Source organism: Canis aureus, chromosome 1 (genome assembly GCF_053574225.1).
Source record: "Canis aureus isolate CA01 chromosome 1, VMU_Caureus_v.1.0, whole genome shotgun sequence".
NCBI lineage: Eukaryota > Metazoa > Chordata > Mammalia > Carnivora > Canidae > Canis > Canis aureus.
The window spans coordinates 55329451-55386027 of record NC_135611.1 but is presented as its reverse complement, the minus strand read 5'-3'; the positions used below and the strand labels follow the sequence as shown (position 1 = coordinate 55386027).

The following is a 56577-nucleotide window of genomic DNA, read 5'->3' as shown; positions in this document are numbered from 1 at the left end:
ACAGAGAGAGAGGCAGAGACCCAGGCAGAGGGAGAATCAGGCTCCATGCACTGGGAGCCCGACGCGGGACTCGATCCCGGGTCTCCAGGCTTGCGCCCTGGGCCAAAGGCAGGCACTAAACCGCCATGCCACCCAGGGACCCCCCAGAGAACCATTTTTAATATCTATTTTATTTTTACTATTTCTGGTGCTTCCTAGTTCTTTGTGTAGATCCAAATTTTTATCTGATGCAATTTTCCTACAACTCAGAGAACTTCCTTCCACACTTCTTGTACATGGGCCTGTTGACAATGAGTAATCTCAGGTTTTGTCTGAAAAGCTTTCATTTTTTTGCCTTCAATTTGAAAAATACTTTTACTGGATATAGAATTCTGGGTTAATGGATTTTTTTCCTTTCAGTATTTAAAGGCATCACCTCATTATTCTCTAGATTGCATAGTATCTGATGAGAAATCTATCCTATCTATATCCAATAGCTTTTCCCCCTCTGGATGCATTCTCTTTTTTAAATTTTTAAGTTTTGTTAAATCAAGTTGATTTTTTAAAAGTAAGCTCCATGACCAACGTGGGGCTCAAACCCATGACTCCAAGATCAAGAGTCCCACACTCTACCAAATGAGCCAGCCAGGCACCCCTACCTTCTGGATGCATTCTATATTCTCTCTCTCTCGGTTTTTAACAGTTTTATTATGGCATGATAGGTGAGTTTTTATTTTACTTGGGTTGGTTTTTTTGTTTGGTTGGTTAGTTGGCTTTGGTTTTGGGTTTTTTTGTTGTTGTTGTTCTGTTTTGTTCTGGGATTTTTATACATATACTGTTAAGGTTCTCTGAACTTCATGGCTCTGAGGTTTGTTGTCTTGCATTATTTTTGAAAAATTCTTGGCCGTGATCTCTTTAGTTTTTATGTTGTATTCTTTCTCTTTTATTCTGGACATCAGTTACATGTACGTTAGATCACTTTACATTGTCCAATGACTCTCAGATACCTTGTTTGCTGTTGTCACTCTTGTATTCTGTCTGTGTATCACTTTTTATGATTCTGTTGTTCTGTCTTCAAGTTCATCCCTCTTTCTCAAACTGAGAGTAGTCCACTGAGATACCTGCCAAAGGAATTCCTTGTGTCTTTATCAGTTTCTATCTGTGGCACCTATTTGTCACTTTCTTACTGATTCTACCTTTCAGTGAAAATGCTCTCTCTGTTCATTGCTATCTACCTCTCCTAGATAATTCAGCATTCATTACGGTTACACCGTAAATCCCTGTCTTAGAGCACCAGCACCTGGGTCACTTCCAGTTCCAGTTCTGGTGATTGCTTTATCTGTTGCTAATTAGTTGTTTTTGTTTTTGTTTTTCTTTGCTTTGCTTTTTTAAATATCAACTTTTGATCGGCTGCTGAAAATCATGTATAAATAGTGGAGACTGAAGGAAGTGGTTTCTATGCTCATTAAAAAAAACAACTCATTTTGTGTGTGGGGGGGTGTGTGGGGCAAGATAGTTGTTGATCAGTTAGATGTTGAACTGGGTTTGAGTTTCACTTTGGTTTAAATCATTACCTTCAAAGCACCACAGGCTCCAGAACCCTGCAGAGATGGGCTGCCTTGCGCACAGGGCTGGGGTGCTGGAGGGTTTCCCTGGGTCCCTGCTCCAACCCCCACTCGCAGCCTTGCCTGGGAGCTCAGAAGCTCCTGCCACTCAGGATCCCTCTCCTGCTAGGCGCCTCCCTCAGAAATAGGCAACTCTTGCTTGTTAGCCCTACGCAGCTCCTGGTGGTGGAAGTAGGGATTTCCTGATGCTGTTAGGCAAACCCTGTGAATCTGGGCCTTGGGAGGAGGGTCTCATAAGCATTCCTGCTCCTCTTTCCCATGGAAGCCAATCTCAGCCTTGTATTTGTGGTTGGTCTCGGGAGGGACAGCATTCCCTGTCGGTTTCTCTGCTGCACTGGGTTTTGGGGTTTGTCCTGGGATGAGAAGCATGATTGTCCTTCTCTCCATAGTTCAAGGCTTTTGCTCACTGGCAGAAAAGGATGATGGGGAGTTTGTGTCTCTTTATTTCACAAGAGCCACGATGTTCTAGCCGCATGATGACCTCATACAAGCCTGTGCCACTGGGTGGGGGGCCTCTTTCAAAGCCTCTGCCCCACCCCCAGACTCTCTTGGGCAGGCCCATAGAAAAGAGCCTGCAAACAAGTACAAACTTTCCTGCATCCTAGGCCTCCTGCTATTTGAACCTGACCTGCTGGCCCAGGTTTGGTCCATAATGATTCTTTAAAACTGGCTGCTTTGTCCTTACCTACAGTATGGCAGCCACCACTTTCTCCTTTCTATGCCAGGTTTGGCCTAGTTCATGTGTCCCAACTCCTTTCAATGAGGCTTTCCTTTCTTTGGAATTCAGCCCATGTAGTTGTCTTGCAGATGAAGCTCTTTGAAAGTCTCAAGAAAAGCTGTGAATTGGTGGGTGACCTGGAGTTCTCTCTCTTTTTTAAAGATTTTATTTATTTATTTATTTATTTATTTATTTATTTATTTATTTGAGAGAGAGAGCGAGAGCGTGAGCTGGGGGAGGGGCAGAGGGAGAGGAAGAAGCAGACTCCCCAGTGAGCAGGGAGCCCAATGCAGGGCTTGATCCCGGGACCCTGAGATCATGACCTGAGCTAAAGGCAGATGCTCCACTGGCTAAGCCACCCAGGTGCTCTGATCTGGAGTTTTCTTATAGCCAGGATGAGAGTTATTCTCTTCTGAGATTTCCTACATGGTAGCAGGAAGCAGATGTCCAGTGGTTGGCATTTAACACTAAACACTTGTGTGACTCTGGGGGCTGTGGCCAAAACACTGATCTCCTTCATATAAGAAACTCACATTTTAAGAATGTGTCCATTTCCTCATCCTTGGGGCTGGGTGAAATCCAGAAGAGCCCTAACTAGGCCAAGGAGGTGGCACACCAAGGTCACGGCTGAGTGGAGCAGGGAAGGTGTGCAGAATCGCCTGATGAGAGCAAGCTAGACCATGTCCCAGGTTGGCCAGAGGCTGAAACCGGGGCTGTCTCTCTAAATGGAAATATGGTCTATATGAAGCGGTTGTCTCTTCCTTAAATGTTTTGTTATCAGCATCTCAGCGACACAAATTATGTATTAAACACTGAATTGCTATTAGGAGCAATTATATTCAGGTTTTTATTTAGAGATAAGATCACTTCTCCAGGCTCCAAATCTAGATCTTGATTTCATCATTGGTTCCTAGAAAAAGCTATTCCTAAAACCTACTTTAAATTCAACCATAAAATGATGAATTTCCCCTGGGAATCAAAAAGTGTCATCTCTTCTGATATCCTAGTAGGGAAGGTGTTGCTTGCCTTTGCTCAGGGAGTGGGTTCTATTTCCTAAGTGGCATCACAAAGATTGTATTCACAATTCTAGCTAACGTGCATGAGACCCTACTGTGTGCCAAGCACTCTGCCTGGATTATCTACCTCCCACACACCTATGAGGAAATGCGATGGATCAAGAAAGAGGAAGTGAGAGCAGAGATGAAATGTGCTAGAGGTTTCAGAGCCAGGAAGCCATGAAACTGGGACCAGAACCCAGGTCCACCTTACGCACTTAATAAATAGAGTACTTATGACACGTGGGTCTATTTCCACACCCACATCCTGTATCTGGAAGGTGGAACATCTGGAGACCTGGCTTCATACTGGTGATCCCACAGGTCATTGTTAATATCCACATGTGTTGCTTAGGAACAGTAGGTCTTAGCAAGACCTGGTTCCCCTAGAAATCTGAGACACATTGGAAGCCACAGGGGTAAGGAAGAGGACAGTGAATTAATACAGAGGGCCTGCTGAGTCCTGGATGCCACTTTTCTGTTTAATGCTCAGAAGCTTTATGCAAAGTAGCTGCTGTCTCTGTCTTACAGATGCAGAAACCCAGATTGGAGAGAGGTTATGTAACAGGGCCCTGATATATCTAGTCAGCATCAGAACTAGATTTCGGTTCAAAATCTGTCCTTTATATAGGCCATGCTCCTTCCCCATAACACAGTGAGGAGACACAGAAAAGGCAGGAATCTCTGGAAGTCACTAGGAAAATCATATGCCTGGACAGCCGCACGATGAAGAATGAGGCCATGGAACACCGGAGAAGTGCTGAAGGAAGCCCACCTGCCACCCATCCCTGGGGGCAGGCCCAGGACGGAGGGAAGGTGTCTTGTTTCTCTCTTGGACCTGAATCAAACTACCTGAGTGTCCAGGTACTTTAAAGAAGAAATTATAATTCAACTGCTTTTTTGATCAATGGGTGAGGTTCTTTTTCCAGAGAGGAAAGCCAATGGACCCTCTGTTTACCCACCAAATCCATTCTGCCCTTCTCTGTCTGGACACATGGGCACTAAGCAGGAGAACCAACTTGATTTATAGAATAGTTACTTTTAATTTTATTAAATTTATTAATTAAATTTAATTAAAACCCAAAGAATGATTACTGTAGTTTTGATAAAAACTATCCAAAATTTTAAGGCAAGAAATCTATTAACTAGGATTTGTGAAATGCATGTCTCAATTTTTTCACTTTAAAAGAGTTAGCAGAAAAAAAAAAAAAAGTGTTCTAGGTAAATGCCAGGTGGGGGAGGGCAGGGAAACAGGTCTTAATTCTGAGTCATTGACTTTCCTCTTCCCTTCTAGAACTGTCTCAAAAAATTGGCAAAAGTAGAGGTTTTCAAGGCTACCTCACCATCCTGAGCAAAGTCTGAGATGGACTGATTGCTCTGAGACATGTTTCACAGCAGCAAGAGATGGAGTCCAGCCAGATGGTCCTGCTGTCCCACTGTTCTAATAACATGCAATGTTCATCCGTGTCCAATGTCATTTGCTTGCCTCCAACCTCATGTTGAAAGTGGGACTATTTTGCTGTCCCCATAGCCCAACCCAAACTGCTGCCCCTCCCTACCCACCCAACCCCGGGCATGGTTCACATGGTTTCAAGGAGGAGGAGCAAGGGAGGTACCCTGCCCACAGCTGGAGTCTGGATACTGGCCAGGTAACTCCCTCAGAAAGGGGAGGGTGTTTTTGCCCCTTTAAACAAGTCCCACTCTGCAGAAATGGACCAATGTTGCTACCTAAATATAATTCTCTTCTCTCTTTGGACAAATGTTCAGTGGGGACATTAAATATCTTCACTGTGTCAGAAAGAAAAGAAAAGGAAAAAAAAAGAAGGAAGAAAGAGAGAAACATAGATTCCTTTCCTTTCTCTACTAGAAAGGTTAATGAACCAGAATATTTCTAGAAACAAAGAGAATTTCCACAGGAATTTCAGAAACACCCTCATCTCATATACACAATGCACAATATGTGTGTCATTTGTCTTTGGGGAAGAAGTACACAGAAATAAAAGTTTACTAAAACCATTTTTTTCTAAAATAAAAAATACATATATTACATAATGAAAGCAGAAAATCATCTAAGAGTCTCACATAAGAAATAACAGACTTTGAACATATATTATCTCAATAACCTATATTATCAACATATATTATTCATATACATGAACTGATGAAATAGGTCCGGTTATCCCCATTTTTGAGGTGATCAAACTGAGAAATAAAACCAGTAGACTATGTACATACACCGTCTATAAGTCCATTTCCTCTGCATCTGGTTCTGGAGTTTGAAATCCATAGGACAGACAGGAATATAAAACCATCTGGATATAGAATTTCCTTCCTTTGAAAGGTTTTTAGCTACAAATTTATTTTCTCTAACAGACTTGGGATCATTCAAGTCATGTAATTCCTCCCTGAGTGAATTTTGATGTTTGTGTCTTTTAAGAATTTTTTCCATTTATCTAAGTCGTCAATTTTATGTGTATAGCATTGTTTGTGATATTCCTTTATTATTCTTTTAATGTATGTAAGGTCTACAATGACATCCTATATTTTATTCATTATATTAACAATTTGTGTCTCCTTTTTTCTGGCTAGAGCTTAATGAATTGTATTGATACTTTCTTTTTTTTGTATTGATATTTTCAAGATAAACTTTTGGTTTCTTTGATTCTGTTTTCAATTTCATTGATTTTGACTTTCATCATCTTTTCATTTATTTTCTCTCCTTATAGCCTCTTAAGGTAGAAGTTTGGATTACTGATTTGAGACCTTTTTTATTTTTATTTAGTTACGTTTTAAAGATTTTATTTATTTATTCATGAGAGACACAGAGAGAGGCAGAGACATAGGCAGAGGAAGAAACAGGCTTCCCTCAGGGAGCCTGATGTGGGACTTGATCCTAGGACCCCGGGATCACGACCTGAGCTGAAGGCAGACACTTAACCGCTGAGCCACCCAGGCATCCCAAGCCCTTTCTTCCCGCCCCCCCCCCCCTTTCTTTTTTATATCAGCTCTGAAGGCTGTAAGTTTCCTTCTAAGTACTGCTTTTATGGCTGCTTTCTAAGCATCCATATGTTTTTGTTATATTGTATTTTCATTTTCATTCAGCTCAAAATATTTTATAACATCTCTCAGGATTCTCTCTTTATTCATGGACTATAGAAATGTACTGTTTAATTTCTGAGAGCTTAGAGTTTCTTGTGAAACCCCAAGAATATTACCTCGTAATAATATTTCTTTTATTAAGTTCTAATTTAGGGGATCCTGGGTGGCTCAGTGGTTTAGTGCCTGCCTGGAGTCCTGGGATCAAGTCCCACATCAGGCTCCCTGCATGGAACCTCCTTCTTCCTCTGTCTTTGTCTCTGCCTCTCTCTCTCTCTCTCTCTCATAAGTAAATAAAATATTTTTTTAAAAAGTTCTAATTTAATATCATTATGGCCAGAAACATATTCATTTCAGTTCCATTAAATTAAGAGCTTTTTTTCTAATAATATAAGATATGGTTTATTTATGTGACTATTCCTTGTGTACTTGAAAAGAATGCTTATTCTGCTATTGTTGGGTGGAGTATTTTACAAATGTCAATTAGATCTTATTGAATGATGATGTTGTTTGGTTCTTCTATATCCTTACTAGTTAGTCTGTTTGTTAATTCTATCAATTACTGAGACAGGAATGTTGTAATTTCCAACTACTACTGTACAATTGTCTTTTAATTGTTTCAGTTTTTTTCTTCCCAGTTTTTGTTTTGTATGTTTTGAAGTTCTGTCATTAGTGTCTTGGTGAATTGACATTCATAATGTTATGTCAGTCTTTATCTCTGGTGATTATCTTTACTCTGTGGTCTCTTTTATCCAGCTCTGATACAGCCACTCTAGCTTTCTTTTGATTTGTGTTTACAGAGTCTATCTCTTTCCATGCTTCTTCTTTTTTGTTTTTTAACAGCGTTAGGGGCGCCTGGGTGGCTCTGTGGTTGAGCGTCTGCCTTTGGCTCAGGGCGTGGCCCCGGAGTCCTGGAATCGAGTCCCACAGTCAGGCTCCATGCATGGAGCCTGCTTCTCCCTCTGCCTGTGTCTCTGCCTCTCTCTGTGTCTCTCATGAATAAATAAATAAAATCTTTTTTAAAAAACAATTTTATTGAAAATAATTCACATATCATACAATTCATCTCTCTTTTTTTAAGGTTTTATTTATTTATTCATGTGAGACAGGGAGAGAAGGACAGAGACATAGGCAGAAGGAGAAGCAGGCTTCCTGCAGGGAGCCTGATGCAAGACTCGATCGCGGAACTCCAGGATCACGCCCTGAGCTGAAGGCAGACACTCAACCACTGAGCCATTCAGGCGTCCCAGAATTCATCTCTTTAAAGTATACAATTCAGTAGGTTTAGGATATTTATAAATGTGTGCATCCATCACCAGTCAATTTTAGAATATTTTCACCACCTTGAAAAGAAAAAGAAATTCCATGCCCTTAAGCTTTCAACCGCTTATCCCCAGCCCACCCCCAGCCACACCACCCCCAAGAAGCAATCACTACTTTACTTTCTCTTTATACAGATTTACCTGTGCTGGACTTTCATATGAATGGAATCATATAGCACGTGGACTTTGTGAATGGCTTTTACACTTAGCTTATGTTTTCAAATTTCATCCAAGTTACAGCATGTATCAGGATTTCATTCCTTTTTTGTGACCAAATAATATTCCATTGTATGGATAGATCACATTTATTTATCCATTCATCCATGATTAGCCATTTGGGTTGTTTCCACCTTTGGTTATCATGAATAATGCTGCTATGAATATCCATGTTTATGTTGTTGTGTAAACATGTTTTCACTTCTCATGGGTGTATACCAAGGAGTGGAATTGCCTGATCATATGATAACTCTGTCTTTGATCATTTGAATAACTGCCAGCCTGTCTTCCAATGCAACTGCACAATTTTGCATTCCTACCAGTGGTGTATGAGAGTTCCCATTTCTCCATATCCTCATCAACATTTTGTTATTATTTAACTTCTTTATTCTAGCCATCCTAGTAGATAAGAAGTGATATCACTGTGATTGTGATTTGCATTTCCCTGACAATTAGTGATGATGAGCATGTTTTCATGTACCTGCCGGCCATCTGTATACATCTTCTTTGAGAAAATACCTATTCAGCTTCTCTGCCCATTTTTTAGATGAATTGTTTGGGGTTTTCTTTTTGCTATTGAGTTGTAAAAGTTCTTCTGTATTTTTTATATATCGCTTTATCAGATAAATGTGGTTTGCAAATGTTTTCTCCCATTCAGTATGTTGCCTTTTCATTTTGTTGATGGTTTCCTTTGCTACGCAGAAGCAAATACTTTTTCTGTACACACTCTCATCTCTGTCTGGTATTAAAATTATAAATATTAGCCTTTTGCGTATGATTCCAAAGTTCCATAATTCTGTTCATTTTTTTTTTTAGTCTCTTCTCTTTCTGTTGTTGAAATTAGCTGGTTTTGCTGATCAGTCTTCAAGTTCACTGATTCATTCCTATGTCACCTTTGCTCTGCTACTGAACCCACCCAATGAGTCTTTTATTCATTTCTTTTAACTTTTCAATTCTAATTTCTTTTTTTTAAAGATTTTATTTATTTATTTATGACAGACACAGAGAGAGAGAGAGAGGCAGAGACACAGGCAGAGGGAGAAGCAGGCTTCATGCAGGGAGCCCAACATGGGACCCGATCCCAGGTCTCCAGGATCAAATCCTGGGCCGAAGGTGGCGCTAAACTGCTAGGCCACCAGGGCTGCCCTCAATTCTAATTTCAACTTAGTTCTTGATGTCTTCTCTTTCTTTGCTGATAATTTCTATCTCTCAATTCATCTCAAGGAGTGTTATTACAATAGCTACTTTAAAGTCTTAGTCTAATAATTCCATCACCTGCACCATCTCAGTATGTGCAACTGTTGATCATCTTTCCTGCACAAGTTAAGATTTTAATGGCTTTGTCTGCAGTGCAAGTTTGGATTGTATCCAGGATACTTAAATAGTATAATCTTCTGGATATTGCTTCTTTTTTTTTTTTTTTTTTTTGTTCAATTTGTTGAACTTCAGCTCCAAACCCCCATCTGCCTTTCATGGTTTGTGTTTCCAAAGCCAGGTCAGTTTTCAAAGACTTTGCAGTGCTAGTCACATCTTTCAAATGCATATGACACCCAGTGGCCAGTCTTGGAGTAGGGTGGTGGCTTCTCTCAGAGATCAGCACTCGATGTCTAGGGTATGATGTATAGGGTCAGATCCATGCATGCACAGCTCAGGGGTGCCCAAGACTCATAAACAATGTTGTGGGGTCATTTTCTGGGCCCCTCTCTGCAATCTCCCAGTATTTTCTGGCTCCCTGGTTTCCTTTCCAGTCCTCCTGCCAGACAGCTCTAGTTTTCACCACCCACATCACTCCTCACTCCCTCTGACTGTGCTTACACCCAGGGCCAAGCTGCAGGAGTAGAGATAGAAAAAAAAAATTTCATACAGGTTTATTCTACTCTCTGGGAACCTCATTTCTTCTCATCAGAGGAAAGAGTCCTCCCTCCTCCTTCATAGATGAGATAGCTGTGGGCCTCCACTGGTATTGCAAAGAGGCTGGAGTCCAAGAGAAGCAAAGTTGGAGACAGTCATCCCCTATATGAGCACTGAGTGTCCCATTTCCCAGTCTTTGAGCCAGAAGTCAGGGGTTTTCACTGGCACTCTCTCTGTCCACACTCACTAAATCATCCCTTTCCTCACATCTGATGCCAGTCATTCTGTACAGAATTAACACAGCCTAGGTCATAAGGACCATTTCATTTTTAACTTAGGAGATTTTCTTTTCCTTTTGAAAACACACGAGGACAATATAACAACACTAAATAATTACTGAAAATTCACAAATCCATGACCCTAACCAAGTCCATGACCCTAACCAAATCCATGAACCTAATCAAGCCCATGACCCTAACCAAATCTATGACCCTAACCAAATCCATGACCCTAAGCAACTCCATGACCCTAACCAAATCTGTGACTCTAATCAAATCTGTGACCCTAACCAACTCATGACCCTAACCAACTCCATGACCCTAACCAAATCCATGACCCTAACCAACTCCATGATCCTAACTTACTCCATGACCCTAATCAAATCTGTGACCCTAACCAACATAATCCTAACCAACTCCATGACCCTAACCAACTCCTAACCAGCACTTCTCACACCATCTTCCTACATTTCTTGAGAGCTTGTTTGAAGGTTATATTATAGCAGGGGAGTGCAGCTACTCGTATACCCTTGACCAAAAAACGGTCCTCCTTTATTGGGGATGGTCGTCCTCTTCAACTGAGCACACAGTTGCAGGAGGGATGCACATGGAGCAGTGAGGGAGGAAGGGGACATACGCCTAGCCAGCCAGATCAGCCAAATCAACACTGGCGATCAATGGGGTGACAGATGTCACAGCCAGATCGCCCTCACATCCCTTTCCTACATTTCTTAAGCATACAATATAACCTTCCAAATTTATCTTAGTTTCTTTTTCCAAAACTATTTATCGAATGCCTATTATGAGCCAGGCACTGGACCATGCTGGAGATACAAATATATCCTTTACCCCCTGCCATTGTGTTTATTTAGGAGGGAAATGGACAGAAAAGCCCAAGTAATATACATGGTGGTAAGAGTTACAAAGGAAACACGCCAGGTGGCTCAGTGGCAGCGACCATGTGTCCACATATTCCCTACTACATGAATTTGGTGTTAGTTTGTCAAGGTCTATGTTTTTAAAGCACTATGAGAATTGAAAGAGATTACAGAGAGTTAAGAGATTTTTAGAGAACTGATACATTTACCTCACTGAATCTTCTTTTTTTTATAAAATTTTTTTAATTGGTGTTCAATTTGCCAACATATAGAATAACACCCAGTGCTCATCCCATCAAGTGCCCGCCTCAGTGCCCGTCACGCAGTCACCCCCACCCCCCACCCACCTCCCCTTCTACCACCCCTAGTTCGTTTCCCAGAGTTAGGAGTCTCTCATGTTCTGTCTCCCTTTCTGATATTTCCCACTCATTTTTTCTCCTTTCCCCTTTATTCCCTTTCACTATTTTTTATATTCCCCAAATGAATGAGACCATATGATGTTTGTCCTTCTCCAAATCTTCTTATCCAAACACATGATATATCTATTTATTTAGGTATTCCTGTGTCCTTTCTGGCATAGGTATGTGGCTTTGTGTACATTCTGTATGAGCAAGCCTGGCAAACCTGTTACAGTTAATCACACACAGTTTGTATGTTAGTGCAAATAGGGTTCTATCTGGTGAAATGCTTCTGATGTTGTTCTAATGCTGCCCACTTTACTACAGTGTTGCTATGACTTTCCAATACATCTCTTTGACCTGCATTACAGTTTTTAAAGTAAATTAATTTTGTTACGACAAAAGAAAAAGTCCCACTTGGGTTCTTAGTATGATTATCATTTTGGGTGAGCAGGAACTAGTCTCAGTGATGTGGGAAAAGGAACACAAAAATGTAATATTTCGCAGGTAGTTATTGCCATCCCTGACCACCCTCCACCTTATTTTTATTATTTCCTGCCAATGTGGTATTTTTACCTCTTCAAGCAATTCAGGAAAACTTATATTTGATCGACCCTCACGAATATTGGAATTTCTTTCTATCCAACACCTTTAGGAGTAAAGCAAACAAGAAAACTTCATAGAGGGATTTATTTTTATAAAATACCTAGCACAGGACAGGTGTCTCATGGTACTGAAAGCACGAATGAATGAATGTAACTTTTAAAGAATGCATGGGTACACACATTTTACGATTCTCATAAAATGAAAATTTATGTTAGCTGGGGTGTAGGTTATAATAGTTGCTGGAAGAGTCAACTTCAAAACCTCTGTGGCTTGGAGCACCTGGGTGGCTCAGTCCATCTAGAGACCAACTTTTGATTTCAGCTCAGGTCCTGATCTCAGGGTGGTGGGATTGAGCCCTGCATCAGACCCTGCAGTGGGCTAGAGCCTGCTTGGGACTCTCTCTCCCTCAGCCCCTCCCCTCCCCTCACCCCCTGCTGCTCCACAGTGCACTCACAAAAACAAAAAACATCTGTGACTTAACCCAGGAGAACTTCAGGGGGAGGTGAATCTGCTCCACACAGCCACTCAAGGACCCAGGCTGCCCCCTCTGCTGGTCCCACCATTCTCTACAGCCTTTTAGGGTGACTCCAGAGGCCACCAACAAAGTAATAGCTGGAAGCGGCCACACTCCGACGTAGTGCTTTCCCTACAGCCCTGCAGCATTAGACAATAATTGACATTGAGCGTGAGGATCCTGGATTAATGAGAAGTCCTAAATCACTGAAGAAAAAAGTTAAAAATCTGGATGCTCATTAAGATTAATTAACCTACATTTGTAAATACATTTTCCGTGTTGCAGCTTCCGATGCTTTCATGTAGAGAGGACACTCAGGCAGTGAGAGCACCCATGTGATCAGGGCTCACCTCCCAGAGCGCGGCCAACCGAGGACAGGGCCCTGGGCAGCAGGGCGGCTATTACATAATCGCACACGCGCAGCGCACACAGCACTTCTGAAACCACAGAGGCCAAACCACAGTGGAAAATTCAGCTACTCTGGAAAGAAATAGCAAGATAATATTCTGCAAACTTTCCTACTCTGATATGCATTCTTCTTAGGTGGCCTATATTTCTAGTGCTTTCTAGAGCCCACATGGTTAGGGAGGAGGGAGGCTCTATGAAGAGACGTGTGCAGTCATCATGTCACCATGGCTAAAACCGAGGACAGATGCTGCATCTGATGCCACACTCGGTGGGCAAGCAGCAGGAGTCCAGGCAGTGAGACCTGGGGAAGGCTGCGTGTTTGGTCTCACACACAGGCTGTCAGTAATAGTGAGGTATTAATGCATCTCCCAGGACTGAAGATGCACGACTCCTTTTTCAATGCACAGGTAAACCCCTGAGAATTCTGAAGATCTTCATCGACTCAGTTTCTGAGGATCACTTGGGTTCGGGAGCAGACGCCACCTGCCAAAACAGCCTGTTAAGCATACCCATGTATGCCCCCCCACCCACCTCCAGAGTCCAGGGTTCTCAGGGCTGGAGAGAACCTGCTGGACTCGGTGTCCTGGACCAAGTCCCTGGGGAGATGACGGTACTGTGTCTGCAGCTACCCGCAAGGACGGCGCATGCTGGCTCCACCTGGGCACGTAATCCCTCGGCCCACCAGGTAAGAGTGGCCCTGAGGCCAGCAGCACAGAGCACCAAGCGGCTCACCTGCCTCTCACCTGGGAAGCCCCTGACTCACCACGCAGTGTCCAGGTCCCCTCCTGCCACTGCCCTGCGCTCCTCACCATGCTCTGCCTTCCTCCTGCACCTGCTCTAGGCCTCATCTCTGCCCCTCTTCTCCTCTTCTCTCCACCTTTCCTTGCCCACAATGGGTCAACTGAATACTTACTTTTGTTCTTATAAAGTTGGTCAGTTAAACACTATTTCTAGGTTTTTTGAGCCCTCAATGTATATGGTCCCTGGGAAAAACATTTCAAGTTTCTCTGCTGCTTCTTAGGGCATATGCTGCCAAATGTTTTTATACATCCATGGCAATTAGGGTTTTTTTAAAAAAAAAGAAATGAGAATAGCTCTAGTTAGACAGCCCCTGCTCTCCCAGGGATATGACTTGAACACGCAAGCTCAGTAAATGGCGTAATTTTGCTTGTTGCCATCACTGGGCACATCATGTAGACCGAGTTAGTTAAATACCTAAATATGAATAGAAAAACAAGTAGTTCTAGGAAGGGTTTTTGTTGTTGTTGTTTTTGGGGGTTTTCTTTGTTGTTGTTTTTATTTTGTTTTTTTTTTTTTTTTTTTTTTTGCGTGGGTGGTGCTCTCAACACATTAAATACTTTTAGTTACCACTCTGACTTCGAGCACGATGACACCCGTCCCCCCCTCCCCTGCCCCGAGGAGCACCCAGCCACCTGTCTCGAGCATCAACATGTCCAGTTGATCGCGGAGTCCCACTGGTCCTCTTTACCAGCAGAGTTTTCCCTCGCAGGTGGTCACACCCCGTAGGCAGCAGGCCGACCACTGCCTCGGCCAAGGCTGGATTCAGGTGCACCTCAGAAACCGCCCTGAAAGCTCTAGAAGGTTAGGGTGGGTGCATTTTGTGCAGTAGCTTCCCCCAAAGAAGCAAGGGAGAATTCTTAGTTTTAAATCTTTACAGCTTGGTTATATGTTACAGGAAGGACAAATGGGGCTCTGGTCCCGTCCACAGCCCACAGGACACCCTGAACGCCCTGGACTTTACCTCCCAGGATGGAGACACGCAGCCGAGGGACCAGCACCCCCAGTTGATGGGAGAGGCAGGGTCCAGAGAAGTAGGCACGCTGAGAGCTGGAGGCCCAGCAGGTCCCGGACCCCGTTATTCTGTGAGCCAGGATTCCTTCTTCCAAACGGGACCACTTCCACCTCCCACCAGCATTCCCTCACATTCATTATGTTGATTTGCTATTTCACCTAAAACACATATTTTCATGGGCAAAACTTGGCCAGTTATTTTTCCTGAGGCTTATTTCAACACCTATGTAGACTTAGCACTTCACATTCAGAATCTTTTGGTCACTTTCTAGGAAATATATAAATTTCACTAAATAATTATTTGGTTTTGGGGAGCCTGGGGGGGCTGTCAGTTAAGCATCCACCTTCAGCTCAAGTATGATCCTGGGGTCCTGGGATCCATCCCCACTCACTGGGGAGTCTGCTTCTCCCTCTCCCTCTGCCCCTCTCACCACTTATGCGCTCTCTCTCGCTCTCTCGCTCTCTCTCCCTCTCTCAAGTAAGTATTTTTTAAAAATTATTATTATTTGGTCTCAAGGCAATGGATGGGTCAGTGAAACCATTAAAATGTTCATTTACTCTGATTTATCTTGACTATAGACCAAAGCCCTCTCCCTTGGCGCAGAGTACAAGCAAAGAAAAGAAGTCAAGCTCCGGTTTTGAAGGAATTACATGTCAGAACATCACCCTTAGGTAGACAGACTGACATCTATTGTTTCCGTGGGAATAAGTGCCGAAGTGTAGGGAGCCACAAGGGCCAGCCTCCACAGGCCTGGGTGTCATCCTTGGGACTGTCCCCAGTATGCTGTCACAGTCTCCTGGGAGATCACGGACCACTGTGAACGGTCGTTCCCTAAACCCTACTGGGATCCAACTGGAGTCACCCGGTCCGCAGGAACCTCAGCAGCTCCGCATGTGGCCACTTCAGCAAGGTGCAAGACCAACCCAGGGGTGCTCCGAGTCACTTCCGACACTACCACATCCAGGTCCGCCCTGAAACAGGTGAGCTGGCCAAAGAAAGGGATGCCCTCGGGGTTCGCTGCTGGCCAGCAGAAGCAGAGAAAGGTGGGCTGTGTTCTCTGAAGAGCTGTGAGGTGGGAGGTCACCAACATCCTTTAGAAAAAGCTCAGGGTGAGGCACAGTTCACTTTCCTGATTTCCCTTCCTTCCCCTGCCTCTCCTCCTACCTCCCTCCCTCACTTTATAGTTTCAGGTACTTCAAAAGGTCCCAAATTATATAAGCAAGAATTATAACAGATCGTTCTTGTGTTTGTAACAGGTAGAGAGGTAATAAGTGTAACAATAATAGCACAAAAATAAGAGGAGAGGAAATAGAGTTCTCTAGGAGAAACGTTTCCATCCTTACGATCAGTTAAGAAGTACACCATGAGCCCTAGAGCAACCACTAAGAGAGCACTTTAAAAATACGGTGAGGACACACAGGAAAGTTGTGGAGAGTAAAACAGAAGAGTTCTCATCATAGGGAGAAGTCTTTGTTCTTTTCCTTTATTGTATCTATGGGAGAAAATGGTTGTTAGCTGAACCTGCTGTGACCACCTCACAATATGTAGATACGTCAAACCATTATGCTGCACACCTTAAAATTACATTATCCTCAATAAGATTGGGAAAATATAGTGAAAAAGTAAGGAGTTAAAAATGTTACACTAGAAAACACTTATTGCAAAAGAAAGCAGTTAAGGAAAGGAGAAAAAAGATATGAGACATATACTAAACAAAAATTAAAGCTGCCAACATAAATCTAAACTATTTCAATAATAACACTAAATGTGAATGCATCAAACAATATAGTCAAAAGGTAGAGGTTACCAGACTGTATTTTTTTTCTTGGTCTTTTACCATAATTTTACAGCTTTTGGAGAGAATGTGAATGATCAGTCATTTGACAATCTTTTTTTTTTTTTTTCTTTTTTTTTTCTTTTTTCATTTTTTTTTTTTCATTTGACAATCTGAAAGATCAATCACTTGACAATCTTTCCCAGCATCCAGAAAACATCAAAAAATCCACCTATTGCTACCTACAGGAGACAAATTTATTTAGATTGTAAGATGCAAGCAAGTTGAAAGGAACACCAGCATGCAAACAGCCACCATAAGAGCCAGAATGGCTATACAAACATCAGGCAAAATGGCTTTAAAACAAAACAAAACAGGCACACCTCAGTGACTCAGTGGTTGAGCGTCTGCCTTTGGCTCGGGCTGTGATCCCAAGGTCCTGGGATTGAGTCCCACATCAGACTCCTTGCAGGGAGCCTGCTTCTCCCTCTGCCTGTGTCTCTGCCTCTCTCTGTGTGTCTCTCATAAATAAATCAATAAAATCTTTAAAAATAAATAAATAAATAAAACAAAATTGCTAAGGACAAAAGGGACATTTGATGATAAAAAGGTTTCCAATCAGGAAGACATGACAATGAGAATTGCACCTAAAAACAGTTCCAAAATGAAGCAGCAAAAAAATAAAATAAAATAAAATAACAGATTTAAAGGAAGAAAGAGTTAATTCGACAATAGTTGGAGATTTCAATACCTCCATTCCCAATAAAGGATAAAACAACTAAGAATGAGATCCGTAAGGAAATAGAAAACTTGGGCAACACTATTAAATAATTAGACCTAATAACCATCTTGTAGGACACTCCACCTAACAACAGCAAAACACACATTTTTCTCAAGTGCACATAAAATATACTCCAAATGCAAATCAAAACCACAATGTGGTACCACTTCACACCCATCAGAATGGCTGTATTCAAAAAAAGAGCTAATAACAAGCACTGGTGAGGCTGTGCAGAAACTGGAAGCCTCGTCCATAGCTGGTGCGGATGCAAAATGGTGCACCTGCTGTGGAATGCAGTTTAGCAATTCCTCAAAGTACTAACTAAACATGGTCATCACAGGACCCAGAAATCCCACTCCCACTTATGCACCCAAGAAAAGAAAAAAAAACCTATATTCACACAAAAACTTGCACAGGAATGCTCTCAGCCGCATCATTCATAACAGCAAAAAGTGGAAACACCCAATCTTCACCAGCTTACTGATACCTCAAATACAGTATATCTAACCAGAATATTATTTGGCAATAAAAAGAAACAAGGTACTGACACCTGCTACACCTTTACACGGAGGAACCGTGAAAACCTGGTGCTCAGTGAAAGAGGCCAGTCACAAGAGGCGATAGATTATAACGTGTTATATAACTCCATCTATAAGAAATGTCCAGGACCTGCAGTTCTATAGAGACAGGGAGCGGTTGTCTGGGGAGGGGGTGAGGAGGGACTGCTAATGGGGACAGGGTGTCTTTTTGGGTGATGGTAATCCTTCAAAATTGATTGTGGTCTCTCTCCTCCAGCAAGCCAGGACGCAGAAAGGAAGAAGGCAAAGGGGAAGAAGGTGGCCCCAGCCCCTGCTGTTGTGAAAAAGCAGGAGGCCAAGAAGGTTGTCAATCCCCTGTGTGAGAAAAATGTTGGCATCGGACAGGACATCCAGCCCAAAGGGACCTCACCTGCCTTGTCAAATGGCCCCACTACATCCGGCTGCTGTGGCAAAGGCCTATTCTCTTTAAAGGTTCGAAAGTGCCTCCCACGATTAACCAGTTTGCCCAGGCCTTGGACCACCACACAGTGACTCACCTGGTTTCGCCGGACCACAGATGCAGACCAGAGGCAAAGAAAGAGAAGACGCAGAGGTCATTGGCTGGGGCTGAGAAGAAAGCTGTGGGCAAAGGGGATGTCACCACTAAGAGGCTCCTTGTCCTTCGAGCTATCCACTGTCACCACCTTGGTGGAAAACAAGAAGGCCCTGCTGGTAGTGATCGCACATGACGTGGATCCCACTGAGCGGGCTGTCCTCCTACCTGCCCTGTGTCGTAAAATGGGGTTCCCCACTGCACTCTCAAGGGGAAGCCAGGCTGGGGTGTCTGGTCCACAGGAGGACCTCCCCACGGTTGCCTTCACACAGGTGAACTCGGAAGACAAGGGAGGCCTGGCTAAGCGGTGGAAGCCCTCAGGACCAATGACAATGACAGATATAAGGAGATCCACCGCCACTGGGGAGGCCACGTCCCAGGTCCGAAGTGGGTGGCTCGCATCGCCACCATGGAAAAAGCAAAGGCTAAAAAAGTGGCCACCCAACTGGGCTGAGTGGACACTGTTGAATTTTCTGTATCTTGTGATATCAGGTGCTCTAAGAAACAAACTTAAAAAACAAAACAAAACAAAAAAACAACGAATTTCCCAGAGTACACCACAAACCATTGGATGAAGATTATAAAAGATATCACAGATACGGCTTATAATGTTTGTATTCCTTGGGAGCACCATTATCTGTCTGGGTTGACTGCGCCCTAATCTCGAGTCCCTCCTGAGGAATGCTAATCCAGGCTTGACTCTTAATTTTTTGTAGAGGTTCCTTCTCCTGGCCTGAGTGGGAGTCTTCAAAGTCACACAACCGCTTTCCCAAGACCTGGTCGCCTTAAGGTGACACCCCATGTCTTTGGGAAAGTCATCGGGATGTTTCTGAAGCTTTCCTTTCTGGGGCGAAAGCCAAGGGTGGGTGCAATGGTGATGTTGACTGCTTCTTTCTCTCATGCCTCTCCAAACACTGGGGACGTTTTCCCTTAGCTGGGAAAATTCTTCTGATTTTTTTTTTTCTTTTGTCTCCTATTCCTCCTTGGAATCTTATCTTTGAAGTTAAGTAATGGTGCCATTTTTTTCCACTCATGTTCAATAACTAGACTACAAGCTCAGCCACCCTGTTGTTTCCAGTTTGTAAATCAGTAGCTGTGTTTAAAAAAAAAAAAAAAAAAACAGCTGATGATAACTTCTTCTTCCAACAGATCTGCATCATACATCTCCTTTAAGATATGGGGAATCTTGGATATAAAATATTTTTTTATTTAACAATAAATTTGTTTTTTTTTTTTTAACAATAAACACCTTTATTAAATGACCGAAGACAGAAGATTTATTTGCCTTTCCGGGCTTTGATTTTCCTCAGATAGAACTCCAGCTCCTTGCTCTCTAGCACACAGCCATCTGCCCGGCCGCCCTGGCCTGGTCTCGAAGCGATGCATGCAAGAAGCTTGCCCTGTTGGAACTGCTCCTCCAGAAGACTGCTGATTTTGGCATTCTTTTTCCTTTCATCATACTTCTTCTGGATTTTCTTTGATCGTTTTTTATTTAAAATCTCTTCCTCCTCAGGCATCAGCTTGGCCCCTTCTTGCGTCCGGGGCAGTGCATAGTGGGACTCGTACCACTGTCGGTACGGCGTGCTGTCATGAGCACGATACAGTTCTTCACCAGGGTCTTAGTGCGGACCAGTTCATTGTTGGATGCATTATAGACAACATCGATAATCCTGGTTTTGCGTGTACAACACTCTGAGCCCCAGGAGAAGTTCCCCACGTCTAGCCTCAAGTAGCAGTGAGTAGCTGTTTTCTGGAGGTCCCAATGTGGGAGTACAGATGGAAAATTTCAGATGATGTGCTAAGTGTACAAGGCTACATATTCTTACTGCATTCTCTCTCTCTCTTTTTTTTTTTTTTTTTTTTTTTTGGTGATTTTCTTATTATGGTCTGAAGCTCTGACCACTTCAAAATAACCTAAAGTGCTTGTTAAAAAAACGTGAGTCCGGCCCTAGCCCATCTTACTAGAGCATGATCTTTGCAGATGAGGCTAGGAAATCTGTCTTTTTAATAATCACTGGATTGGTTGTTGGGCATACTAAAGTTTGAGAATCACTGTGTAATGGAAAGGGTGCTAAAATGGGAGTTTTGTGGGTTCTTGGGTAAGTGATAAAAGTTACTAACTTGCAGATTAAGGTGAATAGATATCTTCAACATCCCTTCCTGATCTGTGATTCAATAAATGTTGATGATGTGTAAAAAAAAAAAAAAAAAAAAAAAAGGAATAAAAGGTTCTCTTTCAAAAAAAAATTGTGGCGGTGGTGACACAAGTCTGTGAATCTACTGAAAACGATTGAATTGTACACTTGACATGGGTAGATTGTCCAGAGTGTGAATTACATGTCAAGAAAGTCGTTAATGACTGCAAGGTGGTGGAGCTGCGGGACAGCCCGTCCTGGCCTGTAACGTGCATCCCTGCTGCTCCCCGGCCCTGACCTTTGTCTCTGCTATTCCGGCTTGCTGCTTGCCCGCTTGTTCTTTGGTGAGTCATGCCCAGCAAGCAGGCAGGAGGCAGGAGGCTGTAGAGAAAGTATTTTTTTTTTATGTTTGCATGGTTAGAGTTTTCTGAAAGAATTTTACTGGGACCTGGGACAAAGGACAGGCCTTACAAGTTACTGGATAAATGGACTCCCCTCTCCTGAGGTCTGGGCTTACCTTCCAGAAGGGTTTGAAACCCAGGAGCCATGAGGACTTCTAAGGACTCTCCTCTCCTGGAGAGAGGAAAGAGGAACCATATGTATACACACCCCCAGCTTCATATTGTTTGGGCTCCTCACCAACAACACAGACCCCAGGATGGGTACCTGGTCGCCAGTTTGAGCCCCATCATGCGGCCGCTGGGAAGGATCACAGAGCCTGGCGCATCTTCACAACATGTTTTCCTAACGTTGGTTTAATGGTATAGTTTTTGATACCATCTCTTCGTATCAGAACTTTTTAAAGTATCTATGGAGTTAAATAATTTTACTCTAGAATAATTAATTAAAATGGTTTTTCAGTTACTGATATATAATTTTTGAAAATGTCAGCTAAGTTTTAGAACTGTCAAGTTTGGGAATATTCTTCTTCACTGTGAGTGTAGGATTTACAGCATTTCACATTTTCTCAGTGACTAGTCACATTTTAATCATATAAATGCTCCTTTAATTATCTTCATTCCCCAGTTTGTCATCAATGTCCTCAATGTAATGGCATATTTTATTTTTTTATTATTTTTACCAATAATACAAGTGTGTCAAATCAGCTATATGTTTAAATATTTTTATCTACTTACATGACGCACTCCTCTCATTAACTGGATCATCAAGTACTACAAGAGCAAATTCATTATTAGCATTCAAAATTTAATTCATGAATGATTACTTCTGGTACCATCTGAACAGCACGCAGTTATAATGAATGTCAGGATAATTTGTGACATTTCAACACAGAGCTGCCCAGCAGCACGAGGGCCCTGGAGCGGAAGCAGGAGCCCACCCCCGGTGCAGCACTGAGTTGCTACTTCATAATCATGAAAACAGAACTGCCCCGCATGTCAGGGCACTAACCGGGGTCTCCGCGGGCTCCGCGCAATTCCATGTCGATGATACACCAGCGTCCCCTCCAGGGCCAGCACAGTCCCAGTTCTCAGGCCACCACCAGGACAGGAGGAAGGGGTTCCCCAGTGGGCTTCCCAGCCCATCATCACTCTGGAGGCAGATCTGGAGAAGGAAGCAGGACAATGATTCCTCGGAGGCTGAGCGAGCTCCCAAGGCACTCTTTCGTCTCCTTCCCTCCACTTCCACGTACAACCAGGGTCTGGGACCCCAGGCTGAGTGCAGGTGAGTGTCAGCCCACGACGAGGCTAACCGCTCTAGGAGCATGACTTCCTTTATGCAGCAGCCCCCCAACCCAGCGTAGCAGGTGGAGAATACTCCTAGTAACCACCCAGTAGGTCACCATCCAGGGCTCCCACCAAGGTGGCTTCAGAGGGCAAGCCCAAGGCCCGCCCCCTGCGGCTGCGCCCCCCAACCCTGCGCCCACCCTGTGTGACGCTGCCCTGCTGGGCGACACCCTTCCTTCTCCAAGTACCCTCTGCTTGATCCGTGCATCTGGCAGTCCTGGGCAGATACCCTCCCCCCAGCCACCAGTGTCTCAAGGTGCCCAGTTCAAAGGTCACATCATGGTGCTACTGCCGGTAGTGGTGACGCTCCACTACTCCTCGGAGGGTCCCAGCTCCTCCTTGTCTTGCAGGGCTTCTAACCAGCAGGGCAGGCAGCAGGCCCACCCCAGCCTCAGTGCACAGATGGCAGAGATGTTCCCCAGGCCCCCATGCTGTAGGCAAGGGCCAGGTGTCCTGCGGTGCAGGTGCACCCCAAACCTCTGGAAAACATCTGCTAGAGTATCGGTGCTATGTGTCCACAATGATCAGGGAGTAAAGGAAACGGGTGACAAGTGCACCGAGGGAACAGAGGACACGTGCTTTCTCCGACCAGGGCCTGAGAGACTGCCCAGGTGCTGCCCAGGTGTGCGTGAGAAGGAAACGTGGGCAAAGTGGTGTATCCAAGACAGAGGCAAGACTGCGTGAGGGTCTGAAGACACGCGTGGCATCCAGGGCCTCGCTCAAGACTCAGCAGCTGGCACGGAGCATCACTCTATCAAAATTTAAAATATAAGACTGAGAAGATCGGAAACCACGTACCACAGGACCAAGAGAGCAGCGAGAGAAATGCCGAGTACTCTAAACGGGAAGGGGTCTTAGTTACCAGAAATCTTAGTTTCAGGAGAGCTACCCCTCAGTTTTACAAACCTCAAGGATTCAAAAGAAAATAAGTATGCTTAAAATGTATAACTAATACCTGGCAACTTCTAAAGCCAGCCCAAACCAGCCTTTGTTGCAAGTCTAAGTGCTTGAAAATTGAACATTAATGGGACAAATAATTTTGTCAAATCCAAACATTGCATAAAATGCTAAAAACAACTCAAAATAAGGGACCATCGTACGAGCCCGTGTTGCTCTGCTCGCTTCTTCCTCCCAATCTGGTCTGTGGATCCGCCCATGAACCGCCCTGGACTCGGCCCTCTGTCGCCGGGGAGGCAGCTCCGGTGTGGGGAGGGCCCCCGTTCCACGCAGGCAGGGCCATGGCCAGGGCACTGCCACACAGAGAGGGCGAGGCTTGCTAGCAGCAGCCACGACCCACAGGCACACAGCACAAGCCCGAGGACATGTGACACTCCAGGCCCGCCGTCCCTTGCTCTGGATCCATTCCTGGTCAGCAGGAAGGTTCCTCTGTCATAGGATGGAAATTCTATGCTCAGAAATCACTCTCCCCCCTAACTTTGTAGTCCTGGCTCTATCACATCCAGCATCCAGGGCCAGCAAGCTCACGCTCAGCCCCGTCAGGGAATCTTGGAAGTCTTTCCTTACACTAAGGCTCGCCCAATGGCACCAGGACGTGCCCAGCTCTGCGCCAGGGCTCCTGTCCCCACTGCCACTGGTGGCACCCACCGCCGGGTCTTGGGCACAGCCCGGGGCTCCGTCCCAGAGGCGCCGGTGCTGATATGGGCTCCCTGTTTAACCCAGCCCAACACTTTACTCCCCAAGAATCAGTTTTTCAAAGAGTCTCTTTTAGAAAAAAAAAAAGTCTCTTTTAGGTAAAAAAGTGATCTCGAAGGTCAAGCTGGATAGTTAGGTTAATTATTCTGTTCTCCGAGCTGTTTCCTCCAACATAAGCCACTCTGTTCACCTCGGCCTTTAGTCACACGGAGTTCACTGTCCTTCCAGGCCAGGGCTCCTTTGCTCTGGAAGCTGCACAGACGAGTCGCACACGTAGCTGCCCAGCTGCCTCTGCACTTGTCTCCCCGACACGCCCCTTCCTCGGGCGGAGGCTGGCTACGGTGTCCGTGTCAGGAGGGCAGGGCGGCCAGCAGGCCAGAGCCAGGCCAGCCCGACCCCAAGCAGGATGTGCATGTGACTCGGGGTGCCCCGTGCTCCCGAAGCTGCCTCTCCTTGCTGCCCTGCGTGAGTCCCACTCTGCAGCTCTCCCCTGTGCCAGCATCCACGCTGAGCCACGGGTGGGACACCTGCCTGCTTCCTCTGGAGAATATTCCCATTAGCTTTGGTCCCATTGACAGCCTTAACTGAACCGTGGACCCACTTGTCGGACCTGAAGCCTGGGGCCTCTGCAAGCTCAGGATCAGGACGGCTGATCCCCTAAAGTGTGGAACGTGGGCCTCAGGAGGAAGCTGCCCAGATGGGCACCTTTACTAGATGCCCCCCCCACGCTTACAGGTGCTGCTCACACGCCCGCCATCCCTGCTGGGCGCGCTCGGGGCAAGGGCACACCTAGGGAGCGATGGGGCGTAGGGCCCATAAACAGGCTATTCCAGCACGGAGAGGGAGACAGAGTCCGGGTGGCAAGGAAACAGGCAGCCTCCGAGGCTGGAGGTCTCTGAGAACAGAACGCACCCCTGGGGGGAAGGGCCCGCGGACACAGAGGGACACACGCACACATTCCAAGGGCAGGTGCGGCCTCAGGAGCACGTGGCCCATGCTGGGTCCCAGCCAGGGAGCCCGTGGCCGCTGCCAGACCCAGACCCACAGCGGCCACAGGTCACAACAGGCGGAGGAACAGAAGAAAAGGTTTTTATTCATGTTGAGTCATCACCAGTAAAACAACACCTCACACTTGAAAAATGCCACCATGAAAGTCAGGTTTCACCATAAAAATGTGATTCATGGTTAGTATGTCAAAATGTATTTCTGAACAAAAAATATTAGTCATTCGAAACCTAACTCATCGAGGAGCGCGTGGGGAAATGGACGTTGTCGTCACTGGATTCGAAGCTATTTGACATCACTCGACTAGGGGTGTGCGGTGATGACGGAGGTGGCTCCTCCCAGGTCTCATTAAAGGGCCAAATTCTCCGCGTGACCGGAGAACGACAAATCTCTGACGCTGCTAAGTCACCCAGAAATTTCAAAAGCCGCCTCCTGCTATCTTTTCAAACCATTTCACTGAAATCTAGCTGTTATCGGGTATCACAAAAATAAGTCCCAGCTGACGTAGATTGCAGGGGCCCAGAACAGAAGCACACGCTACAGGCTACCGGAAGTGACTGCTTGCAGAGGCCAGCCAGGGAAACGCACTCGTAACGAGCACCGGGTCACATCGCACGGCGCTGTGCACTCACACAAACGTGGCACGCCACAAGGCGAGGCCAGACCCACAGGGCCGCTCCCGGCTCGCCTGGCCCACTTTCTGTTCTACTTCCTCTCAGCGCTCCTGGCTCAGGTTCACCTAGATGTTACACAATCACATGGTCATGTTAGAGAACCTTAACCATCTGCTATGGCGTCCCTTCACGTAATGAGGACCCAGCAACGATTTCTGTAACATTGAGGCAGAGATGAAATGAAAACCTGGCACTTGATGAACCACGAAGTCTGCTCATTTACTGAAATCACTCTCTTTATTAATAAAGGTGACTTTTAATTAAAAAAAACATAATTTAATTCAAATAAAAAAGTACAAAATGTAGCACACAATCACAGCTTCCCTTACGTGACTGGGCACACACGCGCCTCACTTCCAGCGCAGTGAAGGTTGCGGCCCCATGGGCAGCAGCACAGCAGGAGCATTGAGTCCAGCGCTGGCTCCGTCAGGAAAGGGCGGCGAGGAGACTGTGCAGCGTCCAAAGCTCGTCACACCCAGTACAGTCCTAGGCCACTACTACTGTTACAGTCCAATTTGAATTTTAATACAATCGACGGACAGATCTGAAATGAAAGCACTGCTTGATGGTTTCAGATGCATTTTGGTATTAAATACGCTTCCAGGCATCTTTACACACAAGTTACAATGATAACGAAGACAGCCCGCGGCTAATGGCTTCTTCTACGACAGGGGCAGCGACCACGAACGTTGTCAGCCTCAACTCCTCAACTCCGTGGATTAGAAGTCGTAACGACCTCTAGATTTCTTCAAAACAAGCAAACTAAGTAGAACACATTTTAATATATAAACCTTAATGGTCTAATAACCCTTCCAGATGGAAGGAAATACAAAATAAAGCTGACATATCAAATCTAACTTTCGGTAATAAGCTTCAGGTCACTTTGCCAACTATTTGTACAACCACCTAATATCAAATATGCTTTGACTCTGGATGGCTAAAGCCACACACACACACAGAGTTGTGTAACCTACAGCTTTATTGACACTTTTCAGTAAGCTCTTAATACTCATATTTTCATGGGTTCAGTCCTTGTAATGAATTTGAGTTGTAGATAATCAAATTTCCACAGAGAAATGTGTAGCCAAATCAAATCAAGTATATCATATCTTCCATACATGGGCTCAAGTAGGAAGCATTTTGTTTAGTATAATGAAAACTTAATTTTTAAAAATATCTGCAGTCTTCTTGAAACACAAGGCACCAATAGGGAGCAGACATTCCAACAAAGAGTGATTGTCTGGGAAAAAAAAATGGAACTGATCAGAGTCCTTTGTCCTTTGTTGATTAGAATACTTCCTTCCTTCACGGCTATGCAACATCTTCCAGATAATCCGCAACATCACTGAGCTGGGACACAGTCAGGTCCTGTGTCAGGTCATCAAGCTTTGTTGTTCAAAAGAAAAAAAAGAACGGGTATTAGAATACAAGCAGAGTTATAAATAATCCTTAAAATACTTGCTATAATTTAAGTATTATCTTATAATCTACAAACTGCTTCATATTCACCTTCTGTTTTGAAATCTGTGAGAATTACCAAAAGGCTGACCTAATAGCAAAACTCTATATTAACAAAAAACCTGCTAACATATCCCTCCGAGCTCCTCTGGTATCTTCATAGCAGCATGCCATGGCCTCCTGAGGGTGGCATGAGGCGCACAGGTAAGTGGCTGGCTACTGGAAGCCGCTCAACGTGTCAAGAGCTCTCACTCACCCTCGCCAACAATCCAGTGAGGCAGGCATTCCCATTTCCATCTCACAAACCAACCAAGGATTGAAGATTAAAGCCTGCCTAAGAAACCACAGCACATAAAATAGGTGCCCAGATGCTGCTGCCTCAGATGTGCTGTTTTCATTGTAAAACACGCCTCTCTCAAAGGCTTTCCCCTGCCTGCTCATTCCTTGATGGTCACAAGCATTTGGAGAGCCCTCCTCATTCTGGAAGGTTCGCTCCCTTTAGGCTGTAGCAACCCATAAGCCCAGAGGCACTCACGGGAACAGGGTGCAGCTGTGTATGGGCGCCCACAGGAGATCCTGAGGTGCTCCCTGACCCCGCATCTCACACACATCTAAGTATGTGGAACATGGATCTCCAGAATGGACACCTAACCGTTCAGCCAGCCTGCACTCCTGCTGCATCATCCCCTGTGGGACTTCTGCACCAGCCCTGATCTGCCTGCTGAAATGCGGCTTCACCTCCGCCATCACAGCACCCTTGGACCTGTGCCAATTTCCACCCTGACGTCTCCAAACAGGACCTCTTGCTTCTGCTGACTATACCACTGAGGAGGCCATTTCTGACTCCAGGACTTGGGCCAGAAACTGTCCTGTCACAACCTTCAACTGTCTCCTAATCTGCGTAAACTGGCTAGAGCTCTGCAGTAAATAAGTGTGAGACACACACACATGGCACTCGGCAAGCAACGCGCACACCCACTTTATCACTGGTATTGAGGTCATCAATTTCCACAGAAAGATCTTCTTCGATCTCTTCACCAATACTCAGCTCACTTTTCTCTGATCGATGGCTGGTACTAGTTTGAGAGAAAGAATAAGGAAAAAGAATGTTGAATATAAACATTTAAATAAAATATAATAAAACAATATTAAATATGATTTCATACATATTATCTCACTTGATCCTTAAGTAACTAGCGAGGGCAACACAAACAGATGAGTCACTTCGAGAGACAAGAAAAAGGTGTCCATAAAGGTGACCAGGACACAAGTCAAGGAAGATGCAAACACAAATTTTTAAAATTTCATCTACCACATCATGCCCGTCTCTCAAAAAAATTGTTTAACAATAAATTATTCTGTTAAAAGGTAAACATAAACTCCCAATTGGGGGGAAAAAAAACCCTGTCAATTGTGTAAAATTCTCAGACTCTAGTTTAAAAGTTCTAATCAAATCCATAGTAAGTATTTCCAAACTCTCCAACAATGCATGGGTTATGTTACATATGTAAAAAGGCTATCTGAACCAACATAGTAAGAGACGTTATCTGAATCAAAACAGGAGCTGCGTGTGGCTGCCCCTCCATGATGTCCAGGACCTCATGGCCCACAGCACCTAACACCTGGGAGCAACCCCATGACCCTTCCTTGGGTTCCCTGCTTTACCCACGCCTATCAGGCAGGCCTCCTGGACATAACACATTTGTTCACATCCTAGTGCAAAACGAAAATAGGCTTCAAAGTCCAATTTATAATTCTGGACTAACTATCCTTGTCTCTTCAACTGCAACCAGTATGAATGAGAGCGCCGACTACCCTAAAATAAGCATGAATGGAATGGCCACACCTCTCTGGGTCAGAAACTATTCACTGCCCAACTACTTTTCTCACCTGTTGAAGTCATCAATGTAGTCATCTTCCTCTCCAGTGCCTGGTAAGGTGAAGAAAAAATATGTTTATACCGACATGCTCCACAATTTATCTGTGATCATATACACAAATTTCTTTCAGGAAACACTGCATCAATGAATAATATTGCATCATTTAAAAAGAAGTCTCCAGAATCAGAAATACTACTATTAACCATATATAATATGAAAACAAAGGACCAAATAAACTGCCTGGGAAATAATAAAATGTGTGTCATGAAATGTAGTTAATTTTTTTATTCCAAGTACCCAAAAGCTGTGTACGTTTACTATTTATAAAGTCCCTCTGCCCGTCCTCCACATGTGCACTCTCTGTATCAAATAAATAATTTTTTTTTTAAAGGAGGCAGCTGAGAGCTGGACAAACCAGATGCCATTAGAGTGGTGGAGAGAACCCTGAGTGGAAACCTAAATAAAGTACCAGAAGTACAAATTATTGGGAAAGTGGTTCCAAGAAGAGACATGTGCAAAGGCCCAGATATAGGGAAGGTGCGGTGGTTTGGAAAACAGTAAGGAAGCCAGTACAAGCTCAAAATAATCAATCTGGGGGGTAGAGGAGGGAGGTGAGAGCAGAAGGGCTGGCAGGTCATGCTTGGGGGGAGGGGCAGGAGTGCAGGAGAACAAGGAAGAGGCGTGTAGTTTCTATCTTCTGAAACATCCAACCCCTGTGGGAAGATATGCGCTGAGGGGCGGGGGATGGTGGGGATGGGGAGGGCGACCACATCAGGAGGCTCAGTCAGTTGTCAGTTGAGCATCCAACTCTTGGTTTCAGCTCAGATCATGATCTCAGGGTCGAGAGATCAAGCCCCAGTCAGGTCAGGCTCTGTGCTCAGTGGGGAGTCTGCCTGACATTCTCTCCTTCCCCTTAGGCACTCTTTCTCAAATAAATCTTCAAAAAAATTAAAAAAAAAAAAAAGACCACCTTTGCCCAAATTGTCCTCAGTGCCCTTACCCATCAGGTCTTGGGAGATAAGTCACTTCTTAGGTGAGGCCTTTCCAAAATGCCTAGGCCAGGATAAGTCACCCTATGACCTGTTTTCCTACCAGTGCATGTTGACTCGCTAACAGGCCAGGTATTTGGAGGGACCTGTTTCATGGAGATCCTCCCTACTACAACCCAAGCTCTATGGTGGCATATGGAGTAACTCTGGGTTCATGAAGACTACCCAAACATCTCATCATGAAGTGCACACTAAGACTAAGCCACTTCAGTTAAGATTTTATTCTAAAAAATAATCACCTTCAAGCAACCAACACTAAAATTAGAAATCTAGTTACCTAACCCGAGCGATCCAATTTTATCATTGACCAGTTTCAGATCTTTCAACACTGCGTTTCCTCTTTTACCTGTAAAGGAAAAATATTCACACTAAATTGACTTTTAGAATACAACAGTCTCTAAAATCATACCATTTTTCTTCAGCATAGAGTTTATGACTAAAATGCCATAATGGAACACCAAGAAAGAAGTACAAGCTCTGATGAATGATTGCTGGTGTCATGCATTGCATCTCCTCGTTCACCACACGAACACCAGTCTTTATTAGAAAATAAAATACTTTCCAGTCCAACTAACCAGCATATCACTGTCTATAATGAGCCTCACCAGTATGAGTTCATTTCTCTCATCAATTTTACTTTCCTCTGAACTTCTCAACGTTGCTTTAATTCAACTGCTTTTTCACTGACCAAACTGACCTCACTGGTTTTATTTCTTCAGTCCCAAGTGCTCAATGTCCCTTCCACATCATTATTCCCTGATCAGTGTTAAGAGTGACGTGATTGTCACTCATCCTCAACCCCTACTGTTGGTGACAAAGGCCAGGGGAAAGAAGAACAAGAGGTAAACTGATGGGCGTGCATTAGCAAGCACACAATGAGTTTGCAAGATAGCTAAAAGCAGCCACACATCACCTCCTTCACCTGTCCTATGGCAAATCCTACTGCCATAATATGTGATATTAAAAGGTTAGTAAGGGCAGGCCAGGTGGCTCAGCAGTTTAACGCCACCTTCAGCCCAGGATGTGATCCTAGAGACCTGGGATCGAACCCCATGTCAGGCTCTCTGCATGGAGCCTGCTTCTCCCTCTGCCTGTGTTTATGTCTCTGCCTCTCTCTCTCTCTCTCTTTGAATAATAAAATCTTTTTAAAAAATAAATAAAAGGTTAATAAATATTGCAAAGTTATGCAAAATCACATCACAGTTTCCTAATAAAGATCTGCTTTTTAGAAAACGTTCTCAAAAGAGGCACACTTATGCTCTGAACACACGGTCGATTATATTTACTGTGGTAAACAAAGTTCACCTACGTATCTACATGTTTATGGCTGTGCTTTCTTTGGTCTTGTTGCCACCTGTGTGTTGGGGGGAGGCAGGAAATAAACTGTGGTGTAGCTATCCTGTATCTTCCTAAAAACCCACCTCCCTGCTACATGTAAAAACGTCAGATTCATATTCCAAAGAATGAAGTCTTGCCATCTGCAACAATGTAAATAGAGCTACAGAGTATAATGCTAAGTGAAACAGGTCAGAGGAAAGACAAATACTGTATGATCTCACTGGTATGTAGGATTTAAGCAACAGGTGATGGGGACTAAAGAGGACACTTATCATGATGAAAAAATAAATAAATTTTAAAAATCACATTCACAAAATGATGCCAATATCCAAGGTAGAAAAAAAAAAAAGGCACATTAGACCCAAATAGCTAAAGACTGAATATTTTAACATTCCTATGACAATTACTGTGGTACCACAAAATCTATAAAACAAATTATTAAGAACTGAATTTAAGTTCTACTCAAATCAATCTAAATGTTCAACAAGAGGAAGATGATTTAAAAATACTACATTTACTATACAAGGCAGCTAAAAAGCCAATTTCCTGAAAGTATTCTGATGGCACAGAGAAACAGAATACAAAATGATGAAGCAAACGTGACCATACTAAAAAGTAGTGAAGAGGAAATGTCGGTGGTTTTAAAATTATGGGCTTTCTTAGTACTTAAGAGAAAACACATCCTCAGTCCTCAAAGTCCGCGTCTTCAGTAAGGAGACCGGGGGCTTCCAGGCACTCACTTTCAGAGTCTTTCAGTGAGGGGGCTCCAGCAAGGGAGCTGAGTCCACTTTTCAGAGGGGGCGCATCAGAGAGTGATGCAAGGCTTCCTGCTTGCTTACTAGGTTCACTTCTCCTAACAAGAAACAAGTGGACAGTTAAAGGTCACACTAAGACATAAGCAACTTAAAATATACATATCACATATGCACACAGTGCTGGGAAAAAGGTTAAATATTTCATAGATTCAAAATCATTAAGTATTCCTACAGGGCAACGCAGGCTGAGCACTATCATCAGCAAATCCAAATGGCAACTTACCAGTGAGAAATCCGCTCAGCTCTCTAAAACAGTTTGATGTCTTACAAATTAAATTGCTCTGTCCTCTTCAGTGTGAGTTTTATCAGAAGCCCCCTCCAGCATGCAGCAAGGCAGGGAAGGGATGGCCCAAGAGGTGACCTGACCTGCACAGCTGACCTCCCCGACATCCTGCGCTCCCCACCCTTCAAGCAGGTGTCTACCTGCCCCACCACCGCCCTCCACACCCATGGCCCACCCTCCTCAACCCCTCCCGACCACTTCCTACATCCTGAGGCCTCCTCTCCAGCCCTGCTCTGCCCCCACCCACTCGGCAGGAACCTTCAGGCTACTCCTGGCACACCCACCCACCTGCCCACAAGGGCACCCACATGCCCCCTCATTCCAGCAGACAGCCTCCGCACTGGGTGCTGCCCTGTGCACCTAAGCACAGCAGTGTGGGAACCAAACTCTCCCCCGCCCCTCAGCGTATCACTCCTTCTCCTAACAGTGGACTATTCTCTGTAGACATGCACCCTGGGATATTCCACATTATTTCTCAACACCCTGCTCCTTCACACCCCTGTACAACACACTTACCAGGAAAATGCTCCCCACTTACAATCCCCGCCATCCTTTCCTGAACCCACCCTAATCTTTGATACCCTGTCCCCCGCATCCCCACAATCCCATTATCCCCACCTACACAGGGCTACGTGCAATGGCTGACTTTCAGCACTTAGCTCGGGGACCCATTCCAGCCTCCTCCTTCAAGGACACCTCTCTTGGGTCTCCTTAGTCCCCTCCCCTCTTCTCCTCACCTCACTCACCTCCACACTGCCACTCCCCAGGTGACCATCTCCAGCAGGCTTGAAAATGAAGATGCCTCCCCTAACTCCTAGACCCTTTCCCCACCGTGGGCTTGACCTCTGCCTTAACAACCTTCCCACCCTTGACACATCAGAAGTGAGTTCTAGACTGTCACCTGGCATACCTGTGCAGCCCACGCTTGCTCTCCACTCTTTACCTGTCCGTGGTGTTTTCAACCATCTAATTATTCAGCTGAAAACCCTGAACTTCTCTTGATGTCACTTCATTCTCTAACACTCATCAGCATATCCTTTCAGAGCTAACCTCAAAAGATATTCCCAAACCACCTATTTCTTACCACCTATGCCACCATCTTCCACCTGGATAATCCTGGCAGCTTCCCAGCTGGAGACTCAGCAGGCAGGTGAGCCAGTGACTCTGCTGCTCTCAGATCCCGGGGCTCCCAGGCTCCCTCAGGGTAAAGCCACACTCCTGCTAGGATAAGCACTGCATCCCCCTCCAGAGTCTGTGTCCACAACTGCCCCTAGCTGATCTCTGACACCTGTCACCACCTCTGCTTGTGCTGCTCCCTCTCCCCAGAGTTCTGAGAGCTCAGGTATCCACCTGGCTGACTCACCCCCTTGAAGCGAGGTGGTCCCTGTCCTGAGGCTCTAACTGAACAGCACATACCTCCACACACTCACCCCCCCACCCTTAGCTTGGTCCCTATCACTCTGACTGCATCCACCCACACAGCATGTTGGGATCACTTCTTTAGCCTCTGTCCACAAGAGCATAAGCTTCTGGAGGCAGGAGTGTTTGTGTTTTAACTGCTACATCTTGTACCTGAAACAGTACCTGGCATATGACAGGCACTCAGTATACACTTACAGAAATCGTTAATACACAGGTTTTTTCCACCTGGAATTGTTTTACAACATAAAGGCTTTAAGGAGAGAAAATCAGACTTACATATTCAGTAATTACAGAAGATTTAGGAGCTCATTTTTTTAAAATCCAAAAACAAGAGTTTACTCACCAACCATAAGTTTTCTCTGGTTTAGGAATGGGATCATCAAAGAAAGAATCCCCTTCCATATCACCATCTGGACAAAGACCAGCTTTGTCTTTGACATCTAGATTTTTGTTACTTAAGAAAGATCCAATTTTTGTTTCATGGGCCAGCAAGTGGAGGCTGCTTTTGCTCTTTGGTTCTGCTGATGAGATGCTTGTATCACTCTGACTAGCATCATTGCTGGCCTTCTAGAACGAGAGAATGGGAAAGAGAAGAGGTGTCTTTGGTGAAATAAAACATTAATAAGCTATCTTAAATAGTAAAATGTCATGTGAACATACGCGAATCTGTGTCTCGGTGTGCAAGGGCACGTGTGGAGTCTCACTACTGCACAGGGGGTGGGGAAGCCCCAGGACCTAACAGTTCATCCCTAGTTCACAGCATGGTTAACTTCTGAGGGCGAAAATGTCAACTGTCATATGTTTACACCATTCTTTGTCTCCCTTTCTAAATGGAAATAATTTTACCTATCCCATTTATAAACAAACTTTCCCATTTATAAACAACTTCTGCATTTCCTCTTACATGTACATCACTGCTTTGAAAATTATCTTAAATTAGTAAATTTCCAACCTGCAGAAAGAAGGCATTACTAGTAAAGATGTAAGATTAGTTCACCGAAAGGAACAAAATATTAAAAAACAAAGTGGTCCATCAGTAAAAATAGCAGTTTTCCATCCAGTGCCAAATATAACACGCGTGAAGGTGAAAGATGCCACCTTTACCATTGTTGTTCCAAAGGTAGACTTGCTACAGAAAGCACTGGTCTATGTTCAGACTCTCAGATAACTTCCTCTCATGCCTAGGGACATGTGTACCATGCATGTTTCTGGGCATCTTGAATCGTACAAAATCCTCAAGCATTTTTATGCCTGTCTCACAGATCTGGTGAAGTTGGCAAAAGAGCACACTGCTTTCTCGTTTTCAGCTGGCCTTAATCTGTACTTCATCATTCTAGTCCACATTTGGTCAGATTTTTTTTTGCCTTTAGGAAGGCTTATTTTAACAACAAAAATAACAGCAAACACAAACAACCATGCTAGTCACGACAGAGGTAGCTGACATTTCTGGAGAGCCTTCCCATCTTCCCATAGGTTATGTCCTCCTCACCCTCAAAGCAGCCTATGGTGTGTGGGGAGTGGGTTCTGGTTTCTCTGCAGATATGGAAGATGAGGCATGGTGTGCATTTTTTTTTTTAAAGGTGACAAACGTGGGTATCCTATCTCCTTGGTGACTTGGTCATACAAGCAAACATGGCAAAACCTGCTCTGAACCCAAAAGAACCGCACACTGATGAACCAATGTGAGGAAAGGAGCCATGACATTCTGGGTGGACAGAAACACAATGGCAATTTGGTGCAACGCTGCTATAGATACTGTTGGTTAAAGTCAACCTTTTCATTCCCGAGCTGTACACAAACTCTCTGTTCCCTGTTACATGCCTGCCTGCTCCATGCTGAAGGAGACCTCGGGGTGCTTGTAGCTGAGCAGAATGTCTGTAATGCACGTGGATGGATAACAAGAGGAGTTTAAATGCTGGCTGCCGTCTGTCAGGTCCGGGTGCTTATGACCAACCAGACTCTCCCTGCATTCCTCATTCTCCCCATCTTGAAACTGCTGGCTCCCCATGAGTGAGGACTGGCTGAGAACAGCATCTGACATCCGGGCAGAGCCTGCCGGCCCTGAGGGGTGGACTGGGCCCTATACATCCTACACACAGTCCGCGCCCCTAGGACTAAGGCCAGGAACAGGGACCAGTTCCCTGGGGGGTCAACTGACCCTTGGCCCACTTCTCCAGACTCCCCTCCCCCATTTTCAAAGATAAATGAAATAAACGTGCACGGACTGCCAAAATACATACATACATATATATATTTATATATTTTTATATGTATTTATATATTTTTTATATTATATATATATAATATATATAATTTTTTTTTTCCAGTCACTTGTCAAGGTTCCCAGAAAGTGAAAGGGTCAGGTCAATACAGAAATCTGATTCCAGAGCGCAGCTCTTATGTCATGCTATTACGGCCAAGTTGTTATTAAACTGCAGTGTCTGTGGGTTCAAACTGACAATTTCCCAAAATTCAGCCTTGCACACTGAAAAGGGCAGTGCTGTGTACGATGCCTGTGGTGTGTAAGAGAAGACTCTCCTGAGAGGTGCATGGGCCAGGCCATCCACACTCTACTACCAGCCACACGATCCCAAGGAACTGAATGTTTGCAGGCATGGGTGTCCCCAAGAATTCAACCTGAGTAGTCTTTTCCAAACCTGGTTTCTGCCGGGAGATAAGAAAGAAAGCATGTGCAGCTGGGGAGAAATCTCTGGAGAAGAAACTCCCTGACGTAGACTGCCTTTTCACTATGCGTAGAGACAGAATGGGGCATTTGTGTATGAAGATGCATGTTTACACTTTCACACTATTTAGAGGCCAGGATTAGCTGACAGCAGATGAGACATGTGCTATACAACTTCTAGGACCTTGTACGCTGCTATATGTTCCAGAAGTTATTAATATAGATAAATTACCATAAAAGACATGTCTGGAAAAATACCAAGTTATCATCCTTTAGACAACATAGGATATTTTCACAGGGCAGATACATTTTATGACTTCCTAACATTCTTGAAATTTTCCTGGTATAATCAAATACAGAGAATTATCACCCACTTATATATCCCTTAGATTCATGTCCGCTGTAAGTTATGATTGATATGATTAAAAATGAATTTATAGATTTTCAAAGACATATGCATTTGGAAATAAAAACCCTGAGTCTTGTGATACTTAAACCCATTTACAATTATAGATACTGAGTGATCCACTTCCTCCATCAAACACTCCTGAGAAAATTCAGAAGGACACAGTGGTGTGAAATAAAATGGAATTTAAATGTAAAGCAACTTTACAAAAAACAGCGATTATTCCAATAGAGTCTTCCTTCCGCATGAATTCACATCACCAACGTAACTTAAATTCGCATAATGAACTATCTACACATAGTACCTAACACCTATCCGTGACTAGTTTTTGACCGGTTTCAGCAACATTCCTGCTACAGGAACAAAGACTAGTTTGAGGAGGACAAGCTTCATGGATAAGCACATGCATAATATGTATTTTTTAAAATAACAGTATGTTTTAAAATTATAGTTCTACTTATCTAGGGAGTAAAATTTAAAAATACTCAATCTGCTTTGGAACTGTTCTCAAAATGAATTTCTAAACCCCATAGGAATGTATCATTATAACTATGGCTACCTGTTTACCAAAAGGACCATTACTCAATTGGGTTACTAATGAATTCACTAAACTTCATTCCAAATCACTTTTACTGCTAGAAAAAAAATTCACACGGAAAGATTTATCAAAACATCTACAGATTAATACGAAAGTATTATAGAACTTTAAGAGCAATTTCCATGCAAGAAATCCAAATCTTGGGCAACTAGAAATCAAATCATGATATATACCCTGGGATCGGTTTTAAAAACCTTTACCGGGCAGCCCCGGTGGCACAGTGGTTTAGCACCACCTTCAGCCCAGGGCATGATCGTGTCCCGCATTGGGTTCCCTGCATGGAGCCTGCTTCTCCCTCTGCCTGTGTCTCTGCCTCTCTCTCTCTCTCTCTCTCTCTCTCTCATGAATAAATAAATAAAATCTAAAAAATAAACAAACCTTTACCGTGGCTTAAGACAAGTCTTTGTCTTATACACATAAACTTAAGTTACTTGTGTTCCTACCACCTAGCTGTGGATAATCTGGAGCTAAGATTCAGGAGGAATCTAAATGGTGAAAATCAAGCACTGTTTAAAATAAGTAAGTGTAAAAAAAAATAAAAATAAAAATAAAAATAAAAATAAAAATAAAATAAAATAAGTAAGTGTAACAACAAAAATCCCTGGACGATGCCTTGGAATTCACTCCCTGGATAACCTCACAGGCCTCAAGCAGTTGTGATGGGTTAAATGGTATCTCCCCAAACAGAAGATGAAGTCCTAATTCCCAGGACTTCAGAGCATGCCCATGCTTATAAATCATGTCACATTACAGGAGGCAGGTCTCTACAAGAGAAGACATTCAGGGAGAACACGTGTGAACAGGACAGTGGGGACAGATGATGGGTCTACAAGCCAAGGAACGCCTAAGGACCACCGGCAACAGATCCTCCTCCTGGCCTGCAGGAGGAAGCAGTTGGGCAGATACCCTGATTTCAAACCTGCAGCCTCTAGAACTGTGAGACACTACATGCCTGTTGTTTTAAGTCACCAAGTTTGTGTACCTTGTCACAGCAGCCCTACATGTAGATGTTTATAATAAATAACTAAAGCCTGTTTTGTCTTTTCATAAAAGGGAGACACCTACTGAACAGCACGAAAGCAGTCATTTAATTCCCTTGGACCAATCTCAAGACTCTTCATGGTGAATTAGTGTAAAGTTGTAAGAAAGGTTTAGTCTATATTTAATGCTCTACAAGCACACTTAAAAATTTGGATTTCAGTCATTTCTAGATTAACAGAAAATGAGCCTCACAGAGAAAGAAGTTTCACAGTGAAAATAATTACAAATTTTCGAGGAGCCAAAAAAAAGTGAATTATCACTAGAGTATCTTAAGAACCTAAAAAAATAATTTTTCCAAACTAGTAACAGAGAAACATCAAAGCTAAAGAAATACCTCAGTTTTGCAAAAGTATTTTAAAAATGCATGAGTATTCATTCCCTTCCTCACCCACACCACAAGCCCCCAGCTCCCCTCTCCCACCCCACCAAAGCCTTTTCCTTGATATGACTTGAACAATTTTACCACAGCTGCAACACACATATATTTAAAATTTATTGACCTCGAAAGTAAATACTGTAGGATTCTAGAGTCACAGAATATTGCAACTTCTCTAAAATCTCTGTTTTTCTAGAAAACCTCTGTGCCTCACGCTCTCCAGATGATCTATGATTCCTGTAGAGGCACTGTATCTCTGGCTTTGAAGCCAGATTTGAAAACGACCCTCTGAACAGCTCCACCACCCGGTCCAGCCAGCAGCTCTGGGGCCAGGGGACAGTGCCCACATCCAGCCTGGGATCTGAAGCAGCTAGACACAGACAGCTGGCCAGAGCTATGGGCCGAGTGGCAGAAATGCTGTTGGCCCATGTATCCACCCACTCTGGCTGGGTGTGTGTGTAAGGGAATGACAGTGCTTGGTTTATCTAAAACGCCCTGAGAAGACTGAAGACCCACAAACATGCCTATCCATCCACTCCCAAACACACATGCTTTGTGGTCTTCATCACTGCCTTCAACCAGCAGAAGCCAGGCTTATCCCAGAATTTTAAAAATAGGGAATAATTTAAAAATATCCTTTTATGGGAACTTGAAGCAAAAAATACCTCAATACACACTAGTATTATAACACCTGAGAACTGGTTACAAAAAAGGATGATCTTTCCTATTTTTTAACATAATGATAAAAAGTATCTGAGTCTAAAAATTAAACAAAAACTGTCTAACATCTTAAATAACAAACCTAAGTTAGTAGAACCTACCTAAAGTCTGTTGTCATTTTTGATATGCATTTTCTTTTCTATGACAACTGGCACCACGTTTAGTAACATGAGAGTTTACAATGAAGTAGACTATTAAGGAGGGTACTTTGGAAGTAAGTATTAACAGACACTTGAATGTTTAAAGAACCCCCCCCCCCACCAAACACTTCTCCACCAGTATTCCAATTCTCCCATCCATCCTTTACTGTCTCACAATAGTAACAAAAACCAGAAGTGTAACTTATTTGCACCCAACTTAAATTTGTTCAAAAACCTTATATTTTGCTCTGCACACACATTGACAGGTTTAAAATAGCAAGTACAAATCATTTATGTGTCTCTACACATGCACACACATACACACACACACACACGAATGACCTTTAAAGTTCATTTCTAACATGAATATAACTTCTCTGAAAACTGCCAAGGATCTCTGAATGAGCCATTAATACCGTGCCTCCCTGTATGTGAAAAAAGTAACAAGACACATCAACACTCCTTGCTCAGTGTCCTGGACTCTCCTGCTGCTCTGCTCATGGTCCCTATAGGGCACACTTGGCCATGGCAGGCAGAGTCACCACTTACAGATTTGCACAACTGGGAAACGCCCTCTAGCTACCATGTGAAGGGCTCCCCCTGGAGCCTTGTGCTACCTCAAGACCACATGCAGCTTGGTGTTTGAATACTAAGATGTTAAGAATGTTAGGATATTAAGGATCTGCAAACCCACAGCATGCACGAGGCAAAGCAGAAAGGTAGATGAATGAGGACCTACAGGTTCATCCGCTACCAAGCTGCAAAAAGGCAATGCCAAATATAATTCAGATTAAGGCAATAGAGAAACAAAATCAGAAGTAGAGGAGAAAAAAGGTTCCAAAGAGACGAAGAATCTGGGGTGGGGAATACAAAAATGAAGTATAAGGGCCCGACGGACAGCCTATAGCTCCAGGGCTGGGGCCTCCGTATTCCTCAGACACCCCCCAAGGTAAGGGGAGCACATGAGGCCCACCCGCTGCAGAGTGAAGGGTAAAGTCCAGGACGCATTTCACTGCAAAGTGAAATTTCATCTTTCATTGTGCTTTGGCTGTATGTACAGACTTCTTCAAAATGTTTTAACCAATAAGATAATAAAAATTTAATACCATGAAATATGCTCTAAGCTTTCTTAAAAAGTGTAAGAAATTGATTAAAGGTATCTTTAAAAACATGCTGGTTTATATTTTCAGGTGAGTCTCACCTCTCCAATTAGCCTGTCAGCTGCTTCAGTGGGGACCATAATAACCTGGCTGGCCCACAGCCCTTAACACAGCGACTTTCTCTAAAGTGTTCAAACATACCTACTAAATAACACTCTAAAATGTCTTCTCGTGGACTAACACATAAAAATAATGTGAATAAATATAGTAATGGGAATTTACCAGTGAAACCACTAGAACTAAAGACAGCTAAAATAGCAAATGTGATTTTAAAAACCCTTTAATTTTAAAGGTCTTCAATAATCTATACATAAATTAAGGTTCAACGAGAGCTGAAGAATCTCACAGAACTAAATATTAAATATCTTAAGTATCTTATTCTAGATAAGGTGAGAAGTGTACTGATGAGTAGTGCTTCTAAGACCTGTAATATTTAAATTTTAAAAGCAGCTAGTCTACTGGTTTAGTCAATTTTTGTCATGTTTTGGGGAGGGAAAAAAAAGCAGCCATGGCACCCATCACTGCAGTATCAGCTCGCCCAGCCCTGTGTGTCCCGGTGGGCCTACCATGAGCCAGGGCTTCAGGGAAGGCTAATCACTGTGCAATGGTCTGATAAGTTGCTGAATGCTGAACACAAAAATGTCTTGAAAGAAACTAAGTTTAGCCTCCAATTTATCAATTGGGACTTATCCAAAAAGCAGTTTCATGCTCTATTTACCTCAGATAAAAATCATAATGTTAAGAATATGTACATGACCATCCATTCAAAATGAAAATATGTATTTTCAACCTTTTTATTGCCAACAAAACAAAGAATTCTCCAAGTAAAGCCTGTTGACAGCACATTTTTAAAATCCAACAGTATGATTTTCACCTGGATAAAAATAAAAAAATCAAATTACTTTTTGTTCTACACCCCATGACTTGGTTGTATTCTGATTTCAGACAGAAGACAGTGACACTGGCATAGAACACTGAACCCTCGGCCAATAGGGATTCAGTGCCCGCTAGGAGGCCCACAGAGTTGGCGGTCTGCGGTGGCACAGGCTGCTTTTTCCCTCTGCCCTCATGCATGTTACCTTGGCACCAGACTTCTGCCCGCTTGTCTTCTTCTTACCTTGTCCTTTATACCTTGGTATCTGAGCATGAGAATAAAATGACATTTTACCACAAAGTAGAAATCTTTACAAAGAAAGTAATTCATCAAACTAATAAAGTTTCCTATGAGAAAAGCTCTCAGGAATGGAAGCCCTGATCAATATGCTCCTTTCTGAAACCCATATTTTTTCTTCTCATTCCTTAATTCTCTTCTTCGAGTGGTTCCACCCGTGTAACTACCGTACCTCACACCTACTGGGTCCCACGTCCACGCTGCGACCTTGCCCTGCCCCACAGCATCTCTGCGCTCCATGGCCAAGCCAGGCCCGGCCTCCAGAGCACTCTCCTCCAGGAGCTGCCCTGGCCTCACCTGGCCTTGCCTCACTCAGGAGCACACAAAGCGGGTTCCTGTGGATGGGGCTGGGCTCCAGGCTTGGCCACAACGTCCCACAGCTCCTAGTGCTCTCCATGGGCACCCAGACCAACCAGGTATGCTGAGAGCCCAAAATGATTCAAAGACCACTGAGAGATAAAAGACAGCTGGCAAGAAAAAGGTGGGGAAAGTGCTTAATCCCCAAATCCACATACCCAGAAGTACACAGAACTGCCACCAGAAGGCCTCATCTTGAAATGAGTCCTCCATGGCACTGAGGGCATGGCCGCCCTCACAGGGCCTCTGCTGCCCCACCTCCGGCCTCCACCACCCCCACGGGCCTCCAGCGCCCCCACGGGCAACCCACAGAAGGTGGTGAGAGCAAGTAAGGGGACACCTGGAGGGGATTGCCACTCTCCAAATCCACCTTTTAAAATTAACAGCACTTCTCTGTACTTAAGGCCACATTTCCTAACTGACTTAAAAGATTCTCATCATAATTCTTAGATCTTAAAAATAAAATCTGCATAGAGAAAATATGTCCAAGACTTTAATGTTATCCTGAACACACACCACATGTCAAAGGTTCATAGTGCTAATTTGCTTTACAAAATACTAATTTGCTAAAAAGAGAACTTCCAAACAGCTCAATGCTATAGGTACTGATGTTCTGGTATGTGCATTAATTTTAGCCCCTTCACAGCCGGACATTTTCACAGAAAGCACAGCTTTTTCACAAAGACTCCTGTATCTGACAATTCACTAAAAGGGACTTTTCAAATTTACTCACGACCTTGTTCTCTGTAACCACAGTTACAGCCTCCCATTAGCATGGAGGGAAAACCTTTCCCACAGAGAAGCTAACTAGATCTCAGAGAGGAGGGACACGTACAAACTGCATGATGGTCTCTTTCCTGGGCTGGAAATAAAGCAGAAAATCCTATGATTTGAAAAGATGAAATAAAAAAGATAAAAAGCAAATGCAATGTCACAGACCCAGGGACAAAACAACAGGAACCACTTGGTATCTAAGCCCAGGCACCTGCAAGACATCTAGGCATACAACCCCTGCCCTCTAGGAGTCACCTAATGGAAGAGGCACAACTGTACCGCCAAATCAACACAGGACCAGGAACCACTGGTAAGCGTTGCTCTGACCGCATACTCAGGGGGGCCTCACCCTAATCCCGCAAGATGGCAATCAGAGCAACAGTCACAACACAACCCGACCCAAACCCATCCTTAGGTGGGACTGGCTGCTGCAACCAGTCAAGAGACAACATGCTCCCTAACAATCACGTTCTACCCATTCTTGTGATCATGGACTTGAAATTTCAGCATTCCACTCAGTATTTTTCTCCAGTATGCCAAATCCCTGAAATCAGAAGGCCTTAACTTTAACAACCCATAAACCACACACACAACATACACACACACACACACAACCAACCAGAGCACACATATTTTCTTATAAATCCTCAAAATAGCGCATTAATATAAAAAATCATTGTAATTTGCATTCCTAAACTTGTCTCCTATCTACAACATTCAACACAATATTCTGGAACAACAGTCTGGAACCTAGGATCCTCAAGCTAGGAGTTCATAAATGAAAAGTAAATCTTGTCAACTAAGGAAGAAAATTTTCAAAGTATAAAATGAGTCCAAATATCCTAGAGTCCTGTGATTTAACAGAGCATTCCTTTCTATGACACAAAATTCCTAACACTATGAACAGCGTGAAATAATTTTCAATATACACTTCATCAAGCAGAAAAAAGCAATTTCAAGAAACTAAACAGCACTTGCATTGCAAAACAAAACTTGGAACAAGTCAGAGCAAGAGAAAACCAGAGCCCTGTAGATGTCCTTGTGTCCCTGCAGCCGACTCACCTTACTGGGAGCACTGTGTGCACTTGTTTTGCCTTCTGGTGACTTTGGTGGAGAATGTGCATCAGATAGATCTAGTGCACCCTAAAATATTTCACAGTTTAAGGTTAGAACATATTTTAAAGTAAAACGTAAATATACATTATGCCTAATAGATTTTTAGCATTTAAAACCACTACACAATGGTATCTTTAATTCTTTCTAAATAATATAATCGTATTAGATTTTCTCCAATTTTACTAAAACAACAAAAACAAAACAAAACACACTTAGATTCTAATTACCTAAGTATTTCAGTCTGTCACCTTTCGCAAGCCACTCAGTCGTCAGTTCAACACACCCTGGCTGGCCTTCCCACACGATCCCTTTGCACCCCGTCCCAGTGACTGCACCAGCACCGGCCAGTGATTCTCATGCATCTAGTCTTTTCACCCTCTCTTGACTCACTTCTCTCCTTCCTTTTGTCACGAGACTATCAAACAGCAGCTCATAAATCACACCACCCTCTTCAAAGAGCCACACTCTCCTTCTTCCTCTGCACATTCATGCTATCGTCTCATCTCTGGCCACCCCACTGCACTGTACCCCACCCTGCAGCATCACAAAACCACCACCTTCAGGGCACCAGCTGGTTGATTCTCAGCACTATGCTAAATGCAAAAGAGAAATTTTTAAATGTTTCTTCAATGGAAATAACCTCTTAAAATTCATCCACTACATCATAAGCAGCTATGTGCACTGTGTGCATATTACATATTGGTTACTTTGGTATAAAAATCCTTCCCATGACTATAGTTTTTACATATGGAAATGTGCTGCTCTTCATGCCTCCTGCTCCTCCCTTGAGCCCCATGACTTCTGGTACAGCACCATCTTCTCCCAGGCTGAAAACCTCATCTCACCTTTGCAAGCTTTTCTTCTTGCCATATCACCCTCTGAGACCCTACTCCTTTGCCATAAGATTAATTTGCCAAATCTTGCTCCTTCTTCCTTTAAAGGAGAATCTTTTTCTGCCCATTTATCTCTGCATTTACTGCCACCATTCCTGTCTAGATGAGCCTTATAGTGGGTTTCACTTCTTCTAGTCTTTGAACGTCTCCCAATTTCACCATCTAACCTTCACAAATTCACCTTCCAAACAAGTACTTCCTCTGTACAGAAGTCTGCAAAAGGTTCCTACTGACCTTGAAATACATCATCTGTTAAGAATCCTCCCCCTCAGGGTACCTGGGTGGCTCAGCTGGTGGAGCATCTAACTCTTGATTTCAGCTCAGGTCATGAGCTCAGAGTCAAGCCCCGCAAGAGGTTCAGTGGAAGTCTGCTTCAGATTCTCTCTCCCTCTCCTTCTGCCCCTTCATCCTGCACGCAAGCACTGTCTCTAAAACAAATAAATAAATCTTTGAAAAAGAAGAAGAGTCTCAGTTGGGCTGGACCCTGCAAAGGCTACAAAGGTGAGACCAAGCCCTTGTCCCCAGCAAAGGCATGATGTGTGGAGAGGGCCAGGCAACGGCAGGCAGCTACCACACCGAGGCAAAGCCAGGCACTCAGTTACAACACCTGCCAGCAGGGAGACAGGAAAATCAAGAGGAAGCATCCCAGAAGGCAGAGGGGAAGACAGACCAGGAATGACAACATTCCACAGTGGGGTATGGGGATGATGCACCATTTCAGGTGGAGAGCAGATGAGAGGACAAGAAAGCAAAAGCCACTTTCAAGTATAAGCAAGCCTGGCTGAAACATATGTTCCACGTTTCAAGAAAAGGCATAAGGCTAGAAAGATGAGTTGACACCACATCACACAGGATCTTAATTAACATCAAGGATGAGAAATCTGGAAACTATCTGGTTGCCATTACATAATGACTACAATTTTTAAAGAGGAAAGGAAAAGATGAAGAGCTGAACTGTAAAATTAAGTCAGCAAGGGTGCTGGATGCAGACTGCTGACAGCACCACCAGAGGGTGCTGCTGATGGGACAGGAGTGACTGACTAAAGGATGCCCTAGATGGGAGGACACGGGGGCGGCACAGCCAACAACCAAGTGCTGGAATTGTCCATACTGGGGAACATCCAACACCCTGCAAAATCCACTCAAAGTCACGCTAAAGGATGTGGGGAACAGCAACCTCAGTAGTTTTTTTTTTTTTTTTTAAAGATTTTATTTATTTATTCATGAGAGACACAGAGAGAAAAGAGAGAGGCAGAGACACAGACAGAGGGAGAAGTAGGCTCCATGCAGGGAGCTCGACGTGGGATTCGATCCCAGGTCCACAGGATTACGCCCCGGGCTGAAGGCGGCGCCAAACCGCTAAGCTACCGGGGTTGCCCACAACCTGTTTTTTTTTTGTTGTTTTTTTTTTTTTCGCAACCTGTTTTTAAATGCACTTTTGGTAAAAACATCACTGAGTTCAATGGGCTTAATCCACAGCTAGTCTTCTTCTCCAGCAACAGAAGTCAAAGACTAATAAAACCTACAATTTTTTATTTCAGTATAAATGACAGGTTTCCTCTCAAAGTTATAAAAACTAGTGAACGATGGAAGAACCAAAACACCTGTGAGCTCTCAATTTTAAATATGAATTTAACCACTGACTTATATGGGCATACATAAACACACCACCAGTTAAAATGACATACACCAGTATCAAGAGGGGAAAAGTAGCAAAGAGTGGGTATTTCATAATAGTTTCAAATTTCAAAGTAAAACAATGACCTCTTGAAGCTACAGAAATCCTATCCTGCTCTAAACAGGGCAAATGGATTGGAGAGGCTTCAGATCCACCAGGTAGAAAGACACATGAAGAACACACCGAGTTTTCATTTCCAAATCAACCCAACGAGACAAGCAAGCTCTGAGTGGGTCTCAGTGTGAAGCAGACACCCTGTCTAGCAGCAAAGAGAGAGCTCTCCGGTAACTCAGCTTGCTTTCTCTCACAGCCTGCTATTGGAACCACCTGCTGGAACCACCGGGTACAGGCGGGGTGGGGCAGAGACACCCTCCTGACAGAAGGACACTGAGCCCAGGGCACAGCAGAGAGGCGGCTCCTTGGATTGAAACCAAGGAGTCACAGAAACAGGATCAACATAAACAGAGAAATCTGGGACAAGAACTGGAACGGGGTGCTTACTTGGGAGGAGGTAGATTTTCTGTCTCATATGTATAGCTTTCGCTTTGTTAGAGTGAAGTCTGTTTTTTCACACAAGATTCAAATGTGTTAGTTCATGGGGAGTGGGGGGGGTACGTTTGCTGAAGAGCTGGAGATCATGGTTTCACGCTGGGGAAAGCACTGGGCTAGACACAGGGAGTCACCAAACAGTAATGAGAACAAAATGACAAACAGCGATGATAAAGGCAAATCCTCGGAGATGCCTACACTGCAGGCACTGCTGCCAGAGCCTCCCTACCCTGATCTCCCTCAGTTCTCACCACCCGCCATGAGCTATTACTTTGAGCATCCCCAATCAGTGGTGAAGAACTTCAGAAACGTGGAGGTTAAGTGGCTTAAGGGAGTCACACACAAGGCAGAGCTGGGATATGACCCCATGCAGCCTAGCTCAGAGCCCAGGCTCAGGCTAACACGTCCAGGGAGAGCACGGCAGAGAATGAGGGCCACCAGCACCACAGAGAACTGAACTCATGAGCAGCCAAGGGCAGAAACAGAAGAAAAACACAGGTTGTCACCACCACCACCACTGCTGGCCCAGGAGAGAGTAGGAAGCAAGACTGTCTGGAGTTCTTTACGTTTATGTTGTTTGTTGTTGTTGTTGTTGTTAGTAGCTAGTACAATACCCATAATAGGATAAGCACACACCAAAAACTTGTGAAGGAACTGCAAATGAATGAAATTATAATGTGCAGTTGCAGTGACAACTTGTGCTCTGCACAGGCTGACTTGCCCCCCCCAGTTCTGGTTCTGCTCCCTGCCCCAGCGCCACCCAACCCCAATGCTCCGCTCTCACTGCCCCCTCCAGCATTCCACCCTACCACCTAGCTCCCTGTAGGCTTCTTAGAACACCTTCCCAGTCCTCTCCTCTCCTCTCAAATAAAGACTGAATTTAACAACATTTCCACTTGAAAAATCATTGCTCCTCTTTAAATCTGAACTCCTAAAATGTGTGGCACTAACCATTTACCATACACTCCCTCTATTATCATAAGCCATCACTTACACGTCCATTTCCTTTCATCAGCGTATTTTATCTCTAATAACTCTTAATTCTTCTCATCCATGAAACCATCTTAAATTTTATCTTTTCATTCAAGGACCCATTTGTTATGTCTTATATGCAACAGGTGCTCAGTCAGGCTCTCCTGACGATCAAAGACTCTAAAACACAATGGGACTCTCCACACAGTACAGCAGTGCCTCACATTCTTACCTATAAACCGGTGTCTGAGACAACTACCATATTGTCCACATCTGTGAAACAGTATCTCCATGCAAAACTAATGTTTGTAAATAGAAATCAGACTGTTAATCTCATTATTGGATTTCTAAAAAAGGAGTAAGAAAGGAAATAGCTAATCAAGAAAACAGGAGTTTGACAATGTTTGGAAACTAAGCACAATCAACAGCTTAAACAGCTTTGTCTATTTTTAAAAAGCCCTTAACCTCAAAAAATTATTAACCAGCCTCTCATTCAGCTCTGTTATGTTTAAAGTAACAAAATGATGACTAACGAGCTGAGTGTTCTCTGCACTTAACATGCACTAACTTGTGCATCAAGCCTCAGGATGCCCACAAGGCAGTCCACTCTCCCCATCTTACACAGGCGGAGCGGGGAGAGGACCCCACATCCAAAGCCAAAGGCTAATCAATGGAGGAGCTGCAGCTGTTTCGACAGAGCCTGGCCCTTGACCCTGATGCTATGTGCCCATCTGCAAAACAAGTGTACCACCAGACTCAGTCTCCAATTTTCATCAAAATGCATATTTATGCAATCTGAGTGTGCTTTGTTTTGTTTTTAAGGAACAGCTTCTTTTCATTTAAACTTTGATTCACTATGTATGCAAAAATCTGCATGGCTATACTGAGTAGCCAATTATTAAAACAGAAGAAGGTAACATAGGCTCGAATTATACTTACCTCCCCATTGGTTGACCCTTTTTCTTTCTGTTGACAACGTCTGATCACTTCTAATAATAAAGGTCCACCCACAGTACCTTCTGCTTCAATAATACCTAGATCTCGGGCTAAATTCTCTCGGCCTTCAAGACCTTGAAACTAAGGAAGAAGTAACACGTGACAAGTAAGACAAAAACTCACAAAAGTATGCACATTATTTTCAGACACTAAAGAAAAATATTTTTGAAACGTAAAGATATCTCTAAACTCAGATCATTTTTCTAATGAATAAAATGCCCATAATATAAAAAAATTATATATTTATTTTACCAAATCTCTACATCCAAAGTCTCCATGAATGAATGTAGTTTGACATAATAACAATTCTACAAAACACTCCTTTCAAAGTTCTATGATGCAGATGGGTACCATCTACCTCCAGCTCAGATGGCTTTTTAAGAAAAACAGATAATCAACTACAAAAAACTACATGTAAAACACTAAAAAGTGTCAAATTTTGTTAAGGTTCAGGTTATAATGAACTCATTTGTACCAAGGATGGTTTCAAAGGATAGATGTAAAAATCATTACTCTTACGGTGCTGGTTTCAGGCTGAAAAACGGCCAAGGTGAAGTCAAGATTGAAAAACTGGAGAAACTCTGCAACAAGACTAGCCGCCAGCCGGCCTGCAAAATGAGAGGCGGTGAGCACACCTGTCAGAGCCGTGAGGCCCCTGCACTAACACCAGGAAGTAAGAGTAACTAACTAATTGAAGAAGAAAGGTTTCTAGATTTTTTAAATTATAAATTTATCTTTGATGAACACAAGTAATGAAAATCTCAGTCTCGTGTTTTCATTAGAATCATCAGTTCGAAGCTAACTATTAGTAAGACAACGTGACATTTTGTAAGCGGATTAGACTATTCTGCTTCTTATAGTAAAAAGTTTTAACCAAAAATTTTCCATGACCAATAATATTCAAAACTTAACAGTCGTACAATAAAACAATTTTAAAATGAGAACCTATAAGAATCACAGACTTCAAAAAATATCTAAAACTCCTTGGGGCACTTGGGTGGCTCAGTTGGTGAAGCATCTGCCTTCATCTCAGGTCATGATCTCAGGGTCCTGGGTTAGAGTCCCGTGAGCCCCGTGTCGGGCTCCCTGCTCAAAGGGGAGTCTACTTCTCCCTGTGAGGCTCCTTCCCTCCTCAACTCCTGGGTGGAAGCACATGCCCTCAAGCTCTCTCTCAAATAAGTAAAATCTTTTTTAAAAAAAATTCAACTCTCTTAAATGGAATCAGCAATTGAAAATTCAGAGACAGGGATGACTGGGTGGCTCAGAGGTTGAGCGTCTGCCTTCAGCTCAGGGCATGATCCTGGGATGCCTGGATAGAGTCTCGCATCTGGCTCCCTGCATAGAACCTGCTTCTCCCTCTGCCTATGTCTCTGTCTCTGTCTCTCATGAATAAATAGATAAAAATCTTTTTTAAAAAAAGGAAAAAGAAAATTCAGAGACAGACAAAATAAACAGGAACAAATTACACATCTTACCATCTTTTGTATTTAAAAACTTTCTCAGGCTCTCATTGACTAGAGGAGTTTTGTTCTGTTAAAAAATGAAATATTTTGTCAGGTGTTTATCCTAAAAACAACTACACAATGTGGTTTAATTTTTTGGCAAAGATATAAATAGAATACAGTCAGTCATACAATTATGGTTAAACCCATTCCATAACTATTGATTACTACATGAATTCTTTCATGCTATTTACTCTCTCAGAGCTTATAAAAATGAAACCATACGTGAAAACTTGCAGTTAACTTTTAAATATTTCATAAATTGCTTATTAAACCACTTTAGAAGCTAATCTTCAAATACTCCTGTGAAATCTTATTACTTTAATTACAAAACCAACTGCATTTACTTATATTTATTATTCTAAATCCATGTTGACATTTTGTCATTGTAGGTATCTACCATTTATAGCATGCTTACTGTGAGCAGGACTCAAATTACACACTTGCTATTTGCAGCTCATCAGAAGTATGTAACATGATTTTGTGTAGTGCTTAGGCCAACTTATTCTTGTCATTAGACATTTGAAATACAGGAAAAATATTTCTAGCTCACTCGAGTTTCTTTAAGCAGACTGAATGAATTATAGGTGTAACAGCAGTCTCATGCTCTGTGGATGGGATTATGAATGGTGTAATCACTTTGGAAAGTAGTCTAATAATGTTCTATAAAGTTAGAAGTACCCCAACCCTGTGACCCATCTGTGGGCATTTTCTCAAAAGCAAAGCACAGATCCAAGCAAAGACGTGGACATGAATGCTCACAGAGGCCCTATTTATAACACTTGACAACTGGAAACCAGCCAAATGCCCATCAGCAAATGAACGACTTAACAAACTGTCACATATCCGTACAATGGACACCACACAGGACTAAGACAGAATGAACTATTCCTACAAATGACAATATGAACGAATTTCAAATGCATTATGCTGAATCAATTCAGCCAGATCAAAAACAGAAAAGAGAGTCTGTGCTATAGGATCCCTACGTGTATGGCTCTTAAAATGCATGGGATGGGTAGCCTTGGAGTGTGTGGCAGGGAGGAAGTCTTGGAGGGTCAAGTACAGGTACACAATCTTGATTGTTTCCATGGTTTCATAAATGTTAAAATGTAATACACTGCACATCTAAGTACACTGAGTTTACTATAGGTCAACTGCACTTCAATAAAGTTGTTTTTCAAAGACTCAAAAAAGACAAGGAAGGACGATCACAAAGGTCCTTAGTAGGCTGGTCTAGGTAATTTTAAGACATTGACTCAACTGAAATACTTAAGGAAAATGGAGGGACAAGATCGGATATGTATTATAAACAACTAAACCAGGAGCACTGCAGAGAAACGACTTCAGGAAGATGCTGAGGGACACAACCGAAGGGGAGACTGGAGAGAAGGAAGGGGTAAAGTAATCTGCAAAAGCAATAGCGAAGCACACGCTAGGAGGGCAGGAGAGAATCTCCTTAGACATCTCAGGTACAGAGCTGACAGAACCAGGCGACAGAGCAGACACACAGAGGAGCAAGGTCCAGGTGACGCTCAGATCTGCTTGGACAAAGAGTGGTCCCCATAAGCCAGACCACTCTAGCAGGTAGTGTCACATCCAGGTCTGACGCTCATGGCACGGCTCAACAATACAGGGCTGAAGTCACTGGTAGAATTAAGGTCATCCAGGGAGAGAACACAGAATGAGAGCTACTGGATAATAGCTCCAAGGACTGGAATCAGGGATAGAGAAATAGAAACTAAGGAATGCTCAAAATGAAAAAAGAAAAGAGAACAGAAAGTCCCAAATATCAAGGGAGATTTTCAGGAAGGAAAGGAGGAATTAAGAATTTCAGATGCAACAAAGAACAACTAAATTAAGAACACAGGTAAGAAGTAAAACATACTCCATAAAAAGATTCTTCTTGATCCCATAAAGATAATTCCTTACATGTAATGGATTTAAGGCGAATGGATTTAAGTGGATTTAAGATGTTAACGGCTAAACAGTGCCTGGAACATAAGAAAGACACACGTATTCTTTCCAAGTTCGGCTGTGAGGGAAAAAATTGAGGAGTATTAAAAGCAAAACATGGATTAAAGAAAACAGCTATCTCCTTGAGATCTAAATATGCTTCTATGCTCAAGGAAAGAACCCACAGAAAGGGAGAGGCCAAAGGCACAGCAAATGGCTGAGGAGCTGGGTACCTAGAAGTCAAAACCCAGAGAATGTGACTATTCTTAGACTAAACAGAGACTCCTCCACTAAAACATGTAGGAAAATGGTATGAATAAATACATACAGGGTAGCTTTTTCTGAATTGAATGATGGATTGCAGGGGGTGGGGGGGGGGGGGCGGGATGCAATACAGAGTTAGGACCTGATGCTCCTATTTCCTTGTGAAGGAAGAAACGAGGCCAGCTGTTGAGAGTGCAAGGAACAGTGAAGCTAAGTGGGAGGTGCTGAGTGAAGAGGACTCAGCCTGCACAGACCTTCGCTGAGGCTGGTACCCACCACTGAATCACAGTAGTGATCCAGTGCTGGGGGACTACTTAATGCATACACACCAAAGCAAGGAGGGGAGGTTAGTTTGCTCAATTAAATGACATTTGCAGTTTTTTCCAGAGCAAGTATGGCTGAAGATGAAGCAGGTGCAGTTTCTTAGACATGAACTGCAGGGTCCAGAGAAGTCAAGAACAGAAGGCGACTGAGAGAAGACGGACACCTGGACAAAAACAGAAGAGAACTGAAGCACTTTGTGACATTAAAGAAATGAAGAAGAGATGAGACATATTTGTCATAGGAAGGTGAAGACCTTCCTTTAGAAGGGTTACAGACGGATTCCTGCTGACAAGTTCCAGGATATTTATTCACAGTAGTGGGAAGACATGATAGAGGAAAAAAACTAAATACACTTATATGAAGAAGTGAGTGGACTTTGGACAGTGAGACAGACCACACTGAGCTTAAAGTAAATGGGTGGTCAGAGAGTGGAGAACAGTTGCATCCTATATTCCCTGCACCTGCTGGGCATCCACAGCGCACACTGCTGTAGTAACAGTGCTGCAGACTCAGGGACAATGAAACCCGTGCCTCACAGAGCTCCTACGACCTTGTTTTTCAGATTTCCCCTATGGAAATGCACCTCCACCACCCAAGATTCAGTACGGGCCCCAGAGTGACTATAGCACCTGAACTTTTTTTTTAGGTTACCCCAGAATTCTAAAACACAGACAGAAGGAGAATAATCTTGCCTGTGTTCCGATAGTTAAAGAAATTACTCCTTACTAGTTCAAAACCATCGCCGGCTACACACGAATACAAGTACTACTATTCCAGGACGGCGACTAAGTGATCAGAAATTAAACACAGGTGAATGTGGCAATATTAAAATTTGTAGATTTCATACCTCTACTTTTTCTTGCTCTTCTAGTGCTAAAAACACAGCTGCTCGTAGTTCAGCCTTTAAAAATAGGAGGGAAGGAAAAAAACAAAAATTGTTTCAAGGCAATTTTCATGGCAAGAAGTGCATATACGACATATGTCCACAGGCACCAGCCCCATCGTCTAGCAGCCCAAAAGCGAAAACTAACGCGACCCCAGCGCCTAGCGGGCAGGTGCGGAGGGGTCCGAGGGCGCCCTGAGATGCTCTCCCGCACAGAGCCCAACGCTCGTCCCCCCACCCCGGCGCTGCCCGCGCGCCCGCCGCCGCCGCAGCTCCCAGTATCCCAGCGCGGGGAGAGCACCCCCGGGCTGGGTGAGCCCCCACCCTGCAGGGAGCCGCCCCTCGGTCCAGTCCCCGCGCGGCGTCCCCGCCCCCCTCCAGCCCCAGGCCCCCGGCCCCGCAGGGAGCCTCCCCCACCCCCCGGTCTGTCCCCGCCCCGCCCCCTCCACCCGGCCCCGCAGGGAGCCGCCCCCCGGGCCTGGCCTCGCCCCCAGCCCCGCCCCCAGCCCCGCAGGGAGCCGCCCCCCGAGGCTGTCCCCGCGCCCCCCCAACCCCGACCCGGCCCCGCCCCCGGCCCCGCAGGGAGCCGCCCCCACCCCCCGGTCTGTCCCCGCCCCGCCCCCTCCACCCGGCCCCGCCCCCAGCCCCCGGCCCCGCAGGGAGCCGCCCCCCGAGGCTGTCCCCGCGCCCCCCCAACCCCGACCCGGCCCCGCCCCCAGCCCCCAGCCCCGCAGGGAGCCGCCCCCCGAGGCTGTCCCCGCGCCCCCCCCAACCCGACCCGGCCCCGCCCCCAGCCCCCGGCCCCGCAGGGAGCCGCCCCCACCCCCCGGTCTGTCCCCGCCCCGCCCCCTCCACCCGGCCCCGCCCCCAGCCCCCGGCCCCGCAGGGAGCCGCCCCCCGAGGCTGTCCCCGCGCCCCCCCAACCCCGACCCGGCCCCGCCCCCAGCCCCCAGCCCCGCAGGGAGCCGCCCCCCGAGGCTGTCCCCGCGCCCCCCCCCAACCCGACCCGGCCCCGCCCCCAGCCCCCGGCCCCGCAGGGAGCCGCCCCCCGAGGCTGTCCCCGCCCCCAGCCCCCGGCCCCGCAGGGAGCCGCCCCCCGAGGCTGTCCCCGCGCCCCCCCACCCCGACCCGGCCCCGCCCCCAGCCCCCGGCCCCGCAGGGAGCCTCCCCCACCCCGACCCGGCCGGGACGCGGCCCCGCGCCTCTTTGTGACGCCCGCTGTCGGCCCTGGCCCTGCGGCCCCCGACGCGGCCGGCGTCCCCGCGGCGCGGCCCAGCCCACCTTGATGCGGTTCAGGACCCCGCTGTTCTCCAGCGTCTGCACCAGCAGGTCTCGCAGCTCCGTGTCCTCCTCCGGCACCACCGCGGCCGCCGTCGCCGCCATCTTGCTTCTCCAAGACAACCGCCCAAGCCGCGCCAACGGCCAACGGCCGCCGCAGATTCCGCACGGCGCGCGGCGACGCGGCCGAGACCACGCCCCCCGCGCCGGCGCGCAGCCCGCCTCACGGGGGCGGGGCCTTGGTGGGCGGGGCCTGGCGGGCGGGGCGGGGCCTGGCGGGCGGGGCGGGGCCTCCGGCTCCGGGAGCTCCCAGGCTGGCGGTCCAGGTGGCTGCGTCGCCCTGCGGTGCCTCGTCCTTAAAATTGTATCACATCGCACGCAGGAGTCAGTTTTTTGCTTTGAGGGTCAGACGTGTTCCCACCGGGCAAAAGGGACACCCAGACCTGCCAGCCAGCCTCGGACGGGGCGGGGCAGGCAGAGGGTCGGTGTCTGGGGCACCTGAGTTGGTCCCCGTGTGCGGCTCCCGGTGCAGACACGCCGCACCGGGGAAAGTCCTGACGTCTGCCTCCTTTCCACCGTGCAGCCGAACTGTGTGCACGTACGCGGAGGTACGTGCGTGCACGCGCTCACGCGCAAAAGCCTGCACGCACAGGCCTGCGTGCGTATATGGCAATGTGCTGATCGAGAGAGAGCATGTGCAAACACGCGTGTGTGTGCAGCGCGCTCACCGGGAGAGAGACAGCCCGTCATGCATGCGTGTGTGTGCACGCGCACTCACCAACAGAGCCCGTACACACTTGCGTGCGTCATTGTGCACGCGCTCAGGGAGAGCATGCGTGT

General features: G+C 44.7%; 1 protein-coding gene across 6 annotated transcripts; it reads right to left on the bottom strand.

Annotated features, from left to right (window-relative positions):
* Nucleotides 1–26779: 26779 nt before the first annotated feature.
* Nucleotides 26780–55908, bottom strand: CEP43 (centrosomal protein 43). 6 transcript variants are annotated; one of them, XM_077899699.1, is made up of 13 exons: nt 55741–55908; nt 54424–54477; nt 51006–51060; nt 50044–50138; nt 49474–49611; nt 44389–44469; nt 42104–42163; nt 34244–34464; nt 32121–32233; nt 30320–30388; nt 29004–29043; nt 28093–28189; nt 26780–27041 (listed from the first exon to the last, which is right to left on the bottom strand). In XM_077899699.1, the coding sequence occupies exons 1-13, from the start codon at nt 55840–55842 to the stop codon at nt 26967–26969; spliced, it is 1200 nt and encodes a 399-aa protein (XP_077755825.1). In that variant the 5' UTR covers nt 55843–55908; the 3' UTR covers nt 26780–26966. The 6 variants fall into 6 exon arrangements, with proteins under 6 accessions (XP_077755825.1, XP_077755822.1, XP_077755826.1 ...); XM_077899696.1 differs by having other exon boundaries at nt 34244–34467; nt 55741–55907; XM_077899700.1 differs by having other exon boundaries at nt 34244–34467; nt 50050–50138; nt 55741–55904.
* Nucleotides 55909–56577: the final 669 nt, after the last annotated feature.

Bases quoted from the DNA above. Each gene is read 5' to 3' on its own strand.
- CEP43 (XM_077899696.1), bottom strand. From the start codon at position 55,842: ATGGCGGCGACGGCGGCCGCGGTGGTGCCGGAGGAGGACACGGAGCTG. The intron at 50,139-51,005 runs GTAAGATGTGTA...CTCATTTTGCAG, and splicing joins GTTTTTAAATACAAAAGATG to GCCGGCTGGCGGCTAGTCTT. The intron at 34,468-42,103 runs GTAACATGCATG...CTCTCGTTCTAG, and splicing joins GGCAGAAGTCTGGTGCCAAG to AAGGCCAGCAATGATGCTAG.